This window comes from Bufo bufo, chromosome 3 (genome assembly GCF_905171765.1).
Source record: "Bufo bufo chromosome 3, aBufBuf1.1, whole genome shotgun sequence".
Lineage (NCBI taxonomy): Eukaryota > Metazoa > Chordata > Amphibia > Anura > Bufonidae > Bufo > Bufo bufo.
The window spans coordinates 283,372,396-283,444,484 of NC_053391.1; the positions used below are offsets into that span (position 1 = coordinate 283,372,396).

The 72,089-nt window shown below is 46.1% G+C and overlaps 1 protein-coding gene and 1 long non-coding RNA gene across 2 annotated transcripts; both read right to left on the bottom strand.

Moving 5' to 3' along the window:
* Positions 1–33,256: 33,256 nt before the first annotated feature.
* LOC120993367 lies at positions 33,257–38,014 on the bottom strand. The gene is made up of 2 exons (XM_040421885.1): positions 37,309–38,014; positions 33,257–33,855 (listed from the first exon to the last, which is right to left on the bottom strand). Exons 1-2 carry the CDS (start codon positions 38,000–38,002, stop codon positions 33,257–33,259), a joined length of 1,293 nt encoding a protein of 430 aa, XP_040277819.1. The 5' UTR covers positions 38,003–38,014.
* A 14,382-nt stretch (positions 38,015–52,396) lies between these two features.
* LOC120996458 lies at positions 52,397–56,587 on the bottom strand. The gene is made up of 4 exons (XR_005777783.1): positions 56,566–56,587; positions 54,837–54,843; positions 54,084–54,087; positions 52,397–52,513 (listed from the first exon to the last, which is right to left on the bottom strand). It is a non-coding gene; the product is annotated as an uncharacterized LOC120996458 (long non-coding RNA).
* Between the last annotated feature and the right edge of the window lie 15,502 nt (positions 56,588–72,089).

The window sequence follows — 72,089 nt, forward strand, 5'->3', positions numbered from 1 at the left end:
ACCGCACTCAATCGCCGTATGTGGCGTATAAACGTGATGTAAATCGCATATGTTGGAATATCAATATAGCCCCATTGGGCAAAGTACGTTACCCCTCTTATGTCACTGGAGGGAGATCCTTAGTCAGCCACTTAGACTCACATCGGCGTCCCGTGTGGTCTCAAGGTCTCGAACGCGGCGTCCCACGTGACCTGGCTGCGCCCCAGGTGATCCACGCGGCTCTTTGAAAAGCTGGTAAGTGAGTTGGGTCCTAGAGTCCGGACTGTGTGCTTGTATTCGCACAAAGGTTCACTCAGGGGGGTCTGGGGGGCTGCCTTCAACTTTGCTGTCGTATACCGGATGCGTTTCGGGGATCAAGCCCCTTCCTCAGCGGTGATGACAGCTTCTACATTCACTTTGTCTTATATACCCTCCTTTAATTCAGTTAGGGATTCTGGGACCTCAGCCACATTAAAATCCTGATACGGATCACTTAATTTGGCACTGTGCTCATTTTTTATATATATATATATATATATATATATATATATATAACCGCACATGCGGTATTTCTTCTTGTTCTACCTCATTAGGTCCTTTTACACAAACATGTCTGTCATATAGGATACAATACAATACCATAAAACCACTTGTTGCTCTTATGCATAAAATGACATCGAAAACAAACTGTGACCTCGCTGCATCGTCGTTAATTTAAAGAAAAGCACTTGAAGTATCTGTCTCCTACAACACAGGTGCGTTTGTTTTAGCAAAAAACGCACTTGCTGTATCTGCATTTTTTGCGGCACAGGTGCGTTTTCTGGGGCTATCCTGCTGGATCACAGTTTGTAGCCGAACCAATATAAAATATTTTGGGCAAAAAACACACTTGCGGTATCTGTGCGTTTTTTGCGGCACAGGTGTGTTTTTTAGGGCTATCCTGCTGGATCACAGTTTATAGCCGAACCAATGTAAAAAACATAAAAATATATATAACAATACCCTGTAATTCGTTAAAAATATGTAAAAAAAACCTTATCAAAATTACTACACGGAACCATGAATTGTTGCTAGAGAGGTGGGTTCCAGAAGTAGCTGAGGGGTGGTCAGGCAGGGAGAAGGGATCCAAGTGCTGTAAACAACAGCCTGACTTGTATCCCATGTCCCCACCGGACAACCCCCCAATATTTGTGTGTATTTGGTTCAGTCACAGGAACCCAAACAACTCCATTTCTGCATTTAACCCTTTTGGGGCCAAAGTATCAAACTCAAAAATCCTCCTGGACTCCTGTCTGAACATACGGATAATGGGATTACCTCCTCTTTTTAATTGGTGTACTTTTTCAATAGCTGTGAAATGGAGAGAGGTTAGGTCACAATTGTGGAAGACTTTATAATGTTTAGAGAGCGAATGTAATTCGTCTCCCTTTAAAATCTTCAACACGTGCTCCCTCACTCTCTTTTTCAAGGGCCTTTTGGTTCTACCTACATATTGTTTACGGCACGGACATTCAAGGAGATAAATGACATTTTGGGAATCACATGGTAATGTTTCCCTAATCTCAATCTCAAAATTATTTTGTGAGGATTTGACTTTTATGTTTGTTTTGGGGAAGGAAGTGTTCTTACAATTTAAACATCTCCCACATCTAAAGAACCCCTTCGGTTTAATCCACAGGAAACCAGTTGTGATCTTTTGTTGTTTGATAGTGGGAGCTACTTTCGATGCTAAACTGTTGGCTTTAGTATATGTTATTCATGGGGATTCTGTTAGAAAAGGGCCCAGAAGTTTGTCCTCTAATAAAAAATGCCAGTATTTTCTGACAATTCTCTCTACCTGTTTGTGTTGTGTATGAAATGGTAGAATGAGTCTCAAAATGTCATTCTGTTCAGTGGCCACTTTCGATATGAAGAAAGAATCCCTCTCCATTCCCCTTACTTTGTCCAGAGCTTCCGTAATAATCATCGGTGGATATTCTTTCTCCAAAAACTGGTCCCTTAATATTGAGGCCTCAGCTTCAAACTGGTCCCTATGAGTGCAATTACGCCTCAACCTCCTAAACTGGCTGACAGGTATATTGGTGAGGCATCTAGGCAGATAGCTGCTCCTAGCGACCGTTTTAAAGTGGGTACTGCAAATGATTTGTGGCCCCTCAGCTTTTAAATTAATATCCAGAAATGTGGCCTCTCCATGTCTAATGTCAGGGGTAGACTTTAGATTCCTATCGTTCTGATCGTTCTGATTGAAACATATTCAATGATTCCTCATCACCCTGCCAAATAAAAAACACATCGTCAATGTATCGGCGCCAGAGCACCAGACTCGTCCCCAGCTTCGGACGGATGATGTTGTCCTCTCATTGGGCCAAAAAAAGGTTGGCATAGCTGGGGGCGAATCTGGTGCCAATGGCAGTACCAGTTAATTGTAAAAAGAACTGATCCTCAAACATGAAGTAGTTGTGTGACAAAATGAACCCGATCTGCGCTTCCTCCAATCCACTATTCTTTCTGAGTTGACTGTTCAGGGCCTCGAGGCCCTCAGTGTGTTCAATTATCGTAGATAACGAACTAACATCTAAGGTCCCCATAATCCAATGTTCTTCCCACTTCAACAATTCTATGGTCTTAATTATATCAGTTGTATCTTTAATATACAACGGGACTTTTTTGACCACTGGTTGAAGCCACTCATCTATATATTGCGACAGATTGGCCGAAATGGATTCAATCCCCGATACAATTGGCCTGCCGGGTGGAGATTTTAAATCCTTGTGGATCTTAGGGATACAATAAAAGGCCGGGATCCTCTTGTCAGTACCCAAAATAAAACGGGCCTCATGTTCCAATAGAAAACCTCCCTCTACTCCCTTCCGGCTTAACTCAGTCAGTACTTGAAAGAAATCCTCCGTTGGATCCCTTCTTAGTCTTTTATATGTACAATGCTCATTCAACTGCCGAAGATACTCAGCTCTATACGCCTCTGTATCCAGGATCACAACGGCTCCACCCTTATTTGCGGGGCGTATAGTGATGTCGTGTGTCTTCTGCAGTTGTTGAATCGCCTCAATCTCCTTTCAACAAAGATTGTTCTTATTCCTAGGTTTTATTTGTCTCAACTCTCTCTCCACGTTCACCCTAAAGGCCATCATTTTATCACTTGTTTCCTGCCTAGGGTATTTTTTAGATCTCTCTCTTAGAGTAGTGTGAGGATATCTTTCAGTTCCAGTATCCACTGGTTCATGTGGACATCCAGGGTTCTTTAGAAAATATTTCTTCAGGCATAATTTCCTAATGAACTTTTCTATCCCAATATAGGTTGAAAATTTGTCAATTGGCTTAGTGGGTGCAAACTTTAATCCCTTGTTCAACAGTGAAATCTGTGCTTCTGTGAGTTGAACTTTACTATAATTGATTATACTCGATGTGTCCTGTGTGCATAAGGATTGTGTCTTTTTCCGTGAGTGTCTCCCTCTCCATGTCTTTTTTGTGCGTTGTAGTGTTGGGACATTTGATTCAATGGTGACCTGTTCCAATGAGTGGTTGGACCCTGATAATTGCCCTCCATTCTTTGTGGTGAGTATCTCTCGTGTGTCACTTGACGGTGTCTTAAATTGTAATCGTGCTGTCGTGTGTGTTGGTGCCTCTGTGTTGGATTCCGTGTTCGTCGACGTGGGGGGGGGGGAAGGAGTGCGGGATTTCCTGACCCTGTGATGTGGGGGAGTCCCATCTAAAAAAAGAGGGGAAGCTAGAGCCTCAAATCTATTGGAGGTTGGGATATTAACATGATCCCTTGCTCTTGCATTTTCTCCACTTTCTATGTTCCCCAAATTGGGATTGGCATTGGTTGGATGTTTTACTAGTTTCCTTTTTATTTTTCCCCATATGTTCAAGCTTTTTAGATTTTCTATTCATAATCTCCCCCTCTAAGTTGTCCAAATGATGGAAAATTCTCTCTTTCCATCTATGCACATCCTCTGTATCTGGGAAAAGTTCTATCTCTTTTCTCAGAGCGGATATCTGGTCCGAGAACTGTTCTGTCAATTGTGATCTTCTAGTGATCACCATTTGAATCAGAACTTCTGATTGCGTTCTCAGAAACAGATCCCACTCCTTTTGAAATTTCTCATCAACCAAATCAGAGGCTGGGTTTTTCATAAGACTAAGTCCCCTGGGAATAATACCCTTGCGCAGGTACTGATTCAATGCCATAATTTCCCATTTATTGCGCAATTGTTTCTGCAATATTTTCTCCAATTCTCTAAAGGTATCTTCTCTAGTTTTACCCACATGGACCGAATTCTCCTCCAAACATATCGAATGAAAAAGATTGTATCTTCTTGAACTTGGTATCTAGATGTTCCCAGATATCCATTGGGAAGAAGAGAGGGAGCTCAACTGGGGGCTGAAGAAAAAGCTGAGAATATACTCAAGGAACCGGTGCTCACTCCGCGGATTCACCTGAGGGGTACTTCTGGAACCCACCTCTCTAGCAACAATTCATGGTTCCGTGTAGTAATTTTGATAAGTTTTTTTTACATATTTTTAACGAATTACAGGGTATTGTTATATATATTTTTATGTTTTTTACATTGGTTCGGCTATAAACTGTGATCCAGCAGGATAGCCCTAAAAAACGCACCTGTGCCGCAAAAAACGCACAGATACCGCAAGTGCGTTTTTTGCCCAAAATATTTTATATTGGTTCGGCTACAAATTGTGATCCAGTAGGATAGCCCCAAAAAACGCACCTGTGCCGCAAAAAAAAAAAAAAATACCGCAAATGCGTTTTTTTCCTAAAACAAACGCACCTGTGTTGTAGGAGACGCACAGATACTTCAAGTTCTTTTCTTTAAATTAACGACGATGCAGCGAGGTCACAGTTTGTTTTCGATTTCATTTTATGCATAAGAGCAACAAGTGGTTTTATGGTATTGTATTGTATCCTATATGACAGACATGTTTGTGTAAAAGGACCTAATGAGGTAGAACAAGAAGGAATACCGCATGTGCGGTTATATATATATATAAAAAATGAGCACAGTGCCAAATGAAGTGATCCATATCGGGATTTTAATGTGGCTGAGGTCCCAGAATCCCTCGCTGAATTAAAGGAGGGTATATAAGACAAAGTTAATGTAGAAGCTGTCATTACCGCTGAGGAAGGGGCTTGATCCCCGAAACGCGTCCGGTATACGACAGCAAAGTTTTTTGTTGAAGTCCTGAGGTGCCGATATTGAAAGGCAGCCCCCCAGACCCCCGCTGAGTGAACCTTTGTGCGAATACAAGCACACAGTCTGGACTCTAGGACCCAACTCACTTACCAGCTTTTCAAAGAGCCGCGTGGATCACGTGGGGCGCAGCCAGGTCACGTGGGACGCCGCGTTCGAGACCTTGAGACCACACGGGACGCCGATGTGAGTCTAAGTGGCTGACTAAGGATCTCCCTCCAGTGACATAAGAGGGGTAACGTACTTTGCCCAATGGGGCTATATTGATATTCCAACATATGCGATTTACATCACGTTTATACGCCACATACGGCGATTGAGTGCGGTCCTATATTCGGCCAGATAGGATCGCACATCTTGATATAACACTGCAGCTGGACTCGGACTGCCCACATCGGGATCGGGTCCACAGCCTGGATTTGCGGTTATTTGTGTTTTTGCACTAAACATTGTTTTAGGGTCCATTGGGTGCAATCAGCACTGTTTTATGTATGCAGATTTTTATGTGAGCATTTTATGTGTATTAAATTAGGTTATTGACACCCTACATTGGATGTTTCCAGATAATTGAGTGCCCTCCAACAATTTATTTACTTCGCATTTTCTGATTCGGATTTGGGTGAATCCGCGGAGTGAGCACCGGTTCCTTGGGGAGAAGGTGGGCGAAGCCGCTGAACATTAGTATATTTTCTCTGGATCAACTTGCAGGATGACAGGCCGAACTGAATGGACAAATGTCTTTTTTCGGCCTTATGTACTATGTTACTAGCTCACCAGCAGGCTTGCACCTCAAATCTTTTACAGGGACAGCTCACACAAAGGCCCTCGCATATAATTTTTTAGAGGGTAAGCTTACCTGCAGGCCCTCACCTACAATCTTTTAGAGGGTCAGCTCACCAGCAGGCCTGCAGCTAAAATCTTTTACAGGGTCAGCTCACTTGAAGGCCCTCATATCATTTTTTTAGAGGGTCAGCTCACCTGCAGGCCCTCACATATAATTTTTTATAGGGTCAGCTCACCTGCAGGACCTCACCTTCAACCTTTTAAAAGGTCAGCGCTCCCCAGCAGGCCAGCACCTAAAATCTTTTACAGGGTCAGCTCACCAGCAGGCCCGCACCTCAAATATTTTACAGGGTAAGCTCACCTGAAGGCCTTCGCATATAATTTTTTACAGGGTCAGCTCACCAGCAGGCCTTCACCTAAAATCTTTTACAGGGTCAGCTCACCTGCAGGCCCTCATCTAATTATACCTAATAGGTAATTTGCGCGCATGCTGCCTTGCTTGGATGTGGTAGCCGTAACTGTTTCTCAGGCTCCCTCTCTAGAATCGAACCATGATTCCACCGTTACCCATGGTCCGCATGGTTTGGGCTGAAAATAACATCGAAAGTTGATAGGGCAGACATCCGAATGGATCATCGCCGTTACAAGGACATGCAATCAGCCCCAGGTTATCTAGAGTCACCAAAGCGGCAGCAGGCCCTCGCCTGTTTTAGATGGTCAGATCAGCAGGCTCTTGATCCAAATGTTTTTGAGGGTAACCAGCAGGCCATCAATCATAATTTTTCAAGGCTGCATATAATGCCCTCCTTTATGCGTAAAACAAAAGGTGTATTGGAGCCCCGGTTCCTTGTAATTTTTGGCAGCCCTTTCACTTAGTGCATAGGCTTTGAGTATATTAGTCCTACTACCTGAACAATTGTACCACAATGTGAATGAGGCCCTCTTTTATGTGATATACAGGTTGTATCGGAGTGCCTCTTCCTTGTAATTTTTGGCAGCACCTGCACTTTATATACAAGTAAATATACAGGAAAGAATGTTTCCAAATATTTTTCCTCCAATATCAATTTTTCTTTGGTTTTGTGCGTATTATTATCAGTCTGTAAAAGTGGCGTACTATTCGGACAACATCATTCCCAGTAGCGATTTGGGAGTCCAATATGCATTCAGACCAGGGGCGTAGCTAAAAGCTCATGGGCCCTGGTGCAAGAGTTCAGCTTGGGCCCCCGTCCCTCAGTGCTTGTTGGCAAGGGACAGGGGAGCACATATCCTTCCTGCTGCCTGAGGCAAACATTGAAAGGGCACCCCCTCATGCCAAATTCTTAACCGAACCCCTTCCCTCTAGCCAGAGGTGTAAATTGACCAGTATGCACTTTCTAAAATGCCAGTGTCTTATGAGGCACAAGGGTCTTTGGGCCCCTTCAGGCTCCTGGGCCCAGTAGCGACTGCTACCTCTGCACCCCCTATAGCTACGCCCCTGATTCAGACATCCTCCCCATGCTGTTCCTGAACCATTTTGGTGGTGTTTACACGATTTTCATATTTGATTTTCTGTCTATGTATTGATTGTTAGTATCACTATTGTTAGATTTATGTATATATATCCTTGATTATAGTAATTAATTCTCCTTTTCTTACTTTCCACAGAAAAAATGACCCATATAGTCTCATCACAACAGGTAGTATATACTATCACATAGCTTTGAGTTATTAGTAGTATTGGCCTTTATATCCATTGCTTGCTTGTACATTTTCCATCCATTACTGCTGTCGATTCATCATTATATATTATTGAGAATGTCATACTAATGTCATGTATATCCTTTGTGGTATAGCGATCCTGCGCCTGCGCACCTCAGCATTTCAGCAGCTTCTAGCGCCTGCGCTCTGGGCCCCGATCTCCAGACATCCTAAGTCCGGACCCGGGTGCTTGTGCGCATGCGCGAGTGACTCACTCACTCTCGCGATACTTCAGCAGTGGCTGAGAGACGCCGGCGCATGCGCAGAGTCCTTCTCCTTCTCTATATAAACACCCCGATCTCCCGCTTGACACTAGTCCACCCGATGTCTCCAGATCTACAATTCTAAGGTTTGTGTCTCGCAATTTGTTACCACCATTATCTTGTTTTTTTTTTTGCATTCCAACGCTAACGGCTCCAATGAGGATTACAGGGCAGCCTCCATAATTTATTTATCTATATATCCTCCTAATCTAGCCTAATCATTTGGAAGCTGCATTCTTAGTAAGAGGAGGGACAGTGCTGCTGCTGCTGATCTAATAAGGAAAGCGTTAGCTAGGGCAGTGTTCTGTGTCCACAGACTCATCTGCTGTAAGGACAGCGTCCTGACAGCACCCCAAAAAGCCCTTTTCAGGGCTGGTACATCAGTCTGCTTTTTTTTATTTTTTATATTTATATATATTGCAGTTGCCTGTCCGTGTTGTGTGAGAGGCTGCAGGCTCAGTCACAGACAGTACGGTGTGCACACCATTGATACAGGGTGTGACAGAAAATACCTTGCAGATAAAAAAAATGCAATTTATTATTTCTCTGTGATATAATAGCAGTTGCAAGCCAGTGAGTGACTGTCTGGCCTACAGACAGTACTGTGTGCACACCATTCATACAGGGTGTCACTCACACATACCTTTTAGATAAAAAAAAATTTGATTTAATATTTTTCTGTGATATAATCCCAGTTGCAAGCCGGTGTGTGACTGGCCCACAGACTGTACTGTGGCCACTGGCTAGCCCACCACTCATACCGTTACAGGGTGTCACACACTCACAAATACCTTTTAGATAAAAAAAATTCAATGTAATATTTTTCTGTGATATAATCCCAGTTGCAAGCCAGTGTGTGTCTGGCCCACAGACTGTACTGTGGCCACTGGCTAGCCCACCACTCATACCGTTACAGGGTGTCACTCACTCACAAATACCTTGCAGATAAAAAAAAATTCAATTTAATAATTTTCTGTGATATAATCCCAGTTGCAAGCCAGTGTGTGTCAGATGCGCTCACACCTGCCTGCTGCCATTCCTGAGCAAGCCCTGCACTGGTGGCACTCCGATCCCGCAGCTGAATCCTCTTTAGGAGACGATTCTGGCGCTTGCTGGACTTTCTTGGATGCCCTGAAGCCTTCTTAACAAGAATTGAACCTCTTTCCTTGAAGTTCTTGATGATCCTATAAATTGTTGATTGAGGTGCAATCTTAGTAGCCACAATATCTTTGCATGGGAAGCCATTTTTATGCAACGCAATGATGGCTGCACGCGCTTCTTTGCAGGTCACCATGGTTAACAATGGAAGAACAATGATTTCAAGCATCACCCTCCTTTTAACATGTCAAGTCTACCATTTTAACCCAATCAGCCTGACATAATGATCTCCAGCCTTGTGCTCGTCAACATGCTCACCTGAGTTAACAAGACGATTACTGAAATGATCTCAGCAGGTCCTTTAATGACAGCAATGAAATGCAGTGGAAAGTTTTTTTGGGGATTAAGTTAATTTTCATGGCAAAGAAGGACTATGCAATTCATCTGATCACTCTTCATAACATTCTGGAGTATATGCAAATTGCTATTATACAAACTTAAGCAGCAACTTTTCCAATTTCCAATATTTATGTAATTCTCAAAACTTTTTGCCACGACTGTACTGTGGCCACTGGCTAGCCCACCACTCATACAGTTACAGGGTGTCACTCACTCACAAATACCTTGCAAATAAAAAAAAATTATATTTAATATTTTTCTGTGATATAATCACAGTTGCAAGCCAGTGTGTGTCTGGCCCACACAGACTGTACTGTGGCCACTGGCTAGCCCACCACTCATACCGTTACAGGGTGTCACTCACTCACAAATACCTTGCAGATAAAAAAAATTCAATTTAATATTTTTCTGTGATATAATCCCAGTTGCAAGCCAGTGTGTGTCTGGCCCACACAGACTGTACTGTGGCCACTGGTTAGCCCACCACTCATACTGTTACAGGGTGTCACTCACTCACAAATACCTTGCAGATAAAAAAAAATTCAATTTAATATTTTTCTGTGATATAATCCCAGTTGCAAGCCAGTGTGTGTCTGGCCCACAGACTGTACTGTGGCCACTGGCTAGCCCACCACTCATACCGTTACAGGGTGTCACTCACTCACAAATACCTTACAGATAAAAAAAATTCTAATTAATATATTTCTGTGATATAATCCCAGTTGCAAGCCAGTGTGTGTCAGGCCCACACAGACTGTACTGTGGCCACTGGCTAGCCCACCACTCATACCGTTACAGGGTGTCACTCACTCACAAATACCTTGCAGATAAAAAAAATTCAATGTAATATTTTTCTGTGATATAATACCAGTTGCAAGCCAGTGTGTGTCTGGCCCACACAGACTGTACTGTGCCCACTGCCCACCACTTATATAGGGTGGCACAGTGCCTTGCACGCATAGTACCACTTATCTAAAAAAAAATGACAGGCAGAGGCAGGCCACCCCGCAGGGGCCGTCGTGGTCGTGGTGCTGTGATTTCCACTGGCCCCGGAATAATGCCCAGTGTTCAGAGGCCACGTACCCTGAACCAAAAAAATTTGGAGAAAATAGTTGACTGGCTTACACAGGACACCCAATCTTCAACAGCTTCCGCTAAGAACCTTGACACACCATCCTCCTCCAGCTCAGCTTTGGTCACCTGCTCTCAAGTTACCACTCTCCCGCCCGCCGCCACCACCACCACTACCACCACAGCCACCACAGCCGCTTCAATGGATCCCTCAGAGGAGTTATTTACACATCAGTTGGATGAAATTAGTGATGCGCAACCATTATTGCCAGAGGATGTAGATAACAGGGATATGTCTTAGTCAGGCAGCATTACACACATGGACGTACAGAGTGATGATGATGATGATGTTGTACCCGCTGCTGCTTCCTTTGCTGAGGTGTCAGATACAAGTGAAGTGGTTGATGATGACGATGTGTCTGTGGATGCCACGTGGGTGCCTGCTCGAAGAGAAGAAAAGGGGGAAAGTTCAGAAGGGGAGACAGAGAGAAGGAGGAGACGAGTTGGAAGCAGGGGGAGGTCGTCGCAAGGAGCTAGTGGCACAGTCAGACAGCATGTATCGGCACCCGGGGTCAGCCAGACAGCACGCCAATCAACGCATGCTGTTGCCACCACCAGAAAGCCGTCATTGCAAAGCTCAGCAGTGTGGCATTTTTTTTGTGTGTCTGCGTCTGATAACAGCAATGCCATTTGCAACCTGTGCCAAAAGAAACTGAGTCGTGGGAAGTCCAACACCCACCTCGGTACAACTGCTTTGCGAAGGCACATGATCGCACATCACAAACGCCTATGGGATCAACACATGAGTACAAGCAGCACACAAACTCAAAGCCATCATCCTCCTCCTGGTCCAGCATCTTCAGCCACGTCAACCACTGCTGTCCTCCTTGCCCCCTCTCAACCACCCGCCACTCCGCCTCTCACCTTCAGCAGTTTCATCTCATCTGCCCACAGTCAGGTGTCTGTCAAGGAAATGTTTGAGCGTAAGAAGCCAATGTCACAGAATCACCCCCTTGCCCGGCGTCTGACAGCTAGCTTGACGGAACTCTTAGCCCGCCAACTTTTACCATACCAGCTGGTGGAGTCTGAGGCCTTCAAAAAATTTGGAAGGTGGAAGGTACCCGGATGAATTTTTTTTTCAAAAAAGGAAATCCCAAACCTCTACTCAGTGATTGAAAAGGAAGTCATGGCATCTCTGGCATACAGTGTTGGGGCAAGGGTCCATCTGACCACTGATACCTGGTCTGCAAAGCACGGTCAGGGCAGGTATTTCACGTACACTGCTCATTGGGTCAACCTGCTGACTGCTGCCAAGCATGGAATGCGTGGCTCTGCAGAGGAGTTGGTGACACCGCCACGACTTGCAGGCAGGCCTACTGCCACCTCCTCTACTCCTCCTACTCCATCCTCTTCGATAACCTCCTCGGCTGAGTCCTCTTCTGCTGCGGCGTCTGGCTGCACATCAACTGAATCCCCCCAGCTCCCCAGGGGCTATTCCACATCCCGAATACGACAGTGTCACGCTGTCTTGGGGTTGACTTGCCTGAAAGCAGAGAGCCACACCGGACCAACTCTCCTCTCCGCCCTGAACACACAGGTGGATCAGTGGCTGACCCCGCACCAACTGGAGATCGGCAAAGTGGTGTGTGACAATGGAAGCAATTTGTTGGCGGCATTGAATTTGGGCAAGTTGTCACATGTGCCGTGCATAGCACATGTGTTGAATCTCATCGTACACTGCTTTGTGCATAAGTACCCAGGCTTACAGGACGTCCTCAAGCAGGCCAGGAAGGTGTGTGGCCATTTCAGGTGTTCCTACACGGCCATGGCGCACCTTTTTAGACATTCAGCCCCGAAACAACATGCCAGTGAGGCGCTTGATTTGCGACAGCCCGACACATTGGAATTCAACACTCCTAATGTTGGACCGCCTGCTCCAACAAGAAAAAGCTGTCAAAGAGTATTTGTATGACTGGGGTGCTAGGACAGCCTCTGCGGAGCTGGGAATTTTTTTGCCACGTTACTGGACGCTCATGCGCAATGCCTGTAGACTCATGCGTCCTTTTGAGGAGGTGATAAACCTAGTCAGTCGCACCGAAGGCACCATCAGCGATCTCATCCCATTTGTTTTCTTCCTGGAGCGTGCCCTGCGAAGAGTGCTGGATCATGCTGTAGATGAGCGTGAAGAGGAAGAGGAAGAGTTGTGGTCACGATCACCACCAGAAACAGCCTTGTCATCATCGCTTGCCGGACCTGCTGCAACGCTGCAAGAGGAGTATGAGGAAGTGGCGGAAATGTTACCAAATTACCGCAAGTCGGAAAGGATGCAGCAGTTCAAAACCAAACTAAAAAATATGCTTTACACAGCTTATAAGGGGGATGTCACAGCACAACGGGAATCTAACTGGGGAAGAGGTGAAAGTAATCCTCCTCCTACCACGACCACGGCGGCAAGGACAGGACGCTTTACAGATGTGTTGTTGATGGAGGACATGCGGAGCTTTTTCAATCCTACACATCGCCACAGCCCTTCGGGATCCAGCCTTAGAGAACGACCCGACCGACAGGTAGAAGACTTCCTCGCCTTAACTGCAGATATCGACACTCTGAGAAGCGATGAACCCCTTGATTACTGGGTGTGCAGGCTTGACCTGTGGCCTGAGCTATCCCAGTTTGCGATAGAACTTCTGGCCTGCCCCGCTTCAAGTGTCTTGTCAGAAAGGACCTTCAGTGCAGCAGGAGGCATTGTCACTTACAAAAGAAGTCGCCTCGGTCAAAAAAGTGTTGATTACCTCACCTTCATTAAGATGAATGAGGCATGGATCCCGAAGGGACTGACAGTGGGGGATATGTTTGACTAACAAAAGGCCTGATGACATGCCTTGGCCTCAAAATGGTCCCCACGCTGCTGTATTTAATGTCTGCATACCGGATGACTTTCGTGATTTCTCCGCCACCAACTAGGATTCAAGCCACAATGTTTTAGTCACCTTTCTGCCTTGAAAACTTCCTGCCTTGAACAATTTTTCCGTCCGCTGCTACAACAGCGGCTGCTACAATAGCATTATTTTTCAGGCATGTGTACAGGCCTCTGGTGCTGCACTGTGGCTGCAAAAACAAAACAAAACAAAAAAGGCACATACATGTGTCAATTCCCCTTTGTGATTGTTACCTTGTTGTGGTGAAGGGGCTTGCGTATCACAATGAAGCGATCATCACCTCTATGAGTGTGTTGGCAATATTTCCACACCCCAGATGATAAGGCCGTTGCTTCATTATGATCAGACCAAAAGCGATCGGCTGGATAATTTTTCATAGAAAAAACATTAATGTTTTTTTTTTTTTTTAAGTTGTATGGGTTTTTAATACATAAAATAAAAAAATCATAATAATGTCTCTTAATAGTTTATTAGAAATAATTCAGACAATTTTAAAAATCCCCATCAATTCCAATACAAAGCAAGTACAAAGCTCAGAACTAAATTATTGCAGGATGTCGTAATGGTTCGTTAATTCAACAATGGTTAATCAATTCTACACACGTCCCCAGATAGGGGACGTAACAGGGATTAAACTGATAGGAATAGTACTAGTTAAGACACCACTCATATAGGGTGTACATTGCTCCGTGCACGCGCAGTGCCCCAACTTGGGAGTAAGAGGACCGACCAAGCTGCTTTTTCCATCTCCCGGTTCCTAAAATCAATTCATTTTGGTGTATCAGAGTTTGGTCTGTCACTGTGAAAGCAGTCGAAGGTACCCGGCCTAAATTTTTTTTCACAAAAGGCAATCCCTGATATGGGACGTAACAGGGATTAAACTGATGAGAATACTACTACCGAAAATACCACTCATATCGGGTGTGAGAGTAAATTGCACGGCGCAGATGCAGTGACCGTGGCATGGATTCAAACAAAGGGGAGGGAGCCAGCGTTTTTTTAACCATCTCCTGTTCGAAAAATCAATTTAATAAATGGACCCCAGATTGGGGACGTAACAGGGATTAAACTGATGAGAAGAGAGAACTACAGAAAATACCACTCATATCGGGTGTGAGAGTAAATTGCACGGCGCAGACGCAGTGACCGTGGCATGGATTCAAACAAAGGGGAGGGAGCCAGCGTTTTTTTTTAACCATCTCCCCGTTCGAAAAATCAATATAATAAATGGACCCCAGATTGGGGACGTAACAGGGATTAAACTGATGAGAAGAGAGATCTACAGAAAATACCACTCATATCGGGTGTGACAGTAAATTGCACGGCTCAGATGCAGTGACCGTGGCATGGATTCAAACAAAGGGGAGGGAGCCAGCGTTTTTTTAACCATCTCCCGTTCGAAAAATCAATTTAATAAATGGACCCCAGATTGGGGACGTAACAGGGATTAAACTGATGAGAAGAGAGAACTACAGAAAATACCACTCATATCGGGTGTGAGAGTAAATTGCACGGCGCAGACGCAGTGACCGTGGATTCAAACAAAGGGGAGGGAGCCAGCGTTTTTTTAACCATCTCCCCGTTCGAAAAAATCTATTCAATTCACCTTTTGGGGACCCTTGGTGTTGTACGTGGCTGGGTGGAGGAAGAAACCTTCAATGACATCAACGGGACATGGCTAGCTTGGTATCCAACCTTGTGCAAATGGGGAGTTTGCGGTTGGGCAAATGGACTGTTTGCGGTTGTTTGCGGTGCATTAAAAGGGGAGTTTGGTCTATCAATGTCTGTGAAGCGGGCGTAACCCTTACACTACCTGATCGATACAACATCATACCTGATCGTATACACACACTGGATGTTTTAAACCACGTTGTTCAAAAAAAAATTGGATTGTTAGGTGATTTATGCCCTTTATGGATTAAAACCCAACTCTGCGTCAACTATGTAATTTTCCATGGGAGTTTTGCCATGGATCCCCCTCCGGCATGCCACAGTCCAGGTGTTAGTCCCCTTGAAACAACTTTTCCATCACTACTGTGGCTAGAAAGTGTCCCTGTGGGTTTTAAAATTCGTCTGCCTATTGAAGTCTATGGCGGTTCGCCCGTTCGCGAACATTTACAGAAATTCGCGTTCGCAAATGGAAAATTTTATGTTCGCGACATCTCTAGTAGTCATGCCCTAATATGTGCCCTCTTCACAGTAGTTATGCCCTGATATGTGCCCTCCTCACAGTAGTTATGCCCTGATATGTGCCCCTTCAAAGTAGTTATGCTCAGATATGTGCCCCCTCACAGTAGTTATGCCAAGATATGTGCCCTCTTCACAGACGTAATGCTCACACATGCCCCCTCACAATAGTTATGCCCAGATATGTGCCCCCTCACAGTAGTTATGCCCAGATATGTACCCCCTCACAGTAGTTATGCCAGGATATGTGCCCTCTTCACAGTAGTTATGCCCTGATATGTGTCCTCTTCACAGTAGTTATGCCCTGATATGTGCCCTCCTCACAGTAGTTATACCCTGATATGTGCCCCCTCACAATAGTTATGCCCAGATATGTGCCCCCTCACAGTAGTTATGCCATATATGTGCCCTCTTCACAGTAGTAATGCTCACACGTGCCCCCTCACAGCGTTTGCATTTCTTTCTGGCAAAGCTACCTGGTTCCGGCCCGCGAAATTTATACCAAGTCTAGTGCGGCCCTCAGACGAAAAATGGTTGGGCACCACTGATCTAAGGGACTTTCCTTCTGCCCGTCCGGTCCCCTCCACTCTTTCTCTTTGGAACAGGATTTACAACGTTTTTATAGATCCATTAGACTCAAGGTACACTTTGCACAACAATCACAACCGTTTATGCCTCACACACTGGTCTCGACCTCTGATTTATCAATTAATTCTCTAAATCTAAAAAATAAGAGTACCTTTATGCCCCCTAAACATTACCATGCAGCGGAGGCCTTCATTAACCTTGTTAAACAAGATCTGGACACTAGTTTGAAAGACCCCAAAGATAGATTCATGCACATACCACGTAATCTTAAAAGCGAAGAACAGATTGCCCTCTGAGGGATGACAAAAACATTACAATAAAATCAGCCGATAAAGGCGGGGCTATTGTGGTAATGGATACTACTACTACAGCTTATGTTACTGAGATTAAACGACAATTGTCTGATACCAACACCTATTCCAAAGTACCCATTAACCCCATCTTTTGCATAAAGAAAGAAATCATTTCTTTACTTGACCATCACCTCCAGTTAGGTACAATCGATAAACACACCTATACTATTCTCATTAACGATCATCCGGTTACCCCTGTTCTTTATATACTGCCCAAGATCCATAAGAATCCCACTAATCCCCCAGGCCGACCCATAGTCGCATCCACAGACTCCATTCTTTCTCCACTCTCCATTTTTTTTAAAGAGTTCTCACCCCACTCATCAAAAATACCCGGTCCTTTTTACTAGACACGACACACTTTTTTTATCTGTCATTTCTTCATTACAGACCATTCCCTCTGATAGTCTACTAGTTACACTAGACGTCAACAGTCTGTATACTTCCATTGCCCATGAGAAAGGCATTGAAGCTGTTTCCTCTCTTCTTTCTACTTCTAACTATTTACCCAACGCCCAGGCCTTCTGTCTAACACTTCTGAGGTTTGTTTTACACAACAACTATTTCATGTTCGGTGACGACTATTACATTCAGAAGCGCGGTATGCGATGGGCGCGAACGTGGCGCCACCATACGCAAATGCCTTTATGGCTAAATTTGAGGAGGATAAAATCTATCCCCACTTTCTTTTCCAACAGTTTGCACATATCTGGTATTGTTATATTGATGATATCTTTTGCGTTTGGACTGGCGACACTGACTCACTTTCTCACTTTATCAACTACATCAATAAACAAGACCCGGATCTTTCCTTTACTTCTCATATAGACCAATACAACATAAGCTTTCTAGACACATTGGTACTTAAGACACAAATGCCTTAACGAAATGGCAAGTAAATTTACAGATAGGGCTATCCTACTAAATTGTTGAAAGAGGGACTCACGTTGGCCAAATCGGCTCCTTCTGGACTTACTAAACTCACGTCTTCACCACGTATCCCCTTTATAACCACTTATCATCCTTATGCTCCAAAGATTCAAACCATAATTTAAAAACACTGGTCTCTATTAGAGCGATCTTATCCCAATGTTTCTGAATTCCACAATACCATTCGCATGTGTTTATAAACGCCCAACTAATCTGAAAGACAAGCTGGTAAACGCTGACATAGGTTCATTTACACCACAACTTCGACAAACCACTTTGACACCTCGTAAAACAGGCACTTATCCGTGCCTTCACTGCGCTCAGTGTACCAACGTCATCAAGGGTAATAGGATTGTACACCCCCATTCGGATAAAATTTATCACCCTAGAGACTTTTATACATGCAATTCCTCCTTTGTAGTGTATCTTATCAAATGCCCTTGTGGTTTAGCCTACGTAGGTGAAGCAACCCCAATGTGTTCGTGACCGCATTTCCAAACATAAGTCCGACATTCGCTGCCAAAAAACGGAACTTCCAATCCCATATCATTTCTTATCCACAAAACACCAAATCAATCAGCTTCAGTTCCAGGTCTTAGAGCATGTGTTACTAGTACGACGAGGAGGAAATCGAATTGCACGCCTCAAGGAGCGTGAGGCTTTCTGGATCTTTGAACTAAAGACTCTATCTCCCCATGGAATGAATAGGGACTTTGATTTTCGTATTTGATTTTCTGTCTATATATTGATTGTTAGTATCACTATTGTTAGATTTATGTATATACACTGCTCAAAAAAAATAAAGGGAACACTTAAACAACACAATGTAACTCCAAGTCAAATCTGTCCACTTAGGAAGCAACACTGAGTGACAATCAATTTCACATGCTGTTGTGCAAATGGGATATAGACAACAGGTGGAAATTATAGGCAATTAGCAAGACACCCCCAATAAAGGAGTGGTTCTGCAGGTGGTGACCACAGACCACTTCTCAGTTCCTATGCTTCCTGGCTGATGTTTTGGTTACTTTTGAATGCTGGCGATGCTTTCACTCTAGTGGTAGCATGAGACGGAGTCTACAACCCACACAAGTGGCTCAGGTAGTGCAGCTTATCCAGGATGGCTCATCAATGCGAGCTGTGGCAAGAAGGTTTGCTGTGTCTGTCAGCGTAGTGTCCAGAGCATGGAGGCGCTACCAGGAGACAGGCCAGTACATCAGGAGACGTGGAGGAGGCCGTAGGAGGGCAACAACCCAGCAGCAGGACCGCTACCTCCGCCTTTGTGCAAGGAGGAACAGGAGGAGCACTGCCAGAGCCCTGCAAAATGACCTCCAGCAGGCCACAAATGTGCATGTGTCTGCTCAAACGGTCAGAAACAGACTCCATGAGGGTGATATGAGGGCCCAACGTACACAGGTGGAGGTTGTGCTTACAGCCCAACACCGTGCAGGACGTTTGGCATTTGCCAGAGAACACCAAGATTGGCAAATTCGCCACTGGCGCCCTGTGCTCTTCACAGATGAAAGCAGGTTCACACTGAGCACATGTGACAGATGTGACAGAGTCTGGAGACGCCGTGGAGAACGTTCTGCTGCCTGCAACATCCTCCAGCATGACCGGTTTGGCATTGGGTCAGTAATGGTGTGGGGTGGCATTTCTTTGGAGGGCCGCACAGCCCTCCATGTGCTCGCCAGAGGTAGCCTGACTGCCATTAGGTACCGAGATGAGATCCTCAGACCCCTTGTGAGACCATATGCTGGTGCGGTTGGCCCTGGGTTCCTCCTAATGCAAGACAATGCTAGACCTCATGTGGCTGGAGTGTGTCAGCAGTTCCTGCAAGACGGAGGCATTGATGCTATGGACTGGCCCGTCCGTTCCCCAGACCTGAATCCAATTGAGCACATCTGGGACATCATGTCTCGCTCTATCCACCAACGTCACGTTGCACCACAGACTGTCCAGGAGTTGGCAGATGCTTTAGTCCAGGTCTGGGCGGAAATCCCTCAGGAGACCGTCCGCCACCTCATCAGGAGCATGCACAGACATTGTAGGGAGGTCATACATGCACGTGGAGGCCACACACACTACTGAGCCTCATTTTGACTTGTTTTAAGGACATTACATCAAAGTTGGATCAGCCTGTAGTGTGTTTTTCCACTTTAATTTTGAGTGTGACTCCAAATCCAGACCTCCATGGGTTGAAAAATTCTCCTTTTCTTACTTTCCACAGAAAAAATTACCCATATAGTCTCATCACAACAGGTAGTATATACTATCACATAGCTTTGAGTTATTAGTAGTATTGGCCTTTATATCCATTGCTTGCTTGTACATTTTCCATCCATTACTGCTGTCGATTCATCATTATATATTATTGAGAATATCATACTAATGCCATGTATATCCTTTGTGGTATAGCGATCCTGCGGCTGCGCACCTCAGCATTTCAGCAGCTTCTAGCGCCTGCGCTCTGGGCCCCGATCTCCGGACATCCTAAGTCCGGACCTGGGTGCTTGTGCGCATGTGCGAGTGACGCACTCACTCTCGCGATACTTCAGCACTGGCCGAGAGACGCCGGCGTATGCTCAGAGTCCTTCTCCTTGTAAACACCCCGATCTCCCGCTTGACACTAGTCCACCCGATGTCTCCAGATCTACAATTCTAAGGTTTGTGTCTCGCGATTTGTTACCACCATTACTATTAGCGCCATATGCTCTCTTGCAGCTCTGGTTCTGCCTCTTATCTTGCTTTTTATTTTGCATTCCAACGCTAACGGCTCCAATGAGGATTACAGGGCAGCCTCCATAATCTATTTATCTATATATCCTCCTAATCTAGCCAGTAATATGTTATAACCCTTGTGGATATACAAAAATTATACTACTCTAGCTACCACATGAGCAATTGTATATTTTTTACTACTGCTCTCTCATAACAGGTCGTGTACTAGCTATATTCTTGTGGCTATATAAAAGTCACACAATTCTAGTTATCATATGAGTGTCTATATATTTTTATATATATTTTACTACTGCTCCCCTATATAGGTTTGGCACTATCTCTCTACCTGGATTGTGAAGAACATGACCTCATCTTGGAATCATCTTGTATATTTTGACATATAATTTTGACAGATCTTCTCTACATTTATGTTCTAGATATTTATATTCTAGATATTCATATATCAGCTTGTTTTTTTAAATACTTTTCCGTATCTCATATTGATTGTCTGCCCCATGGGCTATGTCTGTACTAAAATTCTATGTATCTATCTGTACCTAGGCCGTGAACAAGGTCCTAGTGGACCGAAACGTTGGCCATTGTCAAAAGATCCAATTTTTGGGATGGACAATAAATGAACTACTTTTGATTACTTCAAAACGAGTGTTGTGGTCTCTTCCTATTTACATCAATTTCTGACCTTTTACTATGAACCGGGCACCCTCTCCTCTTCAGAGCAGGGGGGCCTGGTTTAATGCTCGGGTTCTCCCATTGACTTCCATTATACTCGGGTGCTCAGTAGAGCACCCGAGCATCCCGATGTGTTTGGCCCGAGCCCCCGAGCACTATGGTGCTCAATCAACACTAGTCTCTATATTTTGGCTGATTTTATGTAAGTTTTGTCTGTTTTGCTGTATATTGCCTAACCAGCTTGCTCCAGTTAGGAAGTCGGCACTACAAGGGGAAGGTAATTCAATCAGCTTTTATTGTCCATCTACATATTAGCTAAATGATTTTGTCCTCAACCTAACAGCTTCCCACTGAGACTGGTCTTATTGTACAGTTCCTGCAAAAGCTCCCCGCAGAGCATTTGATTGAGGAATTTAGCCTTCATTTTACTTTATTTTACTTTATTTTACAATAGTGTTGAGCAAAGCATTCGAAGTGGAATTCAGTTTGAATTTTATGAAAACTTCAATTCGCATACGACCATCAATCGGTGGCTTCCTCTGACACCAAGCCTAATTGGCATTGCCCGGGAACTGCCTCTATGCCCTCACATGTCCTAAACCTGCCTCTTGCTTTTGCTGCTCCTTCTGCTAGCCAAGTAATGATAGCCACCAGCTCTACTCTGTTTTTGAGTGACATTGACCTTTGTGAGGACAGTCAGCAGTTACAGGCCAGCCCAGACTTGGAGCAGAGGTCCACTGCAGACTCTTTTAGGCGTGTAACTACCGATGATGACAGTTAGGTAGGAGCATATGTTGCGAGAAGTCAGGGATGTGAGCAAGAGACAGGTAAGGGTGACACAAGTGATGACCAAACATTTGTAAATGATGATGTAGCTGATCGCACTTGGGAGGTGGGGGCAAAGGTCACAGTGTGCCTATGAGACAGCAGGGTGGCAGCATGCCTGTGAGGCAGCAGGGCGGAAGCAGTGGGTAATCTGGAGCCAAACGTGGGAGGGGCATCTGCTACTTGGGAGATTACCTATAAGTAACATACTAGCAATGCACAGGTTTATAAAAGTAGCAGCAGACAGCCATCGCATAGTGGTGGAGGGAAAATACCATGATCGGCAGTGTGGGAATTTTTCATCAAGTCGCTGAGGGACATTAGCCTGGCGGGTGGTATGTAGGATGTGTGGGTAGAAGGTGAGGCGCGGCCAGGGTGCTAATGTTGAAATGACGGCCCTGTGTCAACACATTCCGCATCATCATAAAATGGCATGGAAAAACCGTTGCATCTCCCACTGGCCCGCACCATCTCTCAAGTGGTCAGGGTTTGTCAACGTCAGCAGAAGGAAGCTGTCATTCCTTTCCATAGACTTCAGTGCTGTCTATTGATCTTGATGCTCCTCCTACTTCTCCTTATCACTTGTTTCTACAACAATCGGTCACCGAGGCGATTTGAAAAAGACAACAGTATATGTGCAATCCAGTTGCACAGTAGCTGAAAGTGCACCTGGGCATGTTGCTGGTACTACACTCCCTCCCTTTCCACATAGTTGACTCTACACATTTCAGAGAACAGATGGCTTGTGCCCAGCCAAGGTGGAGAATCACAAACCGACATAATTTTTTCCAAAAAACTGTACCAGCTCTGCACACATATGTTGAGCAGAAGGTGTGCAAGTCCTTGGGGCTTTGGGTATCTGGTACAGTTCACACCAGCACTGACATATGGGGTTGTAACTATAGTCAAGGACAATGTATATATCGTTCAAAGTCCACCAGGTAAATATGGTTTCTGCCTAGGCACACCAGCAGCCAAGTGATGTCTTTGCTGCCTCCGTGTTGTAATGCTGGGATGTCTGCACCAACTGAACTTGGATCACTAAGTGGACTTGTGAATAAGTGGAGTTAAAGAACCAGAGTTTTAGACAACGAGCAAGGTTCGATAGAGCTGAAGTCACGTAGCGCCGCCCGTCACTCTGCTCGGATTAGTGTAGGGAGAGGCTGCAGCTGCTGTCAGGGAGAGATCAGGGAGAAATATTAACAAGAACTGCCTTTTTACTCAGCGATCTACATCAAATGTGTTTTGTGGGTGCAGTGCACAATTTTTTTAAGCCTGTACTGAGTCAACTACTGCTGAAAACGAACTTTTTTTTTACTTCAGTTTGCTATCCAATTACAAACAGGGGTCTAAATCTAAATTCATATTCACTGTTTTCTTTCTTTACTGTTCATCCCCATTTAAACATGTGCTCCATGGACAATGCTACTTGAGGCTCACTGGTACCAACCACTCATTGGTCTGTTGTTCCATGCCCGTCCACAGCTCCTGCGCGGTGTGGGGTTTGTCCCCCAAATAGATACGTTTCAAAACTGCCTGCTGTCGTTTACCCCTGGCTGTGCTGAAGTTGGTGGTGAAGGTGTTATGCTGACCGGATGAGGAGGTGGTAGAGGATGAGGAAGCGGAGTAGGAGGAGGAAGCAACAGGAGGCAAAGAAACGCCCTGCAATCCTTGGTGATGGAAGGACATGCGCCAAACCGCTATCCGCCTCAGGCCCAACCACCACTGCATTTACCCAGTGTGCTGTTAGGGAAATATAACATCCCTGACCGTGCTTACTGGTCCTCGTATCTGTAGTTAGTTGGATGTTGCCACAGATGGCATTGTGCAGTGCACACCTGATTTTGTCCCCCACTTGGTTGTGCAGGGAAGGGATGGCTCGCATGGAAAAGTAGTGGCTGCTTGGCACAACGTACTGTGGGACAGCCACAGCCACCGCCAGATTCTTAAAACTGTCCGTGTCCATCAGACGGAATGACAGCATTTCAAAGGCCAGGAATTTGAAAATGCTGCCATTGAGGGCCAGAGATCGCGGATGGGTAGGGGGGTACTTCCTTTTTCGCTCAAGTGTTTGGGAGATAGACAGCTGAACGCTTCCATGGGACATTGTGGAGATGCTTGGTGACCGAGGTGGTGGCGTTGTTCGCACATCCTCTGTTTGCGGGGTGGCAGGTGCCACTGTCACTCCAGAGTGGAATGAAGAGGCAGAGACTGCAGCAGAAGAGGAAGCAGGAGGAGCCAGGTTTTTGAGGTGTCTACTCCACTGCAGCTCGTGCTTTGCACTTAGATGCCTGGTCATGCAGGTTGTGCTCAGGTTGAGAACGTTTATGCCTCGCTTCAGGCTCTGATTGCACAGCAATATACTCCCCGGTGTAACTTCCACGTTAGCCTGTGGCAGCTCATGCGTGACAGGTGCCATTTGCTCTGACCCTTTGAGGAGGCAACTTTATTTGTCAGTCAGCAGAACAACGGGATGAATGATGTTATTCCACTCCTGGAGAGGATGCTGAGAAACATGATTGGCGAGGGGACAGAAGACGTGGCACCTACATCTCATGGCCACCTGAGCCCTGAGGAGAATGAATATGAGGACATAAACACCCAGGAATTTTATACACAACTAGTTGGTTTATCTACCCAAGTGACAGGAGAGGAGCAGGAGGAGCTGGAGGGCGATGGCAAAGATGATGCAGATGACCCAGACTAGAGATGAGCGAACCCGAACTGTAAAGTTTGGGTTTGTACCGAACTTTAGGTTTTTCGGCACCCGGACCTGAACCCGAACCCGAACATTTCCGTAAAAGTTCGGGTTCGGTGTTCGCCGCTTTCTTGGCGCTTTTTGAAAGGCTGCACAGCAGCCAATCAACAAGCGTCATACTAATTGCCCCAAAAGGCCATCACAGCCATGCCTACTATTGGCATGGCTGTGATTGGCCAACTGCAGCATGTGACCCAGCCTCTAATTAAGCTGAAGTCACGTAGCGCCGCCCGTCACTCTGCTCGGATTAGTGTAGGGAGAGGCTGCAGCTGCTGTCAGGGAGAGATCAGGGAGAAATATTATCAAGAACTGCCTTTTTACTCAGCGATCTACATCAAATGTGTTTTGTGGGTGCAGTGCACAATTTTTTTAAGCCTGTACTGAGTCAACTACTGCTGAAAACGAACTTTTTTTTTACTTCAGTTTGTCAATATCAATACATAATCGGCAGCCATTTTATGCAACGATAGTGCACTAGCACTATCTATCTGCATGTCTGCTAGTCCAAAAATACAGCGTTTTGCTTACTGTGCTTAAAAAAACACCTTTTTTTCATATATTGCACATCTGTGATTACACATGCATAGGTGACTGTCACATTTAGGCCACAAATACGGCTTTTAGGATAATGTGGTGAAAAATCCCTCTGATATACTGCACATCTGGGATTACAAGTTCATAAGGGACTGTCACATTTAGGCCACAAATACTGCTATTAGGTTACTGTTGTTAAAAAAAAACTTTTTTTTCATATACTGCACATCTGTGATTACACTTGCATAGGTGACTGTCACATTTAGGCCACAAATAAGGCTTTTAGGATACTGTGGTGAAAAACCCTCTGATATAGTGCACATCTGTGATTAAACGTGCATAGGTTACTGTCACATTTAGACCACAAATAAGGCTATTAGGTTACTGTTGTTAAAAAAAAAACTTTTTTCATATACTGCACATCTGTGATTACACGTGCATAGGTGACTGTCACATTTAGGCCACAAATAAGGCTTTTAGGATACTGTGGTAAAAAAAAAACTTTTTTTCATATATTGCACATCTGTGATTACACTTGCATAGGTAACTGCCACTTTTAGGCCACAAATAAGGCTTTTAGGATACTGTGGTGAAAAATCCCTCTGATATACTGCACATCTGTGATTACACGTGCATAGGTGACTGTCACATTTAGGCTACAAATAAGGCTTTTAGGATACTGTGGTGAAAAAAAAAACTTTTTTCATATATTGCACATGCATTAAGCAAATATATTGCTGCATTTGTGGGAGGGGAGGCTGATTACAAGGCTAATTACACGCACCTGTGGGCCCAGGCTGGCTGATTACTAGGCTATTTATAGGTACCTGTGAGCTGACGATGATTCAGCTGATTTCACTACCTCTGGCTCAGCCCTAGGATACAGCAGCATGGTGTGGAGGCGCCTTACGGCTGGGCGACGGCAGGAGGGCGCTGGTATTCATGGTAGGATTGGAGTTGTTTGTACGGGACCCACGCTGCGGTCCACGACATGTAGCGATCTGGGATGAAGCAGAGTTTGGGCGCTAATGGTTGAACCATGGTTGTTTGTATTGTTTGTCTGGCTATTCAGAGGCCTGGTGGGGCCATTGCATACAGTTATTGGGGTAGCATGTGCTTAGAGTGGGCATGGTTGTATGTTTTCTGATACCTGGGTTACATGCGGGGCGCGTGTCTGCAGTTGTCTCAAGCTACGCGTGGTGGGTTTAAGTGATGGTAAATGTGGATCAATGGTTGATTTAAAAAAAACAAAAAAAACTCCTGCAGCATCATGTGGAGGTTCGGTTGCGCCTGGGCAATGGCAGAAGGTGCTAGGCGAGTGCTGGCATTCACGGTAGGATCGGACTTGGTTACACGGTCCGTGACTTGTAGCGCTCTGGGCGAAGGGGGTTGGGCTCCAATGGTCAAATGATCGTGGTTAGGATTGTTACCTTCAAAGCTACATCCGTGTGTCTGCATTTGCATTTTGTCCTATACGCCATTCCCTACTAGAGCAGCGTTTGCTGTTGCATTACATTAATACTCTGCTCACTTTCAGATTGCATTCATACGGCCGCTTTATACCATGCTCCTCATACTCATACTCAGAGCTGTGCCCATACCATGTTTTTAGGCACCACTCACATCCAGAGCTGCATTCACCCACTTGTTCTTACATCATGTGTTATACTCTGCTTCCACTTAAAGCTGCATTTCTTTTCATTGCTACATAATGGTTACTCTGTATTCTTACTAGGGCACAGCACACCGCTCTGATACTGCTCTTCCGATAAACATAGCTGCTTTCTTTTCAGGCTTATGTTTCTTTCCTCGGTGGTTTGTTACATTCCTTAGGCCTACCTTTTTCTGTTTACTTGGGGGGGAAGAGAGAGGGAAAAAAATATAAAAAATGGGTGGTGTTCTTTAATCCTGGTTTGTATTCACTCAGACTGGTCTCCTTTACTTCTGGTTCGCATTCACTCAGATTGATCTCCTGCCCCAGTTAACCAAATAGCTCCCAAGAGGACAGTGAGCCAATAGGAGTAAGTTCCTACTATGTTTTCACAGTTGTTCATTCGTTTGTCACGACAAGGGTCTTTTCTTGGCGAAATGCAATGCCTCTGGCTCTTGGTTTTTCTCCCATCTGTTTCAATTTCGCGGTTGGTTAATGTTTCGTTCATGCAAGTGGTTCGGATCACTAATGTCTATGCATTTTCCATTAGGTCTGGCTCACATTTTAATTACTTATCGTCACTGTAAGGTCATCCAGGTCAGTCTCTTGGCTTCAGGGGGCCTCATGGCTTCGGGGGCCCGATGACCGTTCTTCATGTTGTTCGTTAGGGGTACAATATGGTGTAGGCTGGTTAGCGTCCTAGGTTTATTGTCGGAGAGGGTCATGGTTATGCGAGTCCCCAAGTCATACTGGAGCTGCATAAGTGGTTTATAAATAAATAAATAAAAAAAAATAATAAAAAATCCGCCATTAGTCTCTCACGCATGACTTCTCCGTTTTAGTGTTACACATATGGCTCCACCATTAGAGTCTCACGCATGGCTTCTCCGTTTTTAGGTTTATGCATATGACTCCGCCATTAGAGTCTCTCACGCATGGCTCCGCCATTAGAGTCTCTCACGCATGGCTTCCCCCTTTTAGTGTCACATACGACTCCGCTATTAGAGCCTCTCACGCATGGCTTCTCCATTTTTAGGTTTACACATATGACTCCGCCATTAGTCTCTCACGTATGGCTTCTCCCTTTTAGTGTCACATATGACTCCGCCATTAGAGTCTCTCGCGCATGGCTTAGCCATTAGAGTCTCTCGCGCATGGCTTAGCCATTAGAGTCTCTCGCGCAAGGCTCAGCCATTAGAGTCTCTCGCGCACGGCTCAGCCATTAGAGTCTCTCGCGCACGGCTCAGCCATTAGAGTCTCTCGCGCACGGCTCAGCCATTAGAGTCTCTCGCGCACGGCTCAGCCATTAGAGTCTCTCGCGCACGGCTCAGCCATTAGAGTCTCTCGCGCACGGCTCAGCCATTAGAGTCTCTCGCGCACGGCTCAGCCATTAGAGTCTCTCGCGCACGGCTCAGCCATTAGAGTCTCTCGCGCACGGCTCAGCCATTAGAGTCTCTCGCGCACGGCTTCTCCGTTTAAATTTTACACACAACAACGCCATTCGAGGCCGGCTGCGTGGTCCCACAACAAGTAAGTTCCATGTCTTTTCTGCCTTCAGACCCGCTAGCATGGCTCGGTTATCTGTGGCTCGCAATACAATTTTCTTGTGGTGGCTCGCACGTGTGACTTGTGCCATTAGTCTCACTCACGTTATTGTTTTCCCTGACTTTTATTTTCTAGGTTGTTGGGTTTTCATTGTTTTCTTCATAAGCAGTCATCCTAAGCCTGCCTTTGCGGACATCATCTTCTCCCAGGCATGCTTACTTCATCTACAAACTCGGGCTGAGGGTGTTGGTGTCCGGCCTAAGTCCTGGGTATCGATCCATCTTCCAGTAGGAGGTACAGTAATAAGGCGCAGTTTACGAAGTCTGTTATGTCTTCTGACACGACTAGTCGTATCACGACTACAGGCGCAGCATATACAGTTTATCACGACCTTAAGCATTTTCTGTCACAACTGCAGGTATTGTGTACGTTCTGTCCTTATTACAGGCAACATTAGCTCATTAATCGAAATATCCATGTATTCCTGTGGATGGTTCCCCAGGCCTGGTGGGTTTACACATTTCACTTAATTTACTACTACAGTAAGACGGCAGACACAATGTTCTGACTTTTGGGCCCTTAATAGGAAGTGTGGCCTGGGGAATAAGTAGAGGTAAAGTATTTTGCCACCAGGAACAGTTGGTGCCCGATTAGGGCCCTTTGCGGATTGTTGGAATTCATCTAGGCCCTTCCAACAGATTCACCATTGTTTGTTTCAGTCTGCAGCTCTCAGGATTCAGACCTTCTCGTAATATGGTCATATGTTGGTCAACATAGGAGTAAATAGTTTCTGGTTACCGGCCACTCTTTCAATTGCATCAGCATTAACCATCTCCAAGAACGATGTGGCGGTACACATGACAAAGAGGTAAGTTAGATGGAAGTCATATATATATATATATATATATATATAATTATATTCCGCACCTCCATCGTGAAAGGTCTTTTCCGTTCAAAATCGGGTGTCGTAACGGTATGTATATATTTACTCTAAACAAGGTCTGCTCATTTTGGCCCCTTTAGGCTGCCCTACCACGGGAGTCATGGCATAATTCTACTGCTTGTTGTAGATAGGGGTTAGATAGGTTAGGTTCACCTTTCTGATAGCCTATCCGACCACAACTGTGATTACACTTGCATAGGTGACTGTCACATTTAGGCCACAAATACGGCTTTTAGGATACTGTGGTGAAAAATCCCTCTGATATACTGCACATCTGGGATTACACTTGCATAGATGACTGTCACATTTATACCACAAATACAGCTATTAGGTTACTGTTGTTAAAAAAAAACAACTTTTTTTCATATACTACACATCTGTGATTACACGTGCATAGGTGACTATCACATTTAGGCCACAAATACCGCTGCCATATAGAATAAAAAAAAAATTGGAGTGCAATTCCCTACATCAGGGTTTATATTGGCGGTTAATTATTTTTAACATACTTAACCACTTTTTACTTTGCTTTGTGAATGCTAACTATGAGGCAAACATCTAATAAGGGACGCGGTCGTGGTGTTGGTGGAGCCTCTGGTGCAGGGAGAGGACGTGGCCGTTCTGCCACAGCTACACGTCCTACTGAACCTACTACCTCAGGTCCCAGTAGCCGCCCGAATCTACAGCGATATTTGGTCGGGTCTAATGCTGTTCTAAGGATGGTAAGGCCTTAGCAAGTACAGGCGCTAGTCAATTGGGTGGCCGACAGTGGATCCAGCACGTTCACATTATCTCCCACCCAGTCTTATGCAGAAAGCGCACAGGTGGCGCCTGAAACCCATGCCCATCAGTCTGTCACATCACCCCCATGCATATCGGGGAACCTTTCTGAGCCTCAAGCCATGCAGCAGTCTCTTATGCTGTTTGAAGACTCTGCTGGCAGGGTTTCCCAAGGGCATCCACCTAGCCCTTCCCCAGGGGTGGAAGACATGGAATGCACTGACGCACAACCACTTACATTTCCTGATGAGGACATGGGAATACCACCTCAGCACGTCTCTGGTGATGACGAAACACAGGTGCCAACTGCTGCTTCTTTCTGCAGTGTGCAGACCGAAAAGGAGGTCAGGGAGGAAGACTGGGTGGAAGACGATGCAGGGGACGATGAGGTCATAGACCCCACATGGAATGAAGGTCGTGCCACTGACTTTCAGAGTTCGGAGGAAGAGGCAGTGGTGAGCCAACAGCGTAGCAAAAGCGGGAGCAGGGTGCAAAAGCAGAGCAGCCGTGGCCAAAACAGTTCGCCTGCTACTGGCCACCGTCAACAGGGGCCGAGCACACCAAAGGCAGCTTCAAGGAGTTCCCTGGCATGGCACTTCTTCACACAATGTGCTGATGACAAGACCTGAGTGGTTTGCATGCTGTGTCATCAGAGCCTGAAGCGAGGCATTAACCTTCTGAACCTTAGCACAACCTGCATGACCAGGCATCTACATGCGAGACACTGGCTTCAGTGGAGTAAGCACCTTCAAAACCAAGAAAGGGCTCAGGCCCCTCCTGCTCCCTCTTTTGCTGCTGCCTCGGGCTCTTCCTCCGCCTCTGGAGGAACGTTGGCACCTGCCGCCCAGCAAACAGAGGATGTGCCACCAACAACACCACCTCCGTCACCAAGCATCTCCACCATGCCACACGGAAGCGTTCAGCTCTCCATCTCACAAACCTTTGAGAGAAAGCGTAAATTCCCACCTAGCCACCCTCGATCCCTGGCCCTGAATGCCAGCATTTCTAAACTACTGGCCTTTGAAATGCTGTCATTCAGGCTGGTGGAGACGGACAGCTTCAAACAGCTCATGACGCTTGCTGTCCCACAGTACGTCATTCCCAGCCGCCACTACTTCACCAGGAGAGCCGTGCCCTCCCTGCACAACCAAGTATTGGATAATATCAAGTGTGCACTACCACAGATACGTGGACCAGTAAGCACGGCCAGGGACGCTATATCTCCCTAACTGCACACTGGGTAAATGTAGTGGCGGCTGGGCCCCAGGCGGAGAGCTGTTTGGCGCACGTCCTTCCGCCGCCATGGATCGCAGGGCATCATTCTTTGCCTCCTGTTGCCTCCTCTTCCTACTCGGCTTCCTACTCCTCTTCTACCACCTCCTCATCCGGTCAGCGACAGACCTTCACCACCAACTTCAGCACAGCCAGGGGTAAACGTCAGCAGACCGTTCTGAAACTGATGTGTTTGGGGGACAGGCCCCACACCGCGCAAGAGTTGTGGCGGGGTATAGAACAACATGAAGAAGGCATTGGCTATTTGTTCAGTCCTATAAGACTACCCAACCCATAACCTCCACCCCTCACCCTCACCCCTATAAATAAACACACCACACCACTGCTTGGATTTAATCGGCCACAGCAGCCGTTTATTAAATAAATACAACATAAATATAACAGTTAAGCCCATGACGAGGGAGGTCCTAGAAGCCCCAATAACTTTATAAACACTGGAACACCTGCGTCTCCATCTTGCCCCCAGCCGCTGAACCCAGCTCGGAGGCAGCAACTGATGGACGCGTAATTAGTTCCTACCAGCTCCTCAATGAGAGTCCAGCCCCTCCCGCGGGGCCCTCCCATCCTCAGGTACCACCATATTCCACCACTTCAAGGACCTCCCCCGCCTCCACGACTGCCGCGACATATCACAACACCAACCCTCACTACTTCCTCTTCCAATAGGGTCGGGCGGGTGGGCGATTCAGTCTCCTGGCCAACACTGCACTTACTTCCGCATTCTTCTTCCTTCTCCCCTCTGGCCACGCCCCCCGCCGCCCTAGCAACTCGCGCTTCTCTCCGCTCCCGCCCCCACACACTATTGACCCTTTCCTCACCTGGTCCTGTACAGCCAAGCTCCTTCATGAACGTCCTCCCCCACCGCTGCGCTCCAGTCCGGACTAACTTGAAGAAGGCATTGGCTATTTGTTCAGTCCTATAAGACTACCCAACCCATAACCTCCACCCCTCACCCTCACCCCTATAAATAAACACACCACACCACTGCTTGGATTTAATCGGCCACAGCAGCCGTTTATTAAATAAATACAACATAAATATAACAGTTAAACCCATGACGAGGGAGGTCCTAGAAGCCCCAATAACTTTATAAACACTGGAACACCTGCGTCTCCATCTTGCCCCCAGCCGTTGAACCCAGCTCGGAGGCAGCAACTGATGGACGCGTAATTAGTTCCTACCAGCTCCTCAATGAGAGTCCAGCCCCTCCCGCGGGGCCCTCCCATCCTCAGGTACCACCATATTCCACCACTTCAAGGACCTCCCCCGCCTCCACGACTGCCGCGACATATCACAACACCAACCCTCACTACTTCCTCTTCCAATAGGGTCGGGCGGGTGGGCGATTCAGTCTCCTGGCCAACACTGCACTTACTTCCGCATTCTTCTTCCTTCTCCCCTCTGGCCACGCCCCCCGCCGCCCTAGCAACTCGCGCTTCTCTCCGCTCCCGCCCCCACACACTATTGACCCTTTCCTCACCTGGTCCTGTACAGCCAAGCTCCTTCATGAACGTCCTCCCCCACCGCTGCGCTCCAGTCCGGACTAACTTGAAGAAGGCATTGGCTATTTGTTCAGTCCTATAAGACTACCCAACCCATAACCTCCACCCCTCACCCTCACCCCTATAAATAAACACACCACACCACTGCTTGGATTTAATCGGCCACAGCAGCCGTTTATTAAATAAATACAACATAAATATAACAGTTAAACCCATGACGAGGGAGGTCCTAGAAGCCCCAATAACTTTATAAACACTGGAACACCTGCGTCTCCATCTTGCCCCCAGCCGTTGAACCCAGCTCGGAGGCAGCAACTGATGGACGCGTAATTAGTTCCTACCAGCTCCTCAATGAGAGTCCAGCCCCTCCCGCGGGGCCCTCCCATCCTCAGGTACCACCATATTCCACCACTTCAAGGACCTCCCCCGCCTCCAAGAACGCGCAGCTTGACCACCTCAACCCTGCGCGTCCCTCCACATCCGCAAAGCTGTCTCCACGCCACTCTGGAGCCCCAGAGCCCACAAATCCGTACCTACTGCATTCAGGTGCACTCCATCCGCTCTCCAAAACGCACCCTCACCCTTCTCCAATACCTCGTGCCGCACCACCACACCACCATTCCTTGCCATAAAACGGCCCACCGCTCTGTTTACCTTTATCCTAGCCTTATTAAGGCTCTCCACTGACCTCGCCCCTCTCCACACCTTCCGAGGTACAATGTCAGACCAGACAATGATCACTCCCGGAAACAACGCCCAAATCCTAAGTAAGTCAAACTTGACATCCCGAACTAATTCCCTAAACGGTCGCTTCCCTAAATCATTCCCCCCCACATGCAAAACCAACACATCAGGAGGACGATCCAAACGAACGAAATGATGCACCTCCCGCAACACTCCGCCCCACAACATACCTCTGACTCCTAACCACCTGACCGTAGCCAACTCCGGACTCACACCCAACTGCCGACCGCTCGGCCTCACATCCGCTCTAATTGCACCCCAGAACACATAGGAGTGCCCCAAAATCCACACCAACGCCGCCATCATTCGACCTGTAAACACAAAAGAACAAAATCAACATCACCTACCTACATCCTTAATCTACAACAATGCAGGCCGCACATATGATTTAAAACGAACCGACTCCCAACGCCCAATCCTCCTAATCACCTCCTCACTGGCGCCCCACCTGGCTGCCTCAGTTGCCGCACCAATTCTGAATGAATGCCCAGAATAATCCTTAACCGGCACTCCCAAAACCTTTAAACATTTTTTAAAGACCGCCAGAAACTGAAACCTAGACAAAAATGAACCGTCCTCATGCCTCAAAAACGGGACCTCGTTACTCTGCAGACCCGCACCATACGATCCCGCACACTTCACCGGGCACATACTACACCCCGGCACCGAAAACAACATAAAACGCTGCCCCCTACCCTCCTGATCCGTCTTTGACCTGCGAATCCGGACATGTAACCTATCACCTACCAACTCAATATCATCACTCCTAAGCCCCCCCGCTCTCCTAACACTATCACACACCAACTCCCCCAAGCGAAACGCCCCAAAAAACGCTAAAGCAAACGCAGCTTTAAACAGCCCCAGCTCCCACCCTGAACTGCAAACACCACACAACTTATCACCCATTTGCACCAACAACTCAAAAGACACCGGCCTACGACAGTCCGGCACCTTGCCTGCACCCCTACGCCAACCTTTCAAAACCTGCCTAACCAGAAAACTCTTAGTCAAATCAGGTAACCCCCGCCACTTAAACCCAAACGCTATACCTGAAATAAGATGATTCACCTTTGACACCGACCACCCCTCACTCTTCAACTGTCCCAACAACATCAACAACCGCACATCGCCATCCACTCCACCGGCGCCCCAAGTCCCATTCCACGCCTCCCAGGTCGTCCACGCCTTACCATACTCCCTCCAAGTACCCGGACTCAACGAATCCCTCAACAACCCCATCACTTCTCCTCCAGGATCGCCCACAGCCATGACGGACACTCCAGACCCTCCACCTCCGCTTCTGGCGCAAGAAGCCGGAACCGCTCCCACTGTAAACGAGAAAGAGAATCCGCCACTGAATTAGCCACTCCAGCCACATGTTCAGCCACCAACCACACGTTAATTGACAAACAACGCAATACCAAAAACTGTAACAGCCTAACCACCAGCGGGGAAGATGCAGACAAACTGTTGATAGCCTGAACCACCCCCAAATTGTCACAATGAAAGCGCACCTTCCTGTTTCCCAATTTCTCGCCCCACAACACCACCGCCATTACAATGGGAAAGAGTTCTAACAAGGCCATGTTTTTTACCCACCCACGACTCACCCACGCCTCTGGCCACACGCCTGCACACCATTGTCCCTGGCAATAGGCCCCAAAACCCACCCCCCCTGACGCGTCTGTATATAACTCAAAGTCCACGCTGTCACACAACTCCCCCATCACCAAAGACCTACCATTATACTGACCCAAAAACTCCGCCCATACCCTCAAATCCCCTTTTAACTCTTTACGTAACCTGATAAAATGATACGGCGCCGATACTCCTGCCGTAGCCGCAGCCAATCTTCTACAAAAAATTCTACCCATAGGCATAATTTGACACGCAAAATTCAATTTACCTAACAATGACTGCAACTCCCGCAACCTAATCTTCTCCCTCCCAATGGCCCTATCAATCTCCTGACGTAGATCCATCAACTTATCCTGGGGAAGCCTACACTCCATCCGTTCCGTATTTATAACAATCCCCAAAAAACACAATTCCGTCACCGGACCCAACGTCTTCTCCTGTGCCAACGGTACCCCAAAGCGCGCAAAAATCGACTGCACTGTATGCAGCAACAAAGAACAAACCCGTGAATTCGCCGGCCCTAAACATAAAAAGTCGTCTAAATAATGAATAACGGATGAACAACCTGAAACTTCCACCACTACCCATTCCAGAAAAGAGCTAAAAGTCTCAAAATAAGCACACGAAAGAGAGCAGCCCATCGGCAAGCACCTATCCACAAAATATTCCCCATCCCAAAAACAACCCAACAATCCCATGCTCTCTACGTGTACCGGAAGCAAGCGAAAAGCCGCCTCAACATCAACCTTAGCCATCAATGCCCCCTGCCCCAACCGCCTCACCCATTTTACAGCCGCATCAAATGAAGTATAGACCACCGAACAAAGTTCAGGATCTATTCCATCATTGACCGACGCACCTTTTGGGTAAGACAAGTGATGAATGAGCCGAAACTTGTTCGGCTCTTTCTTCGGCACCACCCCCAACGGAGACACCCTCAACCCCCCAATCGGCGGCTCCTTGAATGGACCCGCCATCCGCCCCAACTCCACTTCCTTCCTCAATTTCTCCGTTACTACTTCCGCATGAACAAGCGCAGACCTAAGATTCTTAGGAACCGTAGGCCCCGCCGTAACAACCGATGGAATCCGAAAACCAAACCTAAAGCCATCCCCCAACAAACCAGCCGCAACCCGATCCGGGTATCTATCTAGGAACACCTGCATCTCTTCCACCCGCACCGGCGTCCGTCCCTTTTCCAGAGCCATCCCCCCCCTTATTCCTTCCCCCTTTGAAACAACGGTTAGCTCCATGAGCTCCCCCACACCCCGTGCACTCGTGCTTAAATTTGCACTTGGCCCCAAATCTGCAATTTCCTTCGTTAAAAAGGAAGCACAACCCTTTTGCCGATGCCGCTGCCAACGCCCCCGGGGATGATCCCCCGGACTCCCCACGAAAGGACTGCCCCACCCTAGGAGACGCCGTCACTCTCAACCACAACCCAATATCCTTATGATCCCACCGGATATCAGGCCTCACCGCCTTACGCTGCCGGAACTGCTCATCGTACCTGAGCCAGCCCACCCCACCATAAACCCTATACGCCTCCCCAATAGCGTCTTGGTAGCAAAAAAGTGCCGAACAACATTCAGGAGACTTTTCACCAATGACACTTGCTAATATGGCAAACGCCTGAAGCCAATTAGCAAAGGTACGCGGGATCAAACGATGCCGCCGCTTCTCCTCCTCCTCCTTTTTTCCCTCATCCTTCTTACCCCTATCCAGATTGAACCTTTCTAATGGGAGCAGCGAGAATATCTCCACGTACTCACCTTTCCAGATCTTTTCCCTCACTTCTTGCTTCAAATGAGCCCCCAACGGCCCCTCAAAGCACACATACACCTCCCCACGAGCCCGATCATCTAACCTCTGCCCCTCCCCTTCTCCACCAGCCTGCGTCTCCACTGACACCGACCCCAACCCCGCCGCAGCCCCTTGCACACCAACCCCTGACCCCGGCACCACTCCCCAACCAGGCAACGGAGACCCGCCGCCAGCACCCATACCTGACAACCATCCCGCCAAACCACCCAAAAACTGCCCCAACCCTTTACTAAAATCCACCATGGTCCCCCCCCCACCCACCGGGAGACCCTGCGCTAACATGGAGCCCCAAGCAATCTCACCAGGCACCACGGGCGCTGTGACTCCCGCTGCCGCAGATCCTGACTCCTGACGCACGGACACTGCACCATCATAACTCCTGGACGTCGACGGCTGCTCCTCCTGGACCACTTGCACGACCCTCTGCACCACACTGGCCGGACACCGGGACGAGGCCGCGGCCTCCGCCACTGCAAGGGGACCTTCTTCCACGCTGCTCACATCTTCTCTGGACCTGCGCCGGTATTCGTCCTCCCCCAGCGCAGTCCGAGGAACCCGGACTTCATCAAACAGCCGAGTGGACCGCCCGCTAAAGGAGGGACTGGGCCGGTCCACCGTTCCTGGTCCCGAATCCAGCTGCACAGCCGCAGGGAGCGGGGGAAGGGGCGTCCCACTCCTCACAGGGCCCCGCCGCGTAACGGGATTCCTCCCACGGCGAGAGCGGCTCGCAGAAGGCTGAGCGGCCGCCCTCCGCCGCTGAGGGTCCACAGGGGGGCTCCCTACTCGGCGCCGGGCCCGCGGGGTGACTTCAGGGCTTAGGCGCGCCGGTGGAATACTCCGCCGCGGCCGGGCAGCCCGAACATTAGGGGTAGCCACAGGAGCAGGAGAAACTATGCACGCACCAACCTGCTCCTGCAGCCAGCCAGGCCCCCGCACCTCCGCTTCTCTCCTCAGTCTCTCCAACATCTCCTCCACTGTCATTACAGGCGCTGACATGCTGCCGTCCGTCCGATTCAGTCTCCTGGCCAACACTGCACTTACTTCCGCATTCTTCTTCCTTCTCCCCTCTGGCCACGCCCCCCGCCGCCCTAGCAACTCGCGCTTCTCTCCGCTCCCGCCCCCACACACTATTGACCCTTTCCTCACCTGGTCCTGTACAGCCAAGCTCCTTCATGAACGTCCTCCCCCACCGCTGCGCTCCAGTCCGGACTAACTGACCGACGAGTGGTTGCTGCCAGTGAGCCTCAAGCCTGGCCTGGTGGTGTGCGATAATGGGCGAAATCTCGTTGCAGCTCTGGGACTAGCCGGTTTGACGCACATCCCTTGCCTGGCGCATGTGCTGAATTTGGTGGTGCAGAAATTTATTCACAACTACCCCAACATGTCAGAGCTGCTGCGTAAAGTGCGGGCCGTCTGTGCGCGCTTCCGGCGTTCTCATCCTGCCGCCGCTCGGCTGTCTGCTCTACAGCGTAACTTCGGTCTCCCAGCTCACCGCCTCATATGCAACGTGCCTACCAGGTGGAACTCCATCTTGCACATGCTGGAGAGACTGTGCGAGCAGCAGCAGGCGATAGTGGAGTTTCAGCTGCAGCACGCACGGGTGAGTCGCACTGCGGAACAGCACTACTTCACCACCAATGACTGGGCCTCCATGCGAGACCTGTGTACCCTGTTGCGCTGTTTTGAGTACTCCACCAACATGGCCAGTGGCGATGACGCTGTTATCAGCGTTACAATACCACTTCTATGTCTCCTTGAGAAAACACTTAGGGCGATGATGGAAGAGGATGTGGCCCAGGACGAGGAGGAGGAAGAGGGGTAATCTCTTTAACTTTCAGGCCAGTCTTTTTAGAAGTGGCTCAAAGGGAGGTTTTTTGCAACAGCAGAAGCCAGGTACAAATTTGGCCAGCCAGGGCCCACTACTGGAGGAGGAGGATGGGGATGAAGCATGTTCACAGCGGGGTGGCACCCAACGCAGCTCGGGCCCATCACTGTTGCGTGGCTGGGGGGATACGGAGGACACAGACGATACACCTCCCACAGAGGACAGCTTGTCCTTACCTCTGGGCAGCCTGGCACACATGAGCGACTACATGCTGCAGTGCCTGCGCAACGACAGCAGAGTTGCCCACATTTTAACGTGTGCTGACTACTGGGTGGCCACCCTGCTGGATCCACGTTACAAAGACAATGTGCCGTCCTTAATTCCCTCACTGGAGTGTGATCGGAAGATGCGCGACTACAGGCCCACGCTGGTAGACTCGCTCCTGAGAGCATTCCCGACTGACGCCGGGGGACAAGAGGAAGCTCAAGGCGAATGCAGGGGAGGAGGAAGAGGTCGCCAATGCAGCTGTGTCAGCGCCAGCACCTCAGAAGGCAGGGTTAGCATGGCCGACATGTGGAAAAGCTTTGTCACCTCACCACAACAACTGGCCCCAACTGCTGATATGGAGCGTGTTAGCAGGAGGCAGCATTTGAACAACATGGTGGAACAGTACCTGTGCACACACCTACACGTACTGACTGATGGTTCTGCCCCATTCAACTTCTGGGTCTCCAAATTGCTCACATGGCCAGAGCTTGCCCTGTATGCATTGGAGGTGCTGGCCTGCCCTGCAGCCATTGTACTCTCTGAACGTGTATTTAGCATGGCAGGAGGCGTCATTACAGACAGACGCAGCCGCCTGTCCACAGCCAATGTGGACAAGCTCACGTTCATTAAAATGAACCCGGCTTGGATCCCACAAGACTTGTCTGTACCTTGTGTAGAATAGACATTTATACCACCATCAAACATACATTCTTGTACTCAAGTCAAGTGCAATGATTCTTTGTTTTCTTTTTTTTAATTTGCCCCAATATTTTGGGGGCTACCTACCCCAATAAAAAAATAAAAATAAAAAAACATTGTTGGCTGCCTCCTCCTCCTCTATTGCTGTCTCCACCTACAACACCACATTCACCGCCTCCTCAACCTCCGACTCCATATCCACCTCCTTCTCTGAGTTGCAGGTTAATAATTTGTAATTTTTTGTTATTTTATTTTAAGTTATTTCCCTATCCACATTTGTTTGCAGAGCAGTTGCCATGCTCTTAAGCACATTTTACTGCCTTTTACATCCCTCTAGCCTTTTCAAGGACTACTTTAGAGCCATTTTAATGCAAAAAAGTGCCAATTTTAGTGCCCTAAATTTAAAAATTCTTATTTTCAATTGTCAGGTGACATTTTACCATTTTTGGCGTATGCAAATCCCTGCTGTGCCTGGGTGACATTGGCCTAAATCTCTCAAAATCGTCTGTTCTATTGCTGGGTGACATGAACCCCCTTTTGCCGTGAATGAACCCCTGCTGTGCCTGGGTGACATGGACCTTGTTCTCTCAAAATCCTCTGTTCTATTGCTGGGTGACATGAACCCCCTTTTGCCGTGAATGAACCCCTGCTCTGCATTGCTGACAGGGAACTAAATTTAGTGAAAACATCTGTTACTGATCGGAAGATGCGCGACTACAAGCGCACGCTGCTGATGGCATTCCCACCTGACAGCGGGGGCACAGTGGAAGCACAAGGCAGAGGAGGAGGAAGAGGTCGCCAACGCAGCTGGGGCAGCGCCAGCACCTGAGAAGGCAGGGTAAGCATGGCCAAAAGTTTTGTCAGCCTTGGAGGTGCTGACCTGCCCTGCAGCCAGTGTATAGTGTGAACGTGTGTTTAGCACGGCAGAGAGCATTATCATAGGCCACAGCCAATGTGGACAAGCTTACGTTTATTAAAATGAACCAGGCATGGATCCCACAGGACTTGTCCGTACCTTGTGCAGAATAGACATGTATACCGGCCTTAACCATCCATTCTTGTACTCAAGTGCACTTATTCTTGTTTTATTTTGTTATGTCCCAATATTTTGGGGGACAATTAAAAAATAAAAAATAACACATCAGTGTTGGCTACCTATTCCTCCTTCACTGCCGCTTCCACCTACACCGCCACGTCAACCTACACCGCCACATCCACCCATCCACCGCCTCCTCAACCTCATACTCCTGGATCCAGATTTTTATTTTTTATTTTTCTGTATTTTATGATGTTTTAAGTCCTTTCCCTATCCACATTTGTTTGCAGAACAATTGCCATGCTCTTAAGCACATTTTGATGCCCTTTGCAGCCCTCTAGCCCTTTCCAGGACTATTTTAGAGCCATTTTAGTGGCCAAAAGTTAGGGTCCCATTGACTTCAATGGGGTTCGGTTTCGGGGTCAAGTTCGGGTCCCGAATCCAAACTTTTTTTTTCCAAGTTCGCACGAACCTGCCGAACCCGAACATCCAGGTGTCCGCTCAACTGTAACCCAGACACACCATAGCAGTATGCAGTGGAGATGGAGGCAGGGAGGCCTTTCGAAGCCCTTGTGCAAATGGCCAAATGCATGCATTTCTTGTTTGTGTAGTGACAGCTGCACTGTCAGGATTCGGCAAAGGGATGACTACTGGCTATCCACGTTGTCACTACCAGTCAAAAATGTGTGCATTTTTAGACCTCCTGAGAGGGATGCAAAAATGGACTACTAAAGACATGCTGTGAAGTCAGTTGGTCGCTGCCTATGAACCTGTGAAGTCTCTGATGAGCAGTTTTTTGAAGCCGCCTACTGAAGAAACCACACAGCAGCTGCAACGGGACATCCAGCAGAACCTCAGCCAGCAGGTGGTGGCATACTTTGACTGCACCCTGTCACCCATGATCCAAGATCCTCTGGACTACTGGTCATGCAAATTTGAAGTGTGGCCGCAACTGGCTGAGTTTGCCATGGGCATGCTTTCCTGCCTGACCGGTAGTGTGGAATAAGAGTGGGTGTTCAGTGTGGCGGGGGAAATAGTTACCCCAAAGAGAACTCGCCTTTCCTCACAAAATGTTGAGACTAACCTTTATAAAGATGAATCAGGTGTGGGTCAACCAGGATTTCCAGACACACTTGTCTTATGCAACAGAATAGAACATTGTGCCACTAATGATCATACTGTAGTGTGCTGCCACACTGGAATATTGTGCAAAAAGGGCTGTTACATCTGGCCACGTGCTGCAGCCACCATTCTGATACTGCCACCTCCCTGATGCTCCCCGCCTGCTGCCTCTAATGCCATTAATTAAATAGGGCATCTTGGCCTTCTGATATGTACATGTTACTTTTTACAAGGATATGCATACCACTGGCCCTTGCCACTGGGTTCTGCCACTATTATAATCTCCTGCCATCTCGTGCTGTATGCCACTGCTGTTGCTGCTGCCATTGTCCCCTCTCTGTATATTCAGGCCATGGAAAGTCCAGAATGCAGGAATTTATTTGTGTTAAAAAAAAAAAAAGTTTCAGACTAGGGATGAGCGAACCCGAACTGAAACGGGCTCGTACCGAACATCACAGGGTCTGGGCACCCGAACACGGAATTTGCCGTGGAAGTCCTGTTTGGTGTTCGGATGCTAAATAAAGCTTGTTGAAAGGCTGCTGCTCAGCCAATCAACAAACTTTTAAGCTTTGGGCACTTGGAAGCCATCACAGTCATGCCTAGTATTTGCATGGCTGTGATTGGCTGGCGCAGCATGTTACCCACCCTGTATACAGTAAATGCCAGATCACATGTTGCACTGACATTCTGCTCTAGCTAGTGTAGAGAGGATGCAGTTACAGTGAGGGACAGTGTTAGGCCCCTTTCACACGAGCGTGATAGATTAGGTCCGGATGTGTTCAGGGTGCATTCAGTGAAACTCGCACCATTTTGCAAGCAAGTTCAGTCCGTTTTGTTTGCAATTGTGTTCAATTGATCATTTTTTTTCCGCGAGAGTGCAGTGCGTTTTGATGCGTTTTTCACTCACGTGATAAAAAATTGAAGGTTTTATAAACAACATCTCTTAGCAACCATTAGTGAAAAATACATTGCATCCGCACTTGCTTCCGGATGCAATGCGTTTTTCACTGAAGCCTCATTCACTTCTATGGGGCCAGGGCTGCGTGAAAAACGCTGAATATAGAACATGCTGCGTATTTCACGCAACGCAGAACTGATGCGTGAAAAACAACGCTCATGTACACAGACCCATTGAAATTAATGGGTAAGGATTCAGTGCGGGTACTATGTGTTCACGTCACGCATTGCACCCGCACTGAAAACTCGCTCATGTGAAAGGGGCCTTAGGTCATCCACAGACTTAACAGACAGATGAAATGCCTATCAGTGGCGTAGCGTGGGTTGCCAGCACCCGGGGCAAGCCAAAAATTGTGCCCTGCCCTACCCTGGGCACACCCCTTTTAACAGATACTGTAGTAGATCACTAGCTGTCCTATGTAACACCACAGATAACAGTGATAACTCTCTGAGTACAGATAATGTAGTAGATGGGTGTGAGCCTCCAGAATTCAGAACGCACAGTGTGACCTAAAGTCTGGGGCCAGGATGCGGCAGGGTGGGCCATATTCTCAATCTGCTCCCCCAACCCTACCGTGAAACAGATATGTGCATGGACATTATTATTACAGTCGAATACCGCACCATACCTGTTACATCCAGTGACGTCTCCTGTGATGTAGACTTTCCTCAACGTCTTCATTCGGAGATAAGACCGCCATGATACCTTTTTTCAGCTGCTTCTCGTCTCTGCAGAGTTTCACAGAAAACAATTTAGGTTCGTCACTTTACTATCATCCTCTCCTTCCTGGCGTCTCAAAAACTCATCCTGCTGCCCCCCAATACTGTGCTATAGCCATACAGATAGTCCCCCATTCCCCACAATATTATTCCCCCTGTATATTATAATGGCCCCTCTTTATTATTAATATAATATGCCCCCTCTTTACATTAATAATAAAGAGGGGGCCATTATATTAATTATAAAGACGATGTGAAACAGTCGGCACTCCTCCTCATGTCGTGGTGCTCGCGTCCAGGGTATGAAGAAACCCGCTTCAATATTCAAGAAAAGACCGGCACTTCACTGCTTGTTGAATGATTGCTTTATTGAAAGCATAAAAGCATGGATACAGCGCTACTCAAAGCAACACGTGTTTCGGCTCAACAGTGAGCCTTTGTCAAGCATAATGAACATAGGTTACAAATACATTTAAATAGTGCGCCATCACCGGCGTGCAGACGTGTTGACGTCACGTTACCATGGTAACTTGTATATACAAAACAAAAAGGTTACAACTAAAGACATGATCCATAAAGCATTGTAATGCATGATCACAATGCTAATGGATATTTTGTAGCTATCTGCATAAAGGAAATGGAAAGAAATCAAAAAGGTAAGCCAGCTAGCGTGTGATACAGACAAAAATCCATTCAAGCCAAAAAATAAATAATAATAATTACCCTGAGATGTATTTATCTCGTACAGGCTAGACTTAGTTCAAGGAGTTTTCCATCTTGTCATTTTTGTCATTTTTTCTGTGACTAATAAAAAAAATATATAAATAAAGCATGATAATTCTGAATACTGAACATCATCAATTATTTACAAAAATGCGCTCAATTCATCTCGGTTAAGACCCTTTGGTTCAAGAGTTTGCAGAGTGTGGATCCAAAAGCTTTCCCGTTCTTTAAGCATTAGCAACCTGTTGCCACCTCTACGCGGTTGCTGAACCTGCTCAATAATCTGAAATCTTAATTGTGATACATTGTGAGAACATCTATCAAAATGAAAGGGAATTGGTAATAGTAGATTTTTCTTCCTTATACTGGACTTGTGGTTACTAAACCTATCTTTCATTCTGGTAGATGTCTCACCAATGTACACAAGGGCACTTCAACAGGTACACTACATAATTGCTGTCACAGGTAAAAAAAAAACCTAACTGGGAATTTTTTCCTGTGTGCGGATGGGAAAAGGATTCACCCTTAATCACTGCAGAACAATGGACACACTGCAAGCAAGGGAAGGTGCCCTTCTTAGGAGTAGAAAGAAAAAGTTGACGTGGCATATTAATAGTACCACCTATGTCTGCTTTAACAATTGTGTTCCTAATGTTTTTTGTTCTTTTATAACAGATCATGGGAACATCTCTGAATTCAACAACATCCGGGTAAGCAGCACGCACAATCCCCCAATGTTTATTGATCACGTGGCGAAACTTATTGATCCATGGATGATATTTGACAATGAACGGTAACCGTCTATTGTCACTAGAGATGTTCCCATGATCTGTTATAAAAGAGCAAAAAACATTAGGGACACAATTGTTAAAGCAGACATAGGTGGTACTATTAATATGCCACGTCAACTTTTTCTTTCTACTCCTAAGAAGGGCACCTTCCCTTGCTTGCAGTGTGTCCATTGTTCTGCAGTGATTAAGGGTGAATCCTTTTCCCATCCGCACACAGGAAAAAAATTCCCAGTTAGGGTTTTTTTTTACCTGTGACAGCAATTATGTAGTGTACCTGTTGAAGTGCCCTTGTGGCCTTGAGTACATTGGTGAGACATCTACCAGAATGAAAGATAGGTTTAGTAACCACAAGTCCAGTATACGGAAGAAAAATCTACTATTACCAATTCCCTTTCATTTTGATAGATGTTCTCACAATGTATCACAATTAAGATTTCAGATTATTGAGCAGGTTCAGCAACCGCGTAGAGGTGGCAACAGGTTGCTAATGCTTAAAGAACGGGAAAGCTTTTGGATCCACACTCTGCAAACTCTTGAACCAAAGGGTCTTAACCGAGATGAATTGAGCGCATTTTTGTAAATAATTGATGATGTTCAGTATTCAGAATTATCATGTTTTATTTATATATATTTTTTTTATTAGTCACAGAAAAAATGACAAAAAATGACAAGATGGAAAACTCCTTGAACTAAGTCTAGCCTGTACGAGATAAATACATCTCAGGGTAATTATTATTATTTATTGCATCACATGCTTGCTGGCTTACCTTTTTGATTTCTTTCCTTTTCCTTTATGCAGATAGCTACAAAATATCCATTAGCATTGTGATCATGCATTACAATGCTTTATGGATCATGTCTTCAGTTGTAACCTTTTCGTTTTGTATATACAAGTTACCATGGTAACGTGACGTCAACACGTCTGCACGCCGGTGATGGCGCACTATTTAAATGTATTTGTAACTTATGTTCATTATGCTTGACAAAGGCTCACTGTTGAGCCGAAACACGTGTTGCTTTGAGTAGCGCTGTATCCATGCTTTTATGCTTTCAATAAAGCAATCATTCAACAAGCAGTGAAGTGCCGGTCTTTTCTTGAATATTAATAATAAAGAGGGGGCCTTTACATTAATAATAAAGAGGGGGCCTTTACATTAATAATAAAGAGGGGGCCATTATATTAATAATAAAAGCCCCCTCTTATATTATTAATGTAATTGCCCCCCTCTTTATTATTAATGTTATGGCACCTCTTTAATAACAAAGAGGGGGCCATTATATTAATAACAAAGATGGGGCCATTATATTAATAACAAAGATGGGGCCATTATATTAATAACAAAGATGGGGCCATTATATTAATAACAAAGAGGGGGCCATTATATTAATAACAAAGATGGGGCCATTATATTAATAACAAAGATGGAGCCATTGTATTAATAACAAAGATGGGGCCATTATATTAATAACAAAGATGGGGCCATTATATTAATAACAAAGATGGGGCCATTATATTAATAACAAAGAGGGGGCCATTATATTAATGAAAGAGGGGGCCATTATATTAATGATAAAGAGGGGGCCATTATATTAATGATAAAGAGGGGGCCATTATATTAATGATAAAGAGGGGGCCATTATATTAATGATAAAGAGGGGGCCATTATATTAATGATAAAGAGGGGGCCATTATATTAATGATAAAGAGGGGGCCATTATATTAATGATAAAGAGGGGGCTATTATATTAATGATAAAGAGGGGGCCATTATATTAATGATAAAGAGGGGGCCATTATATTAATGATAAAGAGGGGGCCATTATATTAATGATAAAGAGGGGGCCATTATATTAATGATAAAGAGGGGGCCATTATATTAATGATAAAGAGGGGGCCATTATATTAATGATAATGTATTGTCCCCCTCTTTATTATTAATATAATGTCCCCGTATCTATTATGAATGTAATGGCCCCCTCTTTGTTATTAATGTAATGGCCGCCTCTCCACTCTTATTACTATGATGTCCAGTCAGTGGTCCTCCTCTTTCTGCTTCTCCCCCACCCCCATAGTGCCCCCAGTGCCTCTGCAATTAGGATAGGGTACATCAAAAAAAAAAAATTATACTTATCTCTCTCCATCACAGCTTGTGGCGTCCCAGCACAGGCGGTCACGAACGCCTCACTGTGCCTTCCCGCGCCGCATCATTGCGTCATCTCGCGAGATCCGACGCAGGAGGTCACAGTGAGGTAATCAATTTCTGACGAGTCCTGCATCGCTCTAATGCCTTATAGGCTTTAGGCCTAGTGGCCTGAAGCCTATGAGGCATAACGGAGGGGACTGGAGCCATAGGCTCCCGTGGCCCTCATTGAAATTGTAGCTGCCTGGCGCCCCCTGCAATTTGGTGCCCGGGGCAACGGCCCCCCCACCCCCCATCCACGCTACACCACTATGACCTATAGCCATTTTTTTGTGGGTGCAATACACCTCCTTTGCATCAGTGACACAGAAATACACTACTTAATCTGGCTGTTAATTCTGTTGGTGACCTATAGCCAGTAGTAATAAGACCTCCATAGTGCTCTTAATAGAAATAAGACAGATCTATAAGTCCCTTTCGAAGAGCCTCTAGTAGTAATAAGATGCCTATAATGTACCCTGGATTTATAATACTGCAGTGTCCCACTATGTGATCGTGGGCACCAAAAAACTAGTTTTATTGTCATATATTATGCCTGTATGCTGTACTTCATCTCACGTCATATTCTCCCATGTCAGTATGTGATTCTATGTGTAAGATCCTTTACACAGGCCTAGTTAGATTGCACTAAACTAGTTTCTCCACTAGATGGGGCAGTGTTACAGTGTATATATAGCTTAGCTCAGGCCTAGTTAGGCAGTTTAGATTAGTTTAGTCAGTGTGTAGCCATGATGTAGCTGCCTGCTAGAGGGAGGCCTCCTGCCTCTCTGCTCTCTCCCTTTTGGCTCCACAGTCCAGGGTTAAAGCCCACAAGATTCAGCCTAGAGGTGAGAAATCTACTTCTATAGCTCGATTCTCCATGGTGACCAGTGACAAGCTGCAAACAGCAAGTATTCAAGGGGATTAGTATATTTTATTCAAGTCAAAGGGTAGCAAACGGCCATACTCAAAGGCTTCCCAGGCACCTTTGCAATTAGGTGTAGGACACAGCTTCCGGCATCCACACCTCCAGTTTAAATCCTGAGGACTGTTAGGCCAACTGTCAGAAAAGCACTGGAAATAGAGGTTTAAGGATTCTGAAAACCACCTTTTAATTCAGGTTAGAATAAGGTTAGAGTTAATACCAGCCTTTTATACTTCGAAAGCCTAGTCTGAAGCAGTAGCTTTCATATATTTATAAAAGACAAAGAGCCTGTTTTATCTGAGGACCCTACCCTCTTATGCATGAGAGGCTGTATTTCATATCTGGATGTACTAGAGACTGTATTTCATATCTGGATGTACTAGAGACTGTTTTATACTTGGATGTAACCGTTACCAGGAGAAACGTTCAGTAAAAGTTATAAGCTGGATTCCACCATCCTTGTCTCAGTCTCCAATTCCAATTAACACTACAGTAAATGGTTGTACCACCATAAAAGGTACTGGCGTCACGACTACAAGGGACCTTGCCATAGGCACATTAATACAGACCATCAAAGGCACCTTGAACCACCATCTGGCCTGTGTCCCTTACACCAGAGTGTGCCCCAGTGAATCCCTGTGCCGTTCTCCTCATCACTTATGCAGGCCTGCCCAGGGACGACATAACTGTGAGTAACCAGAACTGTATTTACCTCGGCCCACCTAATGCTCACACCGTGACCTCACTTATAATTCCCCTGTCGGTCTGGCATACTGCAATACCCCTACAGAGCCCCCAGTATTTATCCTGCCCCCAACTGTTATAATGCTCACCCTGAAGTGCCCCCAGTATTTATAATGCCACGCTGCAGTGCCCCCTGTAGTTATATTCCCCCCTCCATCATACATTCTCATGTAAATAACATCACACCATGTCTTCTAGCCCCTCCAAAATATAGTCCTATGTAAATAACATCACTCCCCTCCAATATACACTCACCTAAAGAATTATTAGGAACACCTGTTCTATTTCTCATTAATGCAATTATCTAGTCAACCAATCACATGGCAGTTGCTTCAATGCATGTAGGGTTGTGGTCCTGGTCAAGACAATCTCCTGAACTCCAAACTGAATGTCAGAATTGGAAAGAAAGGTGATTTAAGCAATTTTGAGCGTGGCATGGTTGTTGGTGCCAGACGGGCCGGTCTGAGTATTTTACAATCTGCTCAGTTACTGGGATTTTCACGCACAACCATTTCTAGGGTTTACAAAGAATGGTGTGAAAAGGGAAAAACATGCAGTATGCGGCAGTCCTGTGGGCGAAAATGCCTTGTGGATGCTAGAGGTCAGAGGAGAATGGGCCGACTGATTCAAGCTGATAGAAGAGTAATGTTGACTGAAATAACCACTCGTTACAACCGAGGTATGCAGCAAAGCATTTGTGAAGCCACAACACGCACAACCTTGAGGCGGATGGGCTACAACAGCAGAAGACCCCACCGGGTACCACTCATCTCCACTACAAATAGGAAAAAGAGGCTACAATTTGCACGAGCTCACCAAAATTGGACTGTTGAAGACTGGAAAAATGTTGCCTGGTCTGATGAGTCTCGATTTCTGTTGAGACATTCAAATGGTAGAGTCCGAATTTGGCGTAAACAGAATAAGAACATGTATCCATCCTCTGATGGCTACTTCAGCAGGATAATGCACCATGTCACAAAGCTCGAATCATTTCAAATTGGTTTTTTGAACATGACAATGAGTTCACTGTACTAAAATGGCCCCCACAGTCACCAGATCTCAACCCAATAGAGCATCTTTGGGATGTGGTGGAACGGGAGCTTCGTGCCCTGGATGTGCATCCCTCAAATCTCCATCAACTGCAAGATGCTATCCTATCAATATGGGCCAACATTTCTAAAGAATGCGATCAGCACCTTGTTGAATCAATGCCACGTAGAATTAAGGCAGTTCTGAAGGCAAAAGGGGGTCCAACACCGTATTAGTATGGTGTTCCTAATAATTCTTTAGGTGAGTGTATAGTCCCATGTAAATTACACTATTTTCTTCACTCCGCCATAGAGTCCCATGTAAATAACATTACCTCCTCCTGATCCGCCTCAAACATGCAATCCCATGTAAACATTACCCCCTCAACATTCAGTCCTATGTAAATAACATCACTCCCTCTCCCAGCCACCTTCAACATACAGTCCCATGTAAATAACATCGCCCCTCAACATACAGTTCCATGTAATTAACCTCACCCTGCCCCAGCCCCCTCCAACATTCAGTCCCATGTAAATAACATCACTCCCTCCCACCGCCGTCATCAACATACAGTCCCATGTAAATAACATCACTCCCTCCTACAGCCATCTCCAACACACAGTTCCATGTAAATAACATGACCCCCTCCCTAGCCACCTCCAACATACAGTCCCATGTAAATAACATCACCCCTTCCCCAGCCACCTCCAACACACAGTTCCATGTAAATAAAATCCCTCTCTTCAGCCTTAACATACAGTCCCAGTTAGGCTGAGTTCACACGGGCGTGATGGATCTGTTCAGGATGCGTCCCGGGTGTACTGCGGCAAACCTGTGCGAGTAGGTACCCAATTGCAGTCAGTTTTGACTGCGATTGTGTTCCGTTGTTCAGTTTTTATCGCGCGGGTGCAATGCGTTTTGCACGCGCCTGATAAAAAACTGACTGTGGTACCCAGACCTGAACTTCTTCACTGAAGTTCAGGTTTGGGTTAGGTGGTGTATAGATGATATTATTTTCTCTTATAACATGGTTATAAGGGAAAATAATAGCATTCTTTAATACAGAATGCTTAGTAGGTGGTCAATTAAAAAATAATTAACTCACTTTCTCCTCTTGATCGCGTAGCTGCTGGTCTCTTCTTACTTCTTTAATCATGAGCTGCCTGCTAAAGGACCTGTGGTGACGTCAGATCACATGGTCCATCACCACGGTGATGGACCATGTGATTAGACCATGTGATGTGATGTCACCACAGGTCCTTTAGCCGGCAGCTCATGATTAAAGAAGTAAGAAGAGACCGGAAGCTACGCGATCAAAAGGAGAAGGTGAGTTAATTATTCTTTATTTTTTAACCCTCAATTGACCACCTACTAAGCATTCTGTATTAAAGAATGCTATTATTTTCCCTTATAACCATGTTATAAATAATACAGTGAATAGACTGTCATCTTAGCAACCATCCGTGAAAATCGCACCGCATCCGCACTTGATTGCGGATGCTTGCGATTTTCACTCAGCCCCATTCACTTTTATGGGGCCTGCGTTGCGTGATAAACACACAATATAGAGCATGCTGCGATTTTCATGCAACGCATAAGTAATGTGTGAAAATCACTGCTCATGTGCACAGCCCCATAGAAGTGAATGGGTCCGGATTTAGTGCGGGTGCAATGCGTTCACCTCACGCATTGCACCCGCGCGGAAATCTCGCCCGTGTGAACTCAGCCTTAAATAGCTACAACTCCCAGCATTCCTCTGCGTCTCCCTTCACTTACCTCTCCTCATGCAGCAGACATCACCACAGCTCCTCCACCCCAGGCCTTCTCCTCTTCACTGCTGTCCTCTCCTGCACTGGTCACATGATGGTGACATCATTGCAGGTCCTTCTCAACTACTCCCTGTTTTACTGGTCATATGACCTGTGATGTCATCACAGGTCCTTCAGCTCTTCCAGTGCATTAGATTCAATTGTATTGCAATGGCAATACAGTTGTATCTAGCAGGCAGTACATTCGGGGCCTGGGACAAAACATTAGGGGCCCAGGCCCCGAATGTTTTAACCAAGCAGCGCCCCTGCCTGGTCCCGAATGATAGCATTTCAAAATTTCTAAAATGCTGCCATTCCGTCTAGTGGAGACGGAGTGTTTTAAAAATGTAATGACTGCAGCTTTCCTACGGTATGTGGTTATCAGCCGCCACTACTTTTACCATGTGGGTCGTCCCTGCCCTGTATGAACAGGTGTCAAAAAAATCAGGTGTGCGCTGCGCAATGCCATCAGTGGCAAGGGCCACATAACCAACGATATGTGGACCAGTAAGCACAGGCAGGGATGTTATATTTCACCAACTGCCCACTGGGTAAATGTACCGTTGGCTGGGCCTGAGGCTGAAAGTGGTTTGACGCATGTCCCACCCCCACCGAGGATTGCTGGATATTTCTCGGTGTCTCCTGTTGCCTCCTCCTCCGCTTCCTCCTCACCCTCCTCATCCTGCACCACCAACTTTAGCACAACCAGGGGGAAACGATAGGAGGCTATTCTTAAACTCCTCTGTGTGGAGGAAAAATCCCACACCACGCAGTAGCTGTGTATGGGCATTGAAGAACAGACCGATGAGTGGTTGGTGATGCTGAGCCTCAAGGCGGAGGAGGTGGAGGAACTGTGTTCACAGCAGGGTGGCACCCAAATTAGCTCACGGGCATCGCTGGAGCGTGTCTGGGGGTGTACAGAGGACACAGACAATACACCTCCCACCGAGGACAGCTTGTCATTGCCTCTAGGCAGCATGGCGCACATGAGCAAGTACATGTGCCGAGTTGCCCTGGTTGTTACCAGTGCTGATTATTCGGTGATCATCCTGCTGGATCCCACTACAAGGACAACGTGCCGTCTTTACTTCTGTCACTGGAGCGTGATTGGAAGATGAGTGAATACAAGCGTACGCTGGTAAATGCACTACTGACGAAGTTCCCGCCTGACAGCGAAAGCTCAGTGAAAGCACGAGGCAAAGGAGATTAAGGAAGTCGCCAATGCACCACCTCAGAAGGGAGGGTTAGCATGGCTGAAATGTGGAAAAGCTTTGTCAGCATGCCACAATATCCAGCACCACTATCTGATATGGACCGTTAACATCTGCATGTACTAACTGATGGATCTGCCCCATTTAACTTCTGGTTGGACACATGGCCTGAGCTTGCCCTTTACGCCTTGGAGGTGGTGCCCTGCCCTGCAGTAAGGTCTGTATTGTCAGAACGTTTGTTAAAAATGAACCATGGATCCTTCAGGACGTGTCCGTACCTTGGACAGAGTAGAGTGGTATTCCGGCTGCACCCAGTGATTATTATTATACTCCAGCACAGTTTGTTTGTTCTGTTTGCTATTTTTCAATGTTTTGGGTTCTTCCCCCCCCCCCCCCCCAAAAAAAATATATAAATTTTTTTAAAAAAAAATTTCAAAGAAAAAAATAACAAACCTGAAAAACACTGTTGGCTACCTCCGCCTCTACCACCTACACTACATTCTCCCATCCACCTACTCCTCTCAGACCTCTGCCTCCTCGTTCAAGATTATTATTTTTATTTTTATTTTTTATTAAGTGTCGTTTAAAGTTATTTCCCTATCCACGTTTGTTTGCAGGGCAATTGTCCTGCTCTTACCCCCCTTTTGCTTCATTTTGCAGCCCTCTAGCCCTTACTACGACTATTTTACAGCACCAAAGTTCGAGTCCCATTGACTAATATGGAGTTTGGATTTTGGGTCAAGTTTGGGTACCTGATCCCGTCGAACTCGAACATCCACGGGTTCACTCATCCCTTTTTTAGACATAAATGGCCCAAATGGTCAAAAATTAAAGGGGTTATTCAACCCCTGAAATGCCACCCCCCAAATGCCTGGGCCCCTCGCTCACAATGTACTTACCTCACTCCCTGGCACCCATGTTGCTTCTGAAGCCTGTATGACTGAGCAGATGAAAAAATCCGGTGTCGGGGGGGGGGGGGGGGGGGGGGGAATGTCACAACTAACGTCAGGTAGCGATGTAGATGAGCCTCCCTAGTATCACACATCTAGTAGCAGCAGCCTGTGTGCGAACTGCTCTTCGGGTATGCATGCTCCCTCCTTTGTTGTCTCGGTTCTGGTGGGGTTAATCATATGGTCTAGGCGTGGGTGCTAGGCTAGGTGTCAAAATACCTCGTTATCCTGCTCTTTATATACCTGTGAGCTGTGGGTTTGGGGGTCAGTTTGTCTCCAGATTTGCTATGCACTTGACCTTGGGAGTCCATTTGCCCTGTCTGTTTAGTAACCTAGTAAGACATCAAGGTCAATTTATCTGGTTCTGTGTCTTTTGTGTTGCAGGTATCTGTTCACTAACTCCGCAGGGGAACAGGCATCTGCTAGTCCGAGTCTATGCCAATGGCGAGAAGGCTCATTGGTTCTCCAGAGGGGGGACATCTAGTTTATGTGTGAATCTGCTTGTATGCCTTTTTGGGCAGCTCTATCTGTGACCGCCATGAATCCGTTCTGCATGGGGTCCAGGCATCTGCTTGTGTTCTGGTTCCCATTTGTCTTGTCTGAACTGTGTCATGTAAGGCTATATTTGGGTTCCAGTTCATGTGCCTGGGTTCCAGTCCTTATGTTTTTGTGGACGGCTGATGCTTGCACCATCAGTCTCTGCAGGTAGGTGATCAAATGCACCAGGACCATCGTGAAGGTGCGACCAGTGAGCCCATGGCTAAGTTCATTCCCACCATTAGGGGCTCTGTGAAGAACAGGGCTCACTGAGTCTCTGTCCTCTGGGTTTGGCCCCAATTCAAACCAGTGCACTTGGTCCAGTGGTATTACCTGCCACTTATCCCTTACCTGCCGGTCCAGTTTTCTGTCATGTCTGGATCTCCGTGAATAAAAAAATTGTGTTTGTCTTTGCCTTGTCTGATTGCATGCCTTGTGTTTGTTTGCCTGAGATATGTTCTAGGGGTCGGGTGGACCCTTGCCAGAACATGACTATTAGGCCGTTATAAGGATGGTAAGGCCTGAGCAGGTACAGGCATAAGTCAATTGGGTGGCCGACAGTGGATCCAGCACGTTCACATTATCTCCCACCCAGTCTTCTGCAGAAAGCGCACAGATGGCGCATGAAAACCAAGCCCATCGATCTGTCACATCACCCCCATGCATATCAGGGAAACTGTCTGAGCCTCAAGTTATGCAGCAGTCTCTTATGCTGTTTGAAGACTCTGCTGCCAGGGTTTCCCAAGGGCATCCACCTAGCCCTTCCCCAGGGGTGGAAGAGATAGAATGCACTAACGCACAACCACTTATGTTTCCTGATGATGAGGACATGGGAATACCACCTCAGCACGTCTCTGATGATGACGAAACACAGGTGCCAACTGCTGCGTCTTTCTGCAGTGTGCAGACTGAACAGGAGGTCAGGGATCAAGACTGGGTGGAAGACGATGCAGGGGACGATGAGGTCCTAGACCCCACATGGAATGAAGGTCGTGCCACTGACTTTCACAGTTCGGAGGAAGAGGCAGTGGTGAGACCGAGCCAACAGCGTAGCAAAGGAGGGAGCAGTGGGCAAAATCAGAACACCCACCGCCAAGAGACTCCGCCTGCTACTGACCGCCGCCATCTGGGACCGAGCACCCCAAAGGCAGCTTCAAGGAGTTCCCTGGCACGGCACTTCTTCAAACAATGCGCTGACGACAAGACCCAAGTGGTTTGCACGCTGTGCCATCAGAGCCTGAAGCGAGGCATTAACGTTCTGAACCTTAGCACAATCTGCATGACCAGGCACCTGCATGCAAAGCATGAACTGCAGTGGAGTAAACACCTTAAAAACAAGGAAGTCACTCAGGCTCCCCCTGCTACCTCTTCTGCTGCTGCCGCCTCGGCCTCTTCTGCTGCTGCTGCCGCCGCCTCGGCCTCTTCCTCTGCCTCTGGAGGAACGTTGGCACATGCCGCCCAGCAAACATGGGATGTACCACCAACACCACCACCTGCGTCACCAAGCATCTCAACCATGTCACACGGCAGCGTTCAGCTCTCCATCTCACAAACATTTGAGAGAAAGCGTAAATTCCCACCTAGCCACCCTCGATCCCTGGCCCTGAATGCCAGCATTTCTAAACTACTGGCCTATGAAATTCTGTCATTCAGGCTTGTGGACACAGACAGCTTCAAACAGCTCATGTCGCTTGCTGTCCCACAGTATGTTGTTCCCAGCCGCCACTACTTCTCCAAGAGAGCCGTGCCTTCCCTGCACAAACAAGTGTCCGATAAAATCAAGTGTGCACTGCGCAACGCCATCTGTGGCAAGGTCCACCTAACCACAGATACGTGGACCAGTAAGCACGGCCAGGGACGCTATATCTCCCTAACTGCACACTGGGTAAATGTAGTGGCGGCTGGGCCCCAGGCAGAGAGCTGTTTGGCGCACGTCCTTCCGCCGCCAAGGATCGCAGGGCAACATTCTTTGCCTCCTGTCTCCTCCTACTAAGCTTCCTCCTCCTCTTCTTCCACCTGCTCATCCAGTCAGCCACACACCTTCACCACCAACTTCAGCACAGCCCGGGGTAAACGTCAGCAGGCCATTCTGAAACTCATATGTTTGGGGGACAGGCCCCACACCGCACAGGAGTTGTGGCGGGGTATAGAACAACAGACCGATGAGTGGTTGCTGCCGGTGAGCCTCAAGCCCGGCCTGGTGGTGTGCGATAATGGGCGAAATCTCGTTGCAGCTCTGGGACTAGCCGGTTTGACGCACATCCCTTGCCTGGCGCATGTGCTGAATTTGGTGGTGCAGAAGTTCATTCGCAACTACCCCGACATGTCAGAGCTGCTGCATAAAGTGCGGGCCGTCTGTTCGCGCTTCCGGCGTTCACACCCTGCCGCTGCTCGCCTGTCTGCGCTACAGCGTAACTTCAGCCTTCCCGCTCACCGCCTCATATGCGACGTACCCACCAGGTGGAACTCCACCTTGCATATGCTGGACAGACTGTGCGAGCAGCAGCAGGCCATAGTGGAGTTTCAGCTGCAGCACGCACGGATCAGTCGCACTGCGGATCAGACACACTTCACCACCAATGACTGGGCCTCCATGCGAGACCTGTGTGCCCTGTTGCGTTGTTTCGAGTACTCCACCAACATGGCCAGTGGCGATGACGTCGTTATCAGCGTTACAATACCACTTCTATGTCTCCTTGAGAAAACACTTAGGGCGATGATGGAAGAGGAGGTGGCCCAGGAGGAAGAGGGGTCATTTTTAGTACTTTCAGGCCAGTCTCTTCGAAGTGACTCAGAGGGAGGTTTTTTGCAACAGCAGAGGCCAGGTATAAATGTGGCCAGACAGGGCCCACTACTGGAGGACGAGGAGGACGAGGATGAGGAGGAGGTGGAGGAGGATGAGGATGAAGCATGTTCACAGCGGGGTGGCACCCAAAGCAGCTCGGGCCCATCACTGGTGCGTGGCTGGGGGGAAACACAGGACGATACGCCTCCCACAGAGGACAGCTTGTCCTTACCTCTGGGCAGCCTGGCACACATGAGCGACTACATGCTGCAGTGCCTGCGCAACGACAGCAGAGTTGCCCACATTTTAACGTGTAAGGACTACTGGGTTGCCACCCTGCTGGATCCCCGGTACAAAGACAATGTGCCCACCTTACTTCCTACACTGGAGCGTGATAGGAAGATGCGCGAGTACAAGCGCACGTTGGTAGACGTGCTACTGAGAGCATTCCCAAATGTCACAGGGGAACCAGTGGAAGCCCAAGGCGAAGGCAGAGGAGGAGCAAGAGGTCGCCAACGCAGCTGTGTCATGGCCAGCTCCTCTGAGGGCAGGGTTAGCATGGCAGAGATGTGGAAAAGTTTTGTCACCACGCCACAGCTAACTGCACCACCACCTGATACGGAACGTGTTAGCAGGAGGCAACATTTCACTAACATGGTGGAACAGTACCTGTGCACACCCCTCCACGTACTGACTGATGGTTCGGCCCCATTCAACTTCTGGGTCTCCAAATTGTCCACGTGGCCAGAGCTAGCCTTTTATGCCTTGGAGGTGCTGGCCTGCCCGGCGGCCAGCGTTTTGTCTGAACGTGTATTCAGCACGGCAGGGGGCGTCATTACAGACAAACGCAGCCGCCTGTCTACAGCCAATGTGGACAAGCTGACGTTCATAAAAATGAACCAGGCATGGATCCCACAGGACCTGTCCATCCCTTGTGCAGATTAGATATTAACTACCTCCCCTTAACAATATATTATTCTACTCCAGGGCACTTCCTCATTCAATACTATTTTAATTTCATTTTACCATTATATTGCGGGGCAACCCAAAGTTGAATGAACCTCTCCTCTGTCTGGGTGCCGGGGCCTAAATGTGTGACAGTGGCCTGTTCCAGTGGTGGGTGACGTGAAGCCTGATTCTCTGCTATGACATGAAGACTGATTCTGCGCTGACATAAGGCCAGATTCTCTGTTACGGGACCTCTCTCCTCTGCCTGGGTGCCTGGGCCTAAATGTGTGACAGTGGCCTGTTCCAGTGGTGGGTGTCGTGAAGCCTGATTCTCTGCTATGACATGAAGACTGATTCTGCGCTGACATAAGGCCAGATTCTCTGTTACGGGACCTCTCTCCTCTGCCTGGGTGCCTGGGCCTAAATATGTGACAGTGGCCTGTTCCAGTGGTGGGTGACGTGAAGCCTGATTCTCTGCTATGACATGAAGACTGATTCTGCGCTGACATAAGGCCAGATTCTCTGTTACGGGACCTCTCTTCTCTGCCTGGGTGCCTGGGCCTAAATGTGTGACAGTGGCCTGTTCCAGTGGTGGGTGACGTGAAGCCTGATTCTCTGCTATGATATGAAGACAGATTCTGTGCTGACATAAGGCCAGATTCTCTGTTACGGGACCTCTCTCCTCTGTCTGGGTGCCGGGGCCTAAATATGTGACAGTGGCCTGTTCTACTGGTGGGTGACATGAAGCCAGATTCTCTGCTATGACATGAAGAGACTGATTCTCTGCTGACATGAAGCCAGATTCTTTGCTATGGCATGAAGAGACTGATTCTCTGCTGACGTGAAGCCAGATTCTCTGCTATGGGACCTCTGTCCAATTGATATTGGTTCATTTTTATTTTTTTAATTTTAATTCATTTCCCTGTCCACATTTGTTTGCAGGGGATTTACCTACATGTTGCTGCCTTTTGCAGCCCTCTAGCTCTTTCCTGGGCTGTTTTACAGCCTTTTTAGTGCCCAAAAGTTCGGGTCCCCATTGACTTCAATGGGGTTCGGGTTCGGGACGAAGTTCGGGTCGGGTTCGGATCCCGAACCCGAACATTTCCGGGAAGTTCGGCCGAACTTCTCGAACCCGAACATCCAGGTGTTCGCTCAACTCTACCCACAAGCAAGAAGCAGGGAGGAATCATGTTTTTACTCGGCAATTGAAAAATTTGCGATAATTCCCATTACGAAAATTTGCATTACGAAAATTCGCATATTTCAAAATTTTGCATATTACGCGATCATTACCTTGCCGATTTTTTCAAGTAAATTTTTTTTCGAATATAACGAATATTCGAATATTTTGGAAATATCGCGAATTCGAATATGACCCCTGCCGCTCATCACTAGCGCCAAACCATTGTCCACCTCAGGCCCAGCCACCACTACATTTACCCAGTGGGCAGCTAGGGAGATATAATGTCCCTGCCCGTACTTACTGGTCCAAGTGTCAGTAGTTATATGGAACTTGCCACTGCTGGTGTTGTGCAGAGCACACCTGATTTTATTTTATTTTATTTTTTTTCGTCACTTGTTCGTGCAGGGCAGGCATAGCCCGCCTAGGGAATCACATACCATGGGACAGCTGCCGTAATTACATTTTTAAAACTTTCAGTCTCCACCAGATGGAATGGCAGCATTTCAAATGCCAGCAGTTTTGAAATGCTAGCATTCATGGCCAGGACTCATGGGTGGGTAGGGATGTACTTCCTCTTTCTCTCCAGTGTTTGTGAGATGGACAGCTGAACGCTTCCATGGGACAGTGTGGACATGCTTGGTGACTGTGTTGGTGGTGTGTCTGCCACATCATCTGTTTGTGGAGATCCAGGTGCCCCGTCATTCCAGAGGGGAAGGAAGAGGCCGAGACCACAGCAGAAGGGGGAGCAGGAGGAGCCTCTGATCTTTCATGGTTCTTCAGGAGTCTACTCCACTGCAGCTCATGCTTTGCAGTTAGATTCCAGACCATGCATGTGGAGCTCAGGTTGAGAACATTTATGCCCTGCTTCAGGCTATGACTGCACAGCGTGCAACCCACCCGAGTCCTGTCATCAACACACTGCCTGAAGAAATGCCACGCCACAGAACTTCTCTGCGCCGGATTTGGTGTGCTATGTCTCTTGGCGCGTTGGGCAGTATCAGGCGTACTGGCTGGGGGACGGCAGCTCTGCTTTTCCACCCTACTCCCTCTTTTGCTGTTTGGCTGGCACTCCTCTTCCTCTGAAATGCCCTCCTCTTCCTCTGAAATGCCCTCCTTTCCTCTGAAATGCACACGTCACTAGCGTGACCACCCAGTTCTCAACCCTGCCCTCCTGGCCGGTCTGCACACTGCAGAAAGCCCCAGCAGTTGACACCTGTGTTTCGTCATCAGAGACGTGCTGCAGTGTTTTTTCCACATTCTCATCCTCAAACATCAGTGGTTGGGCATCAGTGCACTCAATCTCTGTCACTTCTGGGGCAGGGCTAGGTGGATGGCCCACGAAAACCCCGCCAGCAGAGTCATCTAAAAGTATAAGTGACTGCTGCATGATTTGGGGCTCAGACTGCTTGGCTGTTGCTTGTGCAGATAATTCATCTAATTCTGTATACTTTTTCTATGTATTAATGTCCACAGGTGACGGTGGCGCACAATACTTCAATACTAGAGCATGCAAGATACTACATTATACAGAATACATGTACAGATACTATTATGAAGAGAGAGAGAGAGGAGCTGAGGCTGTATATAATTATTTATGTACAGATGGCATAAGTTATACACCTTATGGTATATAATAGACATACTAGAAGATGTATAACTTATACCATATATAATTATATACAAGAGATACCCAGGTTATAACTGCATAATCCATAACACTATATACAAGAAGATGTATAACTTCTAACAGCTGTACATATATAATTATATACAGGAGATACCCAGGTTAGAAACATAGAATGTGTCGGCAGATAAGAACCATTTGCGGATCTAGTCTGCCCAATATACTGAATACTATGAATAGCCCTTGGCCTATCTTATATGAAGGATGGCCTTATACCAGCATGGTCCATATCGCTATATACAAGATGTTATACGGTATAATATCTTCTTGTACATGTATATAGTGATATGGACCATGCAGATGATATAACCTGGGTATCTCCTGTATATAATTATGTACTGTAACTAGTTCAGTATACAGTTCTAGTCACTACATTAACAATAGTAACATTATATAACTGTTCTAAATACCTCTTTTGGCCTCTTGTTCCCATAAAACTGAACTCTGACTGGAACTGTGTGTCTGTTCAGCTCCTCTCTCTGGTGAATAATTATTCCAGCTAGGGGATTTCCCACGCAGGCTATGTGTAAGGCTGGCTGTGATTGGTCAAGACTCCTACGCAGTAACAACAGTTCAACCCTATGCTTTCTGTTGTGTCTGCTGTGTCATTAAGCTTACCTTACATTCATATAATGAATCTTAAAGGCATATAATCTTTTCTGCTTCTGTGAACACAATATATAACCGTTACATGACATCCACAACATGAAGTCACATTAAATAACTCTGCTTTTGTCTTTAACATATAAACACGTAAACTGTATTAAGGTTATTGGCAGGTCTTAGCTCTATAAACATATAAGCCATATTAGCAACCTAGGACAGGTCTTAGCTGGCCAGCTACACTCCCACCAAAATTACCTATGATTCTATGTTCTTTTTGGTAGGACTTAAAGGGCTTCTGTACTTATACACCAATGCTTTTTCAAATGCTGACAGGGCTGGCCGGAGGAGGAGATCGTGGCTGGCCCTGTCAATCAACAGAAGGAGGGGGCGGTTTTCTGCGGCTGCTACCAGCAAATAGACGCCCTAATTGCTGGTAGAAAGGTAATTAGCATATCCTAAAAGTAAGTTTTTTGCTAAATCTACTGAACGAAAATTATTAATAACATAATGTATGGCAGGATAGGGATTATAAGTACACAAAAAAAAAAAATTGTTTAGTGGGGTGACAGAAGCCCTTTAAACAGGAATTTGAGGAATTTTCCATCAGGTTCTCAACCTCTAAGTGTCTTTTATCACTCTCTAGTAGAACTAACTTCTGTATAGGATGTTCCAACTTGAGTGGAGTAATGAGACGTTTTCCTTTTTTGTCAAGTTTTGAGTCTCCTATTTGTAACAACACTCTTCTTACTACTGTCTTCATCCTTTTGAACTTCTAGAACTTTGGCCAATTTCCATTGACTTCTAGGTAAATCTTCTTCTTTCACTAACTTGCTTACAGATGCTGAAACAGCTGCTGTCAGTTCAAGTCTTTGTATTGTCTGAATACTGGTAGGAGCTACTCTGGCCTTTCCCATAACCAGGGCACAGTGTATATTTTCTTCTCCTATCATTCTTATGTAGGAGCACTGAGCATAACCATAACTACTGTCATCTGAAAAGTAATGAAGTTCTAATTTCTTGTACTTTCTGAAATCATGAGGTACAAAAAATCTGGGTATCCAAACTTCTCTCAAGTTTTGCAAGTCTCTTATCCAACTCTCCCACCTTGGCCTAAAATTTTCAGGTATGGGTTCATCCCATCCTAACTTCTGTCTGAATAATTTTTGTAGTATTTCGCTTGCTCTGAGGATTACTGGAGCCAAGAATCCCAATGGATCATATATAAAAGCCACTGCGGAAAGAATCGTACGTCTAGTTGCAACTTTCTCTTCAATAGATACTTCAAAGAACTTGTCGTTCTCTACATTCCATCCCAATCCAAGTGCATTCTGAACTGGAAGATGATCATAATTAAGATCTACATTCTTCATTGTTGATGCACGTTCAGTGTCACTGATGGATTCCAGTACCTCTCTGTTGTTTGAGATGAATTTATGAAGGCGCTGGTTTCCTCTTGCGCATAACTCTTTGCTTTCTTTCACTAGTTTGATTTCAGATTCTGTGGACTCTAGAGCTATGAGACCATCATCTACATAAATGTTTTTCTTCAGAAAATTTGCTGCTGATGAGCAATCCTTTTCATTCTGATTGGCCAGGTACTTCATACCATAATTGGCACAACCTGGAGATGATGCTGCTCCAAATAAGTATACTTTCATTCTGTATTCTGCTGGCTCTGTATATGTATCTCTCTCCTCCCACCATAGGAACCTCAGGAAGTCTCTATGTTCATTCTTCACATGAAACTGGTGGAACATCCTTTCAACGTCAAAATATAGGGGGGCGGAGCTAGCCGTGTCAGGGAATGGCCGCTTGATTCGTGTGCTCCGGTCCACAGCGCTCTTAACAGCCTTATACAGCATTCCCTTCACCCTAAACTATGGGGAAACCGTCGAAAGACAAAACCAGAGAATCACAGGGAACCCCTAAGCACAGTAGGACAGTCAGATATGGACAAATTTATGAAAAAGAAATTGTCATCGCCGGCATGCAGACCTAAGATGGCGCCGGATGCCGCTGCGGCACAAAGCTATACAGAAGACTCGGATGATGAAGGCTCCTGCGCTATGTCAGAAGTCCATTGTGGAAGCGACTTAATGCCAATTACTAGGACCTTCCTCAAAGAATCCCTGACTTCAGCTTTTGAACCAGTTATGAAAGAACTATCCGCTATTAAAGCAGACATCAAACAAACTGACCAGCGGGTTGCAGTCTTAGAAGAAACACAGATAGCGATCGCTAAACACAGTGGTGCCATGCAGTCTAACATAGAAGAAATGCAAGATCAACTGAATTCTGCCTTCCTACACCTCGAAAATCAAGAGAACAGAAGTCGGAGGAAGAATATTCGTATACGAGGTGTCCCAGAAGAAATTTCAACAGAGGCGATACTTACCACGGTCAGTAACATCTTTTCCTCTATCTTGGGCCCAGACAGAGCTGCCGCGGTGATAATAGAGAGAGCTCACAGAGCCCTCAGGCCTAAGCCCCTAGCAGAAGCCCCACCACGGGACATTATATGCGGTCTGCTTAACTATCTAGATACCGCCGCCATTTTAAGCGCAGCCAGGGAGAAAGGCGACATACTCCTGGATAACTCCAAGATACAGATCTTCCAAGATCTGGCTGCCAGCACATTAGCTAAACGGCGAGCTCTAAAGCCATTGACTGACCTATTGAGAGCTAAAAAATACCCGCTAAGATGGCTCTTTCCTTTTGGGTTATACACCTCTATCAATGGCAAGCAAGTCATCATACGTCATCCGTCTGACCTTAATAAGGTATTGAACATTCTGAAGATAGAACCCCTGGATATTCCTTCTTGGCTGCCGCTCGCTGGAGGAACAAAGATCCCACCATTACCATCAGAGGCAGACTGGCAGATAGTCAGAAAATTTTAATCACCTGCCGCCAAGAAGCGCCAAACCGAATTAAAGGACACTTGAAGAAGAAGTCCAGCTTTAAAGTTGTCTTACCCTTTGTAGTGGGAGTTGGATATGAGCTTCTACTTACACCCGAATTTCTTTTGTTGGGGACTTTTCATTTCATTTCTAAACGTGCATATATGTTTAGTTTGACCATCCTTTCTTAGCTTAGTCTGAAATATGAGCAGTTATGAGGAGACACGTTCCGAATCCTTTGACATGCGTTTTTCGGATGGCTGCTTATTGATATGCGTTTTTGCATGAGTGTTATTTTTATGCATTTTTGGAATCACGCATACTGTTTCTTCAGTTGTGGCGGCATACATGTCCACAACTCCCCGGGCAGTCCCTGTAATGGACCTTGAATGAGCTCCAACTATTGTGCAGACACTGTCTGGGTAATTTAAGTGATAGACATATTGCGAACTTACACATACAGAGCTGAAGGATGCTATCTCCCCTTAATCTAGATGTCTTAATGTGTTTAATGTGTTTAACACTTAATCTTTATATCGCACTAACCTCAGTAAAATTCCTACCCTGTAGCTATTTTCTGTAACTCATCCCATAGAAGAAGTGAGATAATCTGGAACATATTGTGTTGGGAATATCTGAAGACGTGTTGGCTGGGGGGGACGATATACTTGATTTGATTGGTAAAGCTAAAGTTGGAGTCGTCCTCAGCCAGCACGTCTACATTTTGACTGCGCTGTGTGACCACACACAGGCTTTGTGTGAAACACAGTCTCTCCCTCCCCTGTCTTTTAACCCTTTCCCTCTTCCTCACCCCGTCTCTTTCCTCTCCATTCTTCCATTTCTCTTACCTAAACCACGTCCCTAGATAAGGGGTGGTTGGGTTCTTCACTCCTAGTGAATCACCCTACTATACAGTATTGTTGGTCTGATGGACCGTCAGTTAACTTTTTTGATTAGTTACTTTGTATTTAAGTTCTGTTTTTGGGTCAAATATACCTCTCCTTTGGATGAGTTGGGTAATAACTACTCAGATATAACTTTACATTCAACATTATGGGCTCTATAAAGGTAGTCTCTTTTAATGTTAAGGGGCTGAATAAACCTCAAAAGAGGAGTCAAATCTTCCAGGTACTCAAAAAAGAAAATGCAGATATCCTATTCCTACAAGAAACCCACTTTAGACACAACCGGGTCCCTAGTCTGTTTACTAAAAAATATACAAAATGGTATCACAGTACACACTCCTCTGCTTCCAGAGGGGCCTCAATAGGAATCTGAACTAATGTTCCATTTAAGGAACAGGCACACTACATAGATCCTAGTGGACGCTATGTATTTCTTAAGGGAATGCTGCATGAAAATAAAGTCACACTAGTTAATATTTACGCCCCTAATACTAAACAGATTTCGTGGCTCACCAAATTATTACAATCCCTACAGGATTTCAGGGAAGGTTTGTTAATACTTGGAGGAGATTTAAATATAGCTCTAGACCACTCCTTGGATTCTACCTCAGCTGTTCCTAAATTCACGACTAAACAAATTGGCAAGCTGAAGAAAATCTTAGCTTCCCACCAAATTTCAGATGCCTGGAGAATAGTCCACCCAGACAGGAAAGACTATACCTTTCATTCGGCGGTGCACAGAACCTATCATCGCTTAGACTATTTATTTGTATCCAATCATATTTTGGAGAGAATTAAGCAAGCAACGATTGGTGATATTTTGGTCTCAGACCATGCCCCAGTCTCTTTGCTGGTGCAGTTGAAAGGTATTCCACCCAGGGAGTGGTCATGGAGACTAAACGAAAATCTTTTAGAAAATGAACAAGATAGGCTTAAACTAGAGAATAAACTAAATGCTTTCTTTGAGATTAATACCTCCCCATCTATGAGTGACGCTATAGTTTGGGAATCACACAAAGCCTACATCAGAGGCGAACTTATAGCTTTAGGAGCTTGGGTACGCAAACAAAGAACTGCAAAAATAGACTCTATAATTGCCCAAATCTCAGCTATTGAAAGTATTAACAAGCTTTCCCCCTCGGATGCTAACTATGTAGATATTACCAAACTTAAAAGCCAACTAAGGGATCTTCTAAATATAAAATCCGCCAAAGCCCTTAGAGTAGCCAAGTTCAAACAATATCTTCATGGTAACAGAGGATCTAAACTCCTCACACAAATGATAAAGGGACAGAGAGAAAAAGCATTCATACCTAACATAAAAACTGATAAAGGGCTTATTATCTCCAATACGCCTTCCATAGCCAAAGAATTTGCCAATTTCTACTCACAACTTTATAATTTAAAACAAGATGACTCTACCCAAGCAGCCGGAAAAATAGATTCATTTCTTAAATCAGTTCAGGTTACGAAATTAACCGAAAACGACAGAAATGTTTTATTGGCGCCAATCACAGTAAAAGAAGTTATTGAAACATTAGCAAGTGTACCCCCCGGGAAATGCCCAGGCCCAGATGGACTCCCTGCTATATACTATAGGAAATTCCAAACATCTCTTGCCCCGCATTTTACAAATATGTGCAATTTTTTATTAAAAGGAGGTTCACTCCCCCCACAAACGCTTATGGCCCATATTTCAATAATCCCCAAAGAAGGGAAAGACCCCACCAAATGCAGTAGCTATAGGCCAATTTCCCTTCTTAACGTGGATGTTAAGCTTTGGGCTAAGCTACTGAGCCGTCGTGTCGTGGGGCTTCTCCCAAAATTAATAAATGAGGAACAGGTTGGCTTTGTCAAGGGCAGAGAGGGTAAGCATAATGTTAGCAGAGCTCTATATGCTATTTATTATGCAAAAAAACATAATATCCCTTTGGTGCTTCTAGGAACGGACGCAGAAAAAGCCTTTGACAGAGTCAACTGGGCTTTCATGGGGGGAGCTCTGCGACACTTTGGCTTCCCACCTGAATTCATAGACGCAATTTTCTCATTATATCGTGGCCCTTCAGCTAGAGTTTTAGTTAATGGTGTACTGTCTCCCCAATTTAATATTTTGAATGGGACGAGACAGGGCTGCCCCTTGTCCCCGACTTTATTTATATTAACCCTAGAATTGCTCTTGCATAAAATTAGGTCATCTGAGGTTATCAGAGGTTTACATGTCAAGGGGAAAACCCACTCTTTAGCAGCTTTTGCTGATGATCTGTTATTATTTATAACCAATCCCAAAGAAGCTGTTCCCGAAATCCTGAAGATTTTAACGGAATATGGGGATATTTCGAACTTTAAGGTCAACTATGATAAATCAGAGATACTAAACATTTCTGGCAACACTCAACATATGGAAGAAATTAAATCCCATACTTCTTTTCAGTGGCCAAGGGAAGCTATCAAACACCTAGGTATCATGTTACCAGCAAATCCCAAAAACCTCTTTAGGCTTAATTATGTTCCACTTTTCTCTAAAGTTAAAACTTTCCTAAATTCAATCAAACTCCCTTACTTGTCCTGGATTGGCAGGAAAAATGTATTAGCCACTTATATACTACCTCAAATATTGTACACTTTAAGATGTCTCCCTATCCCGCTTTCAAACAAATTTCTCTCAGACCTTCGTAGCATATTCACCACATACCTTTGGCAAAACAAAAAATCACGGTTGGCTTATTCCCTTATCATAAGGAAAAGAACAAATGGTATTTATCACTGCCTGATGTTAAAACCTATCTACATGCCATTCAGCTGGAAAGGTGGATGGACCTAAATAGATTTAATAACATTGCTTTATATGCAGACCTAGAAAAGGCTTTATTGGGAGAAGAAAATATACATCTTCTATGGGTTAAAGCCCGTACATTTAGCAAAAGTAAGATACTTAGTGATATCACTCGTTGTATGTTACAATACTGTGCAAGGTCAGTTGACTTAAATCTCTCTGCTAACTTACTATCCCCATTAGCCCCTTTATCGGCTCTGCCGGCTTTTCTTAATCCTAAAATGGGTGGAAATCACAAAGCTTGGAATAGCCTTTCCAATATTAAAATTTCTGAACTAAGTAAAGCCACAGACATATCTGAATTCCTTCAGAATACTTTAGGACACATTCCTACGCACATTAGATCAGACCTTGTTGACATGGACATCTCTCTCACATGTAGGAAATTTAAGAAACTCCATGCAACTCCTCCTGACCCAACCTGGGTAGAAAACTACACTTTGATACCCTCCCCCCAGACCAAGATTTTGTCTAAACTATACTCTAAATTAACCTTAGATATCTCTCATACTCGACCTTACTTTCTCCGTTTGTGGGAAAAAGAGCTTGAAATATCCCTGACTGATGAGGATGTTAAATTTATTCTTAGACATTCACACGGGTTTTCCAAATGTGTCCGTTTACAAGAAAATTCATACAAGATTATTTCAAGGTGGTATAGAACCCCTAGCTTTCTCCATTGCATAAGACTTATACCCACGGATGAATGCTGGAGGTGTATGGTGAAATCAGGAACTATGTCACACATTTGGTGGCTTTGTGATAAAATTAAAGGGTTTTGGAAAAGCGTTGAAGACACGATCAAGAAAATTTGTAAAAAACCCTTCTCTCTTACACCAGAGTTAGTTCTGCTCTGGAAACCGCAGAAGGATTTTAGGCCCAAAACCAATTGCTTAATAACACACCTAATTGCAGCTGCAAAATATGTTATACCTACCAGATGGAGGGATACGGAACCCCCCACCTGGAGGGAATGGATAGACAGGGTCCACCAAATATGCTTAATGGAAGAACTGGTAGGTTGGGACAGAGGATGCAGGAAATCCTTTCTATCAATATGGCAGCCATGGCTAGATTTTTACAAGGAAGAAACAAATACCTAAAGTGTATTAAATTATAATGATTCACAGGTGAGATTTTGCGCCACATACCTATACCTGTAGCTTGCTCTCTCACCCTTACTTACCTCCTTAACTCTACTAAGGCACCTATACAAGGCCCAAGATGTTTTATGTTGCGTCTGTTTGTAGACTCACTATAAGTTGGCGCATACTAGTAAAATAATATTTACCCGTAACTTTTCCTCTAACATTTCCTTCCAGAAGAATACAGATGTATTAATAACTTATAATTAGGAAGGTCTCAGTAGTTATATTCCGACCCATGTTCTTCTTGTTAATGTTTTTCTTTATTATTCTTTATTCTAAGACTTCTTTTATGTTTGCTTCGTGATACACGTACCCTTCGGTATTCCTCTAAGAGACTTCCACAGTAAAATGAGACTCTATCTCTCGTTCTACCTCAATTTATGCATCAACATTATACCTGTACTGGCTTAAATGTATTATACCGATAATGTTTCATATCCTCAGGAATAGACTATAAGCCAAAGCTTGTGCCTTAATTTGTGATGCCGATTTTGCTATTTGTGGATTACAATGGATAAAAATGACTGGAGGTATTTGTGTCATGATATGTCATATAGCATTGTTACCTTTATATGAAAACTTTTGAAAAATAAAGAATTTACAAAAAAAAAAAAAACGTCAAAATATATAGAGGGATGAGGCGGCACTGCAAGCGTATCCAGCCAAGTTCAGAGACGGGAGCTGTGCAGCTCAGTCAGAAAAACAAAGTGCAGTGGTGCTCTGCTATCAAGATGAGAGTTCACAATAATAAGGTAAATTAAGAAGAAAATGATAGCGGCACTCACCCGGATGTTGCAAATGGTTACTTTAATCCTTTTAGGACATGTACAAAGTTACAGCAGGCTGGGGCGGATACAGGCGTGTGTATGCTGAGTGATCAGCTGGCGACGGCCGTTTTGCGCACCTTGCGCTTCCTCTGGCCTCTGACCTCATCACGCTACCTGTACGCTCCCTTATAACAGGTCTCCAGTTGCCTAGGCAATCTCCGACGCTGGAGCAAATCAGTAATCAACTTCTGAAATAATGCTTGAAACAATGTATACAAGTATCGGACATAAAAACATCCCTGACAACATAAATTGCTTCTACATAGGCTAATCTAGATGCGTGTAACCTCATAGATATACACTTAACTCATTGCGGTCATTTAACCCTAGCGGTCCCATCGCATTAGTGCAGATAACCCAATCCGCCTCCCTCTGCATTAGGAGGCGGTCTCTGTCCCCACCAGCAGGTGGTGCAGATACGTGCTCCAGGGCCACAAATTGCAGGCATTCTATACTGCCATCATGCATGTTCACTATGTGTTCGATTAATCTGGGGCATCCTTTTCCCGATCTCACAGAATTTACGTGTTCCCTGAACCTTTCATACATAGGGCGGATAGTCTTCTCTATGTAAAAAGATCCACAGGAGCACAATAGTAAATATACTACATATTTAGTTTTACACGTAGTGAACTGCATGAGCCTATGTTCTATACCAGCAAAAAAAACGTATTTGCCTTTTATCATGTGTTTGCAAAAAGAGCAATTACCACATCTGTGGCTTCCTGTTGGAATATTATCGGTTAGCCAAGCAGTGCCATATGGCCAATTCATAAGGCTTAAACGCATAAATAGTACAGAGACGGGCTACAAACAGCAGGCTCTAGAACTCAAGAATAGACTATTAGAGAGGGGATACCCTGAACACGCTCTAGATACAGCATTGACAAAAGCAGGTCAGTTTACTCAGAAGGAGCTACTTGAAAATAAAAACAAAAACATAAATAAAGAGAATAAGAGCAATGAATCAAAAGAGAGGTTCGTTTTTGCTTTCAAGTACAGTCCTCTGGCGGATATAATTAAGCAGGCCATAATAAAAAACTGGGAGATCCTCAGGAACGAGGAGGGTTTACAGGATTTAGTAGATAATAAACCGCTTGTCACGTTTAAAAAGTGCCATACAATCAGGGATAAATTAGTGAGGAGTAGACTGAGGGACATTAAAACAAAAAATTGGCTAACCGATAATATTCCAACAGGAAGCCACAGATGTGGTAATTGCTCTTTGCTCTATGTAGAAGCAATTTATGTTGTCTGGGATGTTTTTATGTCCGATACTTGTATACATTGTTTCAAGCATTATTTCAGAAGTTGATTACTGATTTGCTCCAGCGTCGGAGATTGCCTAGGCAACTGGAGACCTGTTATAAGGGAGCGTACAGGTAGCGTGATGAGGTCAGAGGCCAGAGGAAGCGCAAGGTGCGCGTAACAGCTGTCGCCAGCTGATCACTCAGCATACACACGCCTGTGTGCGCCCCAGCCTGCTGTAACTTTGTACATGTCCTAAAAGGATTAAAGTAACCATTTGCAACATCCGGGTGAGTGCCGCTATCATTTTCTTCTTCATTTACCTTATCTTTTCAACGTCACACATAACCATTACGGGATACTTTCTGAATCTAAAGAGTACTCCAGGCAGAGTGTTTGTAAGATCTGGTCCTTTTAACCCCTTAAGGACCGGGCTCATTTTCACCTTAAGGACCAGGCTCATTTTCACCTTAAGGACCAGGCCATTTTTTGC

What these genes read in the sequence shown, in the direction of transcription:
- LOC120993367 (XM_040421885.1), bottom strand. Translation starts at nt 38,002, where the DNA reads ATGTCAGCGCCTGTAATGACAGTGGAGGAGATGTTGGAGAGACTGAGG. An exon ending in CACAGCGCCCGTGGTGCCTG is followed by an intron (nt 33,856 to 37,308) that starts GTGAGATTGCTT and finishes TTGTGTTTACAG; the next exon opens with GTCGAATGATGGCGGCGTTG.